The sequence below is a fragment of the Mauremys mutica genome, chromosome 14, assembly GCF_020497125.1.
Source record: "Mauremys mutica isolate MM-2020 ecotype Southern chromosome 14, ASM2049712v1, whole genome shotgun sequence".
NCBI lineage: Eukaryota > Metazoa > Chordata > Testudines > Geoemydidae > Mauremys > Mauremys mutica.
The window spans coordinates 10,183,543-10,254,449 of NC_059085.1; the positions used below are offsets into that span (position 1 = coordinate 10,183,543).

General features: G+C 49.5%; 3 long non-coding RNA genes and 1 pseudogene across 11 annotated transcripts; all 4 read right to left on the minus strand.

The window, feature by feature from the left end:
- Window positions 1-10,858: 10,858 nt before the first annotated feature.
- On the minus strand, window positions 10,859-52,248 carry LOC123349342. 9 transcript variants are annotated; one of them, XR_006573473.1, is made up of 8 exons: window positions 51,671-52,028; window positions 50,920-51,284; window positions 50,740-50,819; window positions 49,821-50,350; window positions 49,536-49,606; window positions 49,185-49,300; window positions 48,759-48,901; window positions 10,859-10,876 (listed from the first exon to the last, which is right to left on the minus strand). It is a non-coding gene; the product is annotated as an uncharacterized LOC123349342 (long non-coding RNA). The 9 variants fall into 9 exon arrangements; XR_006573472.1 differs by lacking the exon at window positions 10,859-10,876 and adding an exon at window positions 48,185-48,535 and having other exon boundaries at window positions 48,745-48,901; window positions 51,671-52,029; XR_006573471.1 differs by lacking the exon at window positions 10,859-10,876 and adding an exon at window positions 48,185-48,535 and having other exon boundaries at window positions 51,671-52,027.
- LOC123349349 lies at window positions 11,143-12,558 on the minus strand. The gene is made up of 3 exons (XR_006573492.1): window positions 11,948-12,558; window positions 11,588-11,677; window positions 11,143-11,386 (listed from the first exon to the last, which is right to left on the minus strand). It is a non-coding gene; the product is annotated as an uncharacterized LOC123349349 (long non-coding RNA).
- On the minus strand, window positions 12,687-13,534 carry LOC123349350. The gene is made up of 2 exons (XR_006573493.1): window positions 13,410-13,534; window positions 12,687-13,053 (listed from the first exon to the last, which is right to left on the minus strand). It is a non-coding gene; the product is annotated as an uncharacterized LOC123349350 (long non-coding RNA).
- A 9,872-nt stretch (window positions 52,249-62,120) lies between the features above and the next one.
- Window positions 62,121-70,907, minus strand: part of LOC123349518 — a 12,716-nt pseudogene continuing 3,929 nt past the window's right edge.

A 70,907-nucleotide genomic window follows, 5' to 3' on the forward strand; every position in this document is an offset into this window, starting at 1 on the left:
GAACATGGGGTTGCATCCTTCCCACTCTGGCTAATAGCCATTGATGGACCTGTCCTCCAGGAACTTCTCTAGTTCCTTTTTGAACCTTGTTATATTTTTGGCCTTCACAACATCCCCTGGCAAAGAGGTCCACAGGTTGACTATGAAGCAATACTTTGTTTTAAATCTGCTGCCCATTAATTTCATTGGGTGGCCCCTAGTTCCTATGTTATCTGAAGAAATAAATAACATTTCCTTATTCAATGTTCATGATTTTCAACCCCCCCTAGTTGTCCCTTTTCCAGGCTGAAAAGTCCCAGTCTTTTTAATCTCTCCTCATGGGTAAGGTGTTCCATACCCCTAAGCATTTCTGTTGCCCTTTCCAAATCGAATATGTCTTTTTTGAGCTGGCATGACCAAATGCACACAGTATTCAAGATGTGGGCAGACCATGGAGATTGAGGCAATATGGTATTTTCTGTCTTATTATCTATCCCTTTCTTAATAATTCCCAATATCTTGTTAGCTTTTTTGAACTGCTGCTGCACATTGAGTGGATGTTTTCAGAGAACTATCCACAATGACTCCACGATCTCTTTCTTGAGTGGTAACAGCTAATTTAGACCCCATCGTTTTGTATTTAGAGTTGGGATTATGTTTTCCAATGTGCATTACTTTGCATTTGTCAACATTGAATTTCATCTGCCATTGTGTAGCCCAGTCACCCAGTTTTGTGAGAGCCCTTTGTAACTCCTTGAAGTCAGCTTTGGACTTAACTATCTTGAGTAGTTTTGTATCGCCTGCAAATGTTACCCCCATTTCCAGATCATTTATGAATATGTTAATCAGCACTGGTCCCAGTACAGACCCCTGGGGGATACTACATTTATTCCTGCTGTTTGTTTCCTATCTTATCTTATTGTTATCTTATCTTATATCCTATATATTCCTATATCTTATCTTATTGTTTCCTATTTGTTTGTTTCCTATCCTATTCTTACTGTTTGCTTCCTATCCTTTACCTGGAGTAGCCACCTGGAGTAGCCACCATGTTTGTGTTCCGAACACTCTCAGATATGTCAAAGGCGTGTGACTGAGTGCCGAGGCATATGTCGTCCGCATAGACAAACTTGCGAGATCCAGCAATGGTAGGTCATTCGAATATAAGTTGAACAGTGTTGGAGATAAAACTGATCCTTGCGGGAGGCTGATGTTTGTACATTTCAAAAGGAAATGGTGTGACTGGCCATAGCTGAGAGCTCTCTCCTTGCAAGGGATTACTGTGCAACTGATCATATTTTTATTTCCTCCTGATTTGACCATTGCAGTGTATTGTTTATCTGAAGCTCACAAAGAGATTTGACCCAGTCAAGAAAAAAATGAATGGAACAGATCATATCCACCGAGAGGCGATGGATGCACCTTCTCCTGGCACAGGAGTGGAAATCAGTGAATCTGTTTCTACTTGCAGGTGAAAGAAAGGCAGTGCTTACTGTGATGAAGTGGGGGATTTTCTTGTGTTTTCCTTGGTTTTCCAATGGTTTGCATGCAGAGGGAGTGTCCCTGGGTGTTACTGGTTTAATGATGTCAGGGGAGAGGGAGTTTGTTACCTCTCAAGGGAGGAAGATTCCAAGACATGGCTGAACTTAAGAATGCAGTCAGGCAGGAAATGATACCAGTGCAGATGCAAGAAAAGCATCTTATGACTCCAGTTTGGGAAAAAGCCAATTCTGCATCATTTATTAAACAATGTAGCTGGTTGCACCTCTGAAAATCACAGCCAGGCAATGGAAGATCACTGACAAGGAGGTGAGCAGAGAAGAGCCTCTGGAAGGCAAATGAAGCACATTTTGACTGATGGCTCTGCATAGCTAGAAAAACAAATAAAAATTCTCTGAAACATTGATGTTTGCAGGTGATCATCATTCAAGAGGTGAGGGGACCAGGGGACCACCCATGCCAGGAGGAAATGAGTGAAAGCGACTGTCCTTGGGAAGAGGTAAGAAATGCCCAGGCTCAGAGCACCCACGTGGACATTAATGGACCTTATTAACTTGCAGGTAGAAGAACTGCTGCTGCTTCACTTGTCAAGGGAAGAATGTGAGAAGCAGGTGCAGACTTTGCTAACGCAATGTGCCAGGCCACCTGCTGAATCCACAGAGGGGACAGAAGAGCATTCTGCAGCTATAGTCCTGGGAATGGAGAGCAGCCCCCTGAGACAGTGCAGCCAGTTGCACTTTCCAGCTGTAAACATCCCTGCAGATCATGGGCCAAGGAGGTGAGTTTCAAGTTTCTCTTATTACCAAATGAATCTTGTGCCAAAGCAGCAGTTGCAAACCCAATCAGGAATAAATACCAAGTATTGATCGTTCCACCAGCAGTTCGTACCTCTCCTGATAGGACAGCAGAGGCTGTGGTGCTCTAGAAGGAATTAATGAAGCTGATCTGTCCATTTCTGTACCAGTCAAGTGGAAACGAATGGATCCTCTCCTACCTTCCGATGGGAGAGGCCAGGGGCGGCTCTAGGGATTTTGCCGCCCCAAGCACGGCAGGCAGGCTGCCTCTGGCGGTTTGCCCGCGGAGGCTCCGAAGCCGCGGGACCAGCGGACCCTCCGCAGGCAAGCTGCTGAGGGCTGCCTGCCTGCCGCCTTCGCGGTGCCGGCAGAACGCCCCCCACGGTTTGCCGCCCCACGCACGCGCTTGGCCTGCTGGGGCCTGGAGCCGCCCCTGGGCGAGGCGCATCTGAACACTGAGGATATAAAAAACTTGAGTAAGCTCCTAGAAGAGCGGTGATGGTTCTTACTGAAAGGAAAAAAGTGAAATTAAGCACTGCTGCCAAGAGGTAAAGAACTCACCTTCTCTTGACTTTCAAGGTTAAGTTCCTGGATCTGGTTATTCTTTCAGATGCAAGAAATGAAATTCATCTTGCATGCCAGGAGAGGAATACTGTGCGAGCAACCTGACTGGTCAGGTGAGTGACCCGTTGTGAAGTGAAGAAAGTATTTTTCCTTGTAGATAAGGAATAGTTCAGGAACCTATGAAATCTGTTTGGAAGATTGAAGGTGAATGTACCTCTGGTCAACTCCCCGCAGCCTCAGTGAATATTTTTATATTGGTTATTTGCCAACAGAATAAGGTTGGGGAAAGCACCATAAAACTGTAGGACACCACAAGATTGACTATAAGTAATGCTGTGTCAAAAATTGATTGTTGCACCTGATGATACATCCCAAGATACGTGAAGAGTTGAGGACCATAGCAGACAACAGGGATTCCTCTTTATTAGGAGGTAAGGAATATACAGTACCAGTTAGACTGTTTATAGCATTCCAGCGCAAATCAAAGACTTTGTTTTTTCTTTCGGAGCCTATGTTATATGTCAAGAGGGGAATGCTGTCAACTAATTGAGAACAAAGCAATGTATGCAGCCAGAGCTGCTGAGATGTAAGAGAAGCATCCTTTGAGTCTATTCATGGACAAGGAGAGCAGCCACTTATCCCCAGGAAGTGTTAAACAATGCAGCTGGTTGCATCTCTACAAACACAGCCACACTCAGACCGTTCCCGGCACGGAGGTCAGGGCCGGCTCCAGACCCCAGCACGCCAAGCACGTGCTTGGGGCGTCATGCTGCGGGGGGCGCTCTGCCTGTCGCCGGGAGGGCGGCAGGTGGTTCCGGTGGACCTCCCGCAGGTGTGCCTGTGGAGGGTCCGCTGGTCCCGCGGCTTCGGTGGAGCATCCGCAGGCATGCCTGCCGGAGGTCCACCGAAGCCGCGGGTTCAGCGACCGCCAGAGCGCCCCCGTGGTGTTCCACCGTGCTTGAGGCAGCGAAATTCCTAGAGCCGCCCCTGACGGAGGTGAGCATCTAAGGTTCCATTTTGCCACCTAAATTAAATGAAAAATGATCATTTCAGTGAAGAGCCCTCCAGACACCAAACAAATCTGTCACATATTGATCGTTACAGCACATCACACTTCTCCAGATGTCAGGAGAGCAGGGGGCTGTGCTTTTCAAGAAGCAGTTATGGACACTGATCATCCCCTTTCGTGAGGTGACAAATACACATTCTCAGAGAGTTCAAGTGACAATAATGGGTCTGGTCAGTCTTTCAGGTGGAAGAAATGCAGCTGAGCTGATCTTCCCAGACAGGAAGGCTTGAGAGACACAAAGGAGCTGGTTGTGAATAGAGAGAGAGTAACTGGAAGGAGAAGTTAGTGCAGGGGACGAGGAAAGCAGTGTAAGAGGTTGTGTCTGTCCGGACTGATCAGTGGAGCTGGTTGTGACTGTCACAGGTCAGCACTATCTGGTTGTATCTGTGTGTTAATGAAGGGGCTGATTGATACCTGTCTATGGAGGAAGAGCCTGCTGGACCCACCAAGGATAAAGCCGTGCAGCTGGTCAGAGCAGCCAGTAGGGAAATGATGCTGCTGCTGGCAGAACTGGTGAAGAAATAGCATTCACCTTGACAGGGCTGTTGGGGGATTCAAATTCGGATCTGTTCACCTGCTGGGGAAGGAGAGCAGCTGGTTCCGTCTGCCAGGATGGAAGCAAGGAAGTGAGTTGTACCTTCTCAGAGGAAAGCACTGGAGACTGGCAAATAGTGGGACACAGACTGTACCTCAGGGTGTGACTGGGGCAGGTGTGTAACCATAGCGACCAGTGGGTCCTTTCCCATTCTGGTCCTTGATCGCATGCACAGGGCCAAACTGATCGCCATGGTTACATCAGGAAGGAATTTTCCTCCAGGGCAGATTGGCCAGAGACCCTGGAGGCTTTTCGCCTTCCTATGGGGCATCGAGCAGGGACCAGCCCTTAGGGCCATTTAGAAACAGACAATTCAAAATAATAGAAAGTGAAATCTGTCACCTTTCATCATTGCCTCTGTGCTTCTTTAAAAAAAGCTGTTCTCCCCTCCCCCATACACATGACCCTTCCCCATCTCTCTGCACATGGGACCTTCCCTCCATGAGCAGTGTGTCACCCTCCCCCACTCCCTGCAATCCCTGCAGCTCTCCCCACTTGTCTCCCTTGGTTTCTCTCCCTGTATTTATTCTATTTCCTCTTCCATCCCCCCTTTCCTGGGGCTATTTCCAGCAGATCTTTTCTTGTTTTTGTGTTTTTCTTTTTTCTGCTGTCTTTTCTATCTTTTCTCTCCATTTACTTCCTGCAGTGGGGCAGACTAGGCCCGGAGGCCCCCTGCTGGAGGCCTTAGGGTCCTGCCACATCCATCCCAGGAAAGGAGCAGTGGAGCTAAGTCTTCCAAGCAGCCTAGAGAGACTGTACAGGACACGACCAATCAGGGAAAGGCTGCAGAAAGCAGCCAATCAGGGCGCAGGAGGGCCATATAAAAGGAGTTTCAGCTGTAGTGTCAGTCTGTTCTTTGCTGAAGCTAGAGGAGTGTAGAGGGGCTCTTGGCTGGCTAAAGGGAATGGCTGCACCATGGACAACTCAGTGCTGGTTGGCAGTGAGGAAGAGCTATGGGGTCTGAATGTAGAAGAGCCCTGAGGTAAGGGTGAAGTACTGGTGAAGGCTGGGGCTGTGGGGAAGTGGCCCATAGAAGTATCTGTGGTGTGTGGCTGCTGTTCTTAGGATCCCTGGGGTGGGAACTGGAATAGTGGGTGGGCCTGGGTCCCCTCCCCTCCTATAGGCTACTGGGGAACTGGGCTTACAGTTGAACTGTGATTGACACCCCCCCCCAAGGGGGAACAGAATGGCTAAGAGGCCCAGCTGGGGCCAGAAGAGACCCAGTGGGTGAAAATGATTCCCTCCAGGGAGGGGGCACTTCCTGGGGGTGTGGCCTGATACTACTTGAAACCTGCAGACACACTTGACCAGGGGGTGCCCATGAGAGGTGGGTGCCCCCACGTTATACTTTCCCTTCCCTCTTTCCCTTGCTGGTCTCTGGTTGCCTCCCCTTCTGACCCAAAGCTTCCCAATCTCCTGCCCTGCTCCCTGGCTGTTTCTAATCAGCTCCAGGTGGTAACAAAGAAGGAAAATGAGATTCAGATACTGTAGGAAGGAGTCTTCTAAAAACACCTGTAGTAAAGGGATATTGACAAGCTCCCCACAGGTGAAATGCCCCATGGTGCAGAGAGCTGGGCCAAGCCCTGTGTCCCAGGTGAACTTGCAAACCAGGGTTTAACTCCTCACTGTTCACACACAAGCTGAGTTGTGCCCTGCACTATAATGCAGAGGGGTGGCATTTCCCCTGGGTCTCTGTCACCCCCCTCAGACCCTACTGCAGTCAAACCCAGCCCTGTCCCTCAGACCCACTCAGAGGAAAGCTGTGTGAATGTTCCCAGCTGTGATGGGGAAGGAGCACAGGGTAAAGTTCTAGCCCCACTGAAGTCAGTGGGGACGTTGCCATTGACTCCCATAGTGCTGGGATTTCACCCACAGCCTCGCTGATCACAGGTCAAACAGAAGCATGGACACTCCTCTCAGTCCAATGCACATGGGGGGTGTTTGTGTTAACCAAGAGATGAGCTGCTGTTGGAATGACCTGCAGCTGGGAATGCTGGCAAAGTCTGACTAGGGGACTGGATGGGGGGTCAGCCAGGATCATATGACTGCAGGTGCTTGGAGAGACTCTCTATGGAGGTGGAGAGGGAGGTTGAGTCAGGTGCTTATCTAGGGGCGAGGTAGCATGGTGGGAGGTAGGTCAGATCATGTCCAAATCCCACTGCCATTTGTCCTGCCTGCTCAGTAATGTTCTCTGCCTGTTCCCATAAAGGTTCACAGGCAGGCTCTACCCATTCTTCTCCTAGTTTCTGTGTCACCAATTCACCATTGTCTTCCTGCCCAGATTTTCCTTTCCTTACAGCCAATGGGAAAGTTATAAACAAGGGAATATTGCAGCAGGACCCCTGTGGAGAGTTGGCTGGATGTGACCGAGTGAGCATCCTATGAGTGCAAGGCAGCAAAACCCCACCAACATCCCCAGCAGCTGTAAACAATAGACTAACCCGAACATAAGTAGGGCATGGTCCTGTGGCTCCAGTTAACCACCGACCTTCTCAGAGGCTGCTGGTGGAGGGAGAGGTCTGGGGCCTATGTCAGACCCTGCTCACTCCACTGCTGGAAGCAAAAGCCGTGCTAAAGAGCTACAGATGGTACTAGCAGACAGCATCAGATCAGTGTCTGGCCAAGTCACCCCTTGGAAAAGAACATACTGACTTTGTGGAAGCTGGTGACCTCATGGGGAAATGGGACAATAAGTAGGGGGGGGGGGTGGTGGTGGTGATGATGATGATTAAATACTACTGCAGTCCTGTCTAAAAGAATTGCTCCGTTCTCTGGCTTCCATGCCACTCTCTTTCCCCTGCCCGCCCCATCCCAAAATAAATCCTGTGGTGGTCAAAGTCATCCTGGCCTACCAGGCAGTCACTGGTGATGCTGGGAATTTTTCCCCACAAAAAACTCTGCTGAAAACTGTTTTTGTTCTGTTTGACACTTTTTTAAATGAACACTGACAAAACGGAAACTTTTTCAAACAAGCAATGTTCTGTATGAAATGTCTTGATGGGGAAATGGGAGTGAGCTTTGAAAAGTTGCAAGCTGAGGAGCTTGCGGTAGCTATGGCTATGTTTTAACAGGGGATGGCTTTAATTATGTCAATGATTAATAAGATCAGTACAGTATCGCTTGTGCTGTTGCATTTTACTGTTTTTATGCTTTCTCAATTTTTTAATTGTGATTGTCCAGCACAGTTGAGTACTAAAAATGCAAATGAAAATTGGGGAATTTTCTCACTTGTTCCCACTTGTAAGATAAAAACACTGGTTGGCTGTTAAAATGCTCATCAATGAAATAGTTAATGTAGACAGAAGGAGCAGCTGTCGGCAGAACATCAGGCCACTGGGGAGGAGAGGGGTGGTCAGATCCTGATGGTCAGGAGCTTTAGGGAGAGTTAGAGACACTGTGCGGAGACCTGGAAACCCTGGATAAGATGAAATTCTATAGACTGACTGGCATTCAGGAGTGTGGGGCACTTGGGGAACATGGCTATATGTGACCATGGAGTCTGTTCTGGATTGGCAGTGAGAGCAGTCCAGAGGGGGCCTCACATGTAAGGGAAAGGCAGGTTTTTCTGAAGGGGGTGTGTGTCACTTGGTGGCTGGCACCAGGAATTGAAGTAGGTCCTGCACCCCTGTTGGACGAATGAAGGGGGCCAGGCAGCACCTGGGGCTCTCAGGGCCAGAGGGCAATTTCTGAGAGGGAGGGGTTGTGAGGAGGATGGGGTAGGAAATGGCAGGAAGCATCTGCCAGAGTCCCCTGAGATGCAGAAAGAGTTTCTCAGCTCAATCTTGATTAGTTCTAGCTTGGGACTAAACTGTGCCAGAGTGTGGGTGTGGCAGTGAGCCCTTGGCAAGCTGGGGAGAAGCCCGGCCGTGCAACGGTTCCTGCTTCCTTCTTTGGAAGGAGTCTCATGTAGCCCTAGGCTGTGAGAGATGCTGCCTTCAATCCGATCTCCCCTCCCCTGCCGGGGTCTCCATCACTCTCCCGACTCATGTGTCTCTGTCCCTCTGTCACTGGCCACATGGAACCAGTGGGAGCTGCAGGTGCCCAGCCTCTGTCTGTCCTGTGCCTTTGTGCCATCAGCCCCACTCTCTGGTGTCTGGTGTTTGACCTGGCTAATGCTTGGGGATGCAGTGTGTGTGTGGAAGCCGGATGCACAGTTAAGCTCTGCCCCTCTCCATGAAGGGAGGGAGCAGACTGTGTTATAGGTGGAGCTGTGATCACCAGTCACATGTTAGGATCTGGGGTTTTAACTGGTGGTTTTATACCCCTGCGGCCAGCTCCTCCTAGGCAGGGTGTGTACAGACAATGGTGCAGTGATTGCGCCAGGCTGAGATGGGCCGGAACCATCCCTCCACCTCTCCATGATCTTGTGGGGGGAAGGGTTACAAGAAAATAAAACCTTGATCTGACCTTCCTCCCCACTACCCTTGGTTTGAGTTCATTTTGCCAAATAGAAGCTGAAATGAGGAGATTGTTGCAAAACCAAGACCACGGCCTTCCCCATTTTGCTCTTCTCTAGTGTTAGGTCCCCTCCTGCACCTCTGTTTGTGAGTGACACCAGTTCACGTGATATCTTTGCACAGGATATCGCATTCTCCCACAACCGTCTTCCCAAGGTACGAGCCACTTGTATTGTCTTCACCTTGGAGATGCTGTCTCCCTGCAGGGAGAATCGGGCCCCGGTGGCTTTCAGGTGTGGTGTTTGAGACCCCACCACAACGTTTTGGGCATTGCCCTGTGGTTTAGGTTCAGCGTGCGGCTGGGAAGCTGATTGGGGAGGGGCAGGAAGTGGATGCAGAAGTAACATGTTGCTGGCCCCTCTCCCTCTTCTCATCCCCTCCAGCCACGTGCTGCTAATACTGACCCTGCCCTGTGTCCCCTGGTCGTGCTCCCAGTCCCCTGAGGCAGATCATGGAGATCTGATTTCCCAGAATGTCTGCAGTGAGATCTATGGACCCCATGCTGGGCAATACAGGGGGAATGAGCTCTTGCAGGCCAACCCGGCACCGCCCTGAGAGGTGCCAGACTTGGAGGGCGGGTTAGAAGAGAAGAGGGCACAGCTGGAGCAGACTGTGGAGGACAGCTGAAGGCAAGAGCTTCCTGGATGCCTGATGGTCCCCTCTGGAGCGAGGGGCAGCCAGAGCTGAACCCGCCCTGGGGGACTATTCGCTGCTAGCCTGTGAGCCCAGTTCAGGTGCCCAGGGAGCGGTGGCCCCACCATGCCAGTGGAAGAGTTGCTCTGGGGTCACTTATTGCCCCTTTCAGAGCCGTCTTTGAGGGGCTCTTACGACCAGAGCGGCGGGGCAGAGCGCTTGGATGTGGCCGACCAAAGGCCTTGGCCTGGCCCCTCGGGGCATCCTGGGAGAGGAACATGGTAACAGTGCCGCTGGGCTTCCTGCTCTCCCCTCGACCGGTGCACCTGGCCATGTCCCCTCCCCATCCCTGGGGGCCGGGCACACGGCTTTTCCCTCTCTGGGATGGTGGGCTGGTCTCTCCTGTGCTGGGTCCCTGCTGGAGTGGGAGAGTGACGTGGGGGCCATGCTGGCACGGAGGGGGGAGCAGTGCACCTGGGAGGGACTCTGCCCTGCTGCGGGGCTGGGAGCATGGGCATGGCCGAGGGGCACAGGACGGGTTTATAGAAAATTCAAAAAACAAAGGGAGACAAGTTCTCTCTGATGGATTTTATTGTCTGTCTGTTCCTAAATAGCCCTAAGGGCTGGTCCCTGCTCGATGCCCCAGAGGAAGGCGAAAAACCTCCAGGGTCTCTGGCCAATCTGCCCTGGAGGAAAATTCCTTCCTGACCCCAAACATGGCGATCGGTTACACCCTGTGCATGCGAGCCAGGACCACAGTGGGGAAAGGACCCGCTGGTCGGTATGGTTACACACCCTGTCCCAGGCCCCTCCAGGATAGTGTCTGTGTCCCAGCACTAACCTGTTTCCAGGGCTTTCTTCTTTGCTTCCATCCCAGCAGCAACTTTTGAACATTGTGTCTTGAATATTGTCCACGCTGCCTGTTTCCTTCATCAAGCAAAACCAAAGCCACTGATGTCACTCAGAAGTGACAAGCAGGTTCACCACCTCCTAATAAAGATGAATCCCCTGACATCTGCCATCCCCCTCACATCCTCTTAGCTCCTGAGATGTGTGATCAGCTGTAACAAACCCTTTGGCACAACATAAGTTACAATCAGCGCTACAAAATTGCTATGCTCATTTCTTAGACTTACCAAATGCTGCTTACCACTTCTCAGAGCCAATCCTGTTGCTTTACTGAATGAAGGGTCTTTAATATTTTGAGATCCAATCGTCCTTTCAGGTGTTGAATCTGTTCAGCTCCATTCCTGTTCCTTTGTACTCAAATCCTGAGCATCTGTAACTCTCTCCTCCTGAAAAGACAAATCCATTTGGCAATAAGAGAATCCTAAATGCTCACCTCCTTGTCAGTGATGGTCTGCTGCATTGTGGGTTTGAAACTTGAAGGTGATAAGTGATTGTCTTTCCATTCTAGACAAGAAAGGCAACTTTTTGCAGGTCTGGCAACATGCGTGCGTTTGTTCTGCAGTAATATGACTGAAAGTATGAGGATCTATTCATTTCCACTTGAATGTTAAAGAAAGGTGCTTTTTTTTTTTTTCCCCTCTTACCAACTGACATGCCTGGTTCAGCTAGTGGGATTTGCATTAATCCCTTCTAGAACACAACAGCCCTCTGGTCTCCTTCCATCTGGAGATGCAATGTGAGCTAGTTTTTTGGTCTGCAAGTGTTGCTTTAGCACCAGATTCATTTAGAACCAGGGAAATTTAAATGCTTACCTCCATGTCTGTGATGTTCTGCTGACTTGATTCAGATTTGCGACTAGCTGAACTATTTGAAGTGTCTTTTTTGTCTGTTATTTCAAGGGAATAAAAAAGCATTTTGTTACTGGAGTCCTCAATGGATTGAGCAGTTGGCAAGTCCATGTTTTATCTTGTGTCTGCTTTTGACACTCTCCCCATGACAAGTAAGGTCATCCACAGTTTTTCTCCCTGAAAGCAAAATCCACATCACTTCATGTACACATGGATGTTTGGAGACTGGTATTTCTTACCTCCTTGCCCAGGACAGCCATGCCACTGAGCCTCACTTCTCCCTGGTAGGAATGACCACCTGGTCTGTTCATATCTCAGAAGAGCAAAACCTGCAATCAATGTTTGACAGATTTATTTATTATTACTCATTGCCAGCATTGAAGAGTCATCAATGGAGAAGGTTCCTTAGCATCCAAATCATTAGGCTTCTAGAGACCTTTCAGTGCTCACCTACTTGTCAGTTATGTTCCACCGCAAGGCTTTGATTCTTAGCGGTACAGTCAGCTACACTGGTTAAAACCTGAAGCTTATAAATGGCTGCTTGCCTTTTTCTGAACTAGAAGTCAAAGATGGTTTTCCCTTTGGCCAAGTATTGTTACCTGTCTGACTTCTTTTTTCTTAAATTCAGCAGCCTCTCATCCTCCCTTGAATGGTAAGACCTTCCTTTCACCTGAAAATAGAAACAGCCTTTAATTCCTGCCCCCGTGCTGTGAGGAGGTGCGTTCCTTACCTCTTGATAGATATGATCAGTTCCACTTAGTTCTTGACATTTGAAAAATAAGCAACAATGATCAATTAGGCACAAATAGAATCATCTGGACAACTCCTCTCTGCAAATGCAAGAGCAGGCTCAATGCTCATCTTCACACTCTGGTTAGTTGCACTTGTTCTTTGAAATAACTTCCCTGTTACATCCTTGTAGGAACAAGCAATGGCCTTCTCTGGGAAGGAAAAAGGAGCAGAAATAATCATCTTTGGTTAGAATTACTAACTACTTTGCTTTCATCTGAACAGGTAGCTCCCATTTTTATTGCTTTATTCAGTACAGCAACTTCTTGTGCTCTTTAGAGATGAAGATTTCATCAGTTACCTTCCTTCCACCTGAAAGTATGACGAGAACCATTGACTATTACAATACACCATTCCCATATTTCTTACCTCCTTAAAAGGATGGATTGGCTAATTCCTTCCTGTAAACTACAGCCATGTGTCATCCTTGCATCTCGAAATATGACCTCCTGCAAAGATCAATGTTTGACAGACTGTATTTTTGTCAGGCAACAAATGTAAATGAATTGTCATTGGATTCATTTTGTAATAGGGAATATAAATACACACCTGTGTGATGAATGGCTGGATTGGTTTATCTCTTTCTGTTCATACAATCTGCTGTACTGTTAAAAATCTAGTAGGTATAAGTGGTTTCCTTATTCTTGGCTAGAGCAAGTGAATACTTCTGTAACCTCTCAGAAGCTTTGGTTATGTATCTTGTTTTATTCTTATGAAACTGCTTGTAGCCTTTGACACCAAAGGATAGATTCACTTTCTTCACCTGAAAGTACACTGAGATTGGTTAGTTTCCACTCCATTGCTAGGAGAAGGTGCATTCCTTACCTCTTGATAGGAACAGGTTCTCTTACTACTTCTGACAGACAAGCTGCAGTGATCAAATCAACAGAAAGAAGAGATTACGTTGCAGTTGGACCTGAAAGGTAAAAACCAAGCTGATGCCAGCTCTCAGCTAAGGCCAGTTGTAACCTTTCTTTTTTGAGTTGTACAAATACTTGCATTGTTAACCCCTAGTAGTTACAACTGGCTGCTTTGATCATATCCTGACAAAGGCAATTGCGATCCTACCTGATGCTAAAGAAATCCATCTGGGTTCTTACCCCCATCCACTTCTGTGCTTATCCTTTCTCTTCTCTCTTTTTCCTCTCTTCTCCCATTCCCCTTACTTCCCTGGTGTTTCTCACTAACTTGTTTGGTTTTCTCCCCGCCCACACACCCTCTCCTTATCAATACTTCATCCCTCCCTCCCCGCCTTGTTTCCTTCCTCCTTACAAGAATACTTTCCTTCATCCTTCTGTGTCTCACGTTCCCTTTAGCAATGGAAGCAGGTTGGTCCCAGAAGACCCTGGTCCGTCACCCTGATCCCTGTACTCAGACCCACAGGCAGCAGCCATGTGCTCTGGGCGACAGCCTGGTGTGAAATGCGTCAGCCCCCAGGGGCTGCAGCAACAATCACTGCATCACAGCAGAGTTGTAGGTCATCACCACCTTGTCATTTGAGCAAAGGGAGCTGTAGGGGGAAGGCTCTAGCTGCCTCTAAACTCTCAAATGAGTCAAATTACACTCCAGGTCTGGAGTCACCAGCTGGGGCTGTTTGTGACAGTGAATTCCAGGGTCATGAATGGCTCCTTTCTCTTACGCAGCCCTCACCTATAGGGTGACCCGATATCCCTATAAAATCGAGACAATCCTGATTTTTTGGTCTTTTCTTATATAGGCTCCTATTTACCCCCCACTGCCACCCCCTGTCTGATTCTTCACACTTGCTCTCTGGTCACCCTACTCACCTGTCTCCACCTCTCTGTCTAGGTCACCACGCCTACGGTGGAATGTTCCACTTCCATCACAATGGGCCAGTTCTGAGCACTGCTGAGTTCCTGCATCTCCCTCTGAAACCAGCGGGAGCTGCAGGTGGGGTGACCAGATGTCCTGATTTTTATAGGGAAAGTCCTGATTGTTGGGCCTTTTTCTTATATTGGCTTCTATTACCCACCCCCCACACACACCCTGTCCTGATTTTTGTCACTTGCTGTCTAGTCACCCTAGCTGCAGGTGCCCAGCCTCTTTCAGGACTAACCCTGTTGGCTGCATTTCATGGTAGCTGGCCCTGCAGCCCTCAGTCAAACTGCCCAAAAGACAACAGACTCATTCGGTGCTTGGCCAGGTTTGTTGACAAAGCACTTGTACCAGCACCCCCTAGACTCTGCATGGGCACTAGGACATGTACGCCCATGAGAATGGGCCAGCTCAGTCAGCAGCGGGACTTTCCACTGCCTCCTTGGCCAGATGTACCTTCTGTGACCCCTCTTTTATACCCAGATACAAACAAGTTGTGTATTGCCCCTCTCACGTGCTTAGTTACCACCCTACAGCCTGGACCTGTTGGTTCGAACCCTAGGAGGGGTCAGTGTGTCCCTGTACCATCTCCGGGGAGTGTATTTATTCTATAACTCTGTAGCAGGGTATTCTCGTACTACCCTTCTGGACTGTGTTTAGTGACTAGCTAGTGCCTAGTATTTATTAGGAGTGTCTCTGTTTTAGCAACACCTGCCCCATCCTTACCAAGTTCATGTACTGGACAGTGGCGTTGTAAGCAGGGCCCGACTCTGGCTGATGTTTGGTTCAGGCCTCATCTAGTACCAGGCTCTGTGTTTCAGGCTCTTTCTGCTAAACCCCCATATCCAAACCACCCCAGGTTTGGCCTTGGTTTTCCCAGCAGCTGAGTTTGCAAAACCAAGACCCAAATGATCTCCCCTTCTGTTGTGCTGTAGTGTTAGGGCCTCTCCAGCTTTGTTTGTGAGTGACCCCCTCACCCCACCCCTGTAACTTGAGTTGCCTTGAACTCCCTGATCTGTTGTTCACCCTGACCCCCAGGGTAGGAGCAACTCCCACGTGGAGACACTCTTGCCCTCCAGTTAGCATCAAGCCCCAACCCTGCTGGCCTGAAGCTTTCAGGAGGTTGGGTTTATAGAGTTTGCCAGTGAGCAAAGAGTCAGAGCTGCAAACTAATTCCACTGCAACAGTTTGTACTTCACGGGGTGGTTTGGGTTTAGTCTGATGGTGTAAGGACAATGTCTGTGAGAAGTAGAGACGTGTCCACAGGAAGTGGAGATGAAATAGTGGTTTAGCCATGTTGTAGAGGGGAGGTTAATGAGAGCTAGAACTGAAGGGAAGGGAGAGGGAAAGACAGATCTCTCAATGGTCTCAGATTATCTCCCTCAGAAACATAATTCCATAAAACATAAGCAGGAAAGAAGACAGAAGTTAGCAGGACACCACTTCTGCCAGTTCAGGCTGTGTCCCAATGTTCCTTATGACTGATTTACGGAAATATTGGACACTGAGGTTGATGCATGGGGCATATTTATGTCGTTACCAAAATCCTTCATGCAGAAAAGCAATGAGTCACTGGAAGACCTGATGACTGTTGCATGAACAAACTCCAGAAAGGAAGAGGGAAGACTGGTCAAAGGAAGGGGTGGATAAAAGGAGGAAAGAATAAAAATAACTCAATTTAAACTCTCAAGGAAAACAACTATAAAACACACTCAGAACTGTAACAGATTTCGGTTCTAGCACTTGTGACAGGTGTCAGCCTGTAACGGTTGAACTGCAGCCAGCAGCTCTTAGCATCTTAGCTCTTCTCCAGTTCTCAGAGGCAGCTGGAGCGCAGGGAGACTAGACAGGTGCAGAGGCTGAGCTCTGACATGGTGCTCAGTGGACTCGCCCTCTAAGTCCCTTGTTACCTGGGGCTTACAACACTGGGCAGGTAGCAAATTGCTGGCATTGCCCAGGGATGGTCGCTTGGGTTCCAGTTCCTGTCCCAGACAGGTTCCTTGCTGTGATCCCCCCTCACAAACGTAGGTTCCTGGGTCAGTTGTTTGCTTTCTTCAGAGATGTGAAACCCTCTTCCAAATACTGAGCAGCTGTGTCTTAAGTCCCTTTCACTCATCAGCTCCTTTTCCTCCAGTTCCATTATGTTTGTGCCATTCCATGTCTCTGGTGTTTGGGTTTTCCAGGGTCCTGAATCTCCACTCCCTGCTGAGATCTGACCCTTCCGAATCCCTGACCTTGGCTGGGCGCTGATTTAACATGAGGTCTGTAATCTCTGAATCCTGACGGAGACAGCAAGGAGAGGAAAGGGTGAACAGGCTTCCTTGGGATGGAGGGGAAGTACCAGACCCTCTCCAAAGGTTGTGGGGTGGGGGCAGGTGAGCTATCCATTCTAGGAGGAGAGATTGAAATCTGATCATCACAGGGAAGGACACTATTGCCAACCCTTGATTTAAAAAAAAAATGATGAATCCACCTCCCCAAAATCATGAGATTTGTCTTCACGTTTTTGACCCTTTGGGGGGGGGGGTCACATTTTCAAGCTTTCCTCTGCAACCAGGAGGGCTAGAAACCGGTTTTTGTAAACAAAAGCAGAGATTTGCATGTAATCCCGTGACTCTAGGCACTGGGCCTCTCACTTCATCCTGTTTGAGCTCCTTCCCATTCATGGGGAGGACCAGCACTAGCTCCCGTGGGCTGCACCCTGTCCCAGCTGGCTGCAGGATGAACTCAAACAATGGTTTTAGTCAGTTTCACTTGCAGCCTGAGGTGTACGTACCTGCAAGGCTGTCATCTGTCCTTTGCACCTTAAAAGAAAAGCAGTGGCCCCCTTAATCTCTCTGCCACTGCCTTCCCTGGGCATTAGTTCAAATGCGTCTAGTTACTGATTCACACCTTGTGATTCCCTCCGGGATGCTTTACCTTTGTTCGTTGTTGGTTTCCTCACACTAAAATGGATCATTCAGACTGAAACACTCTCTGCGTTTTGAAAAAGTGACCCAGTCCCTGTGCAGGACCCAGAGCAGGAACTGGAGTGGCTCAGAGAGCCTGGGTATGTGCTAGAAACTTGCAGACAAACCATTGTTTCTGTAACAATCTACCTCACACTCTCCCCTCTCCCTCTGTGTGTTACTGGGGCATTGCAGGTACCTTCTGCAGTAGGGACAGGGGATGTTAATGTATCCCTCTGTCATCAGCCCTTTGAACTCTCCCCCCTCAGAGACGTTCACAGATACTACTTCAAACTGGATTCTCCAGGGGCTAATAGCCAAAGGGTTTTTGGAGAAATAGCCTGGTTTTAAACTGGCTCAGGGCCTTCTTCCAGCCCATGGGCAGGACCCCGGATCCACAGAGGGCCCCAGTCCCAGGGGAAGGGTTGGAAGGACGGGGGCTTGTCCAGACCTGAAGCTGTGATGAACAAAGAAATCCCTGGGGTGGGGCCAGAGCCCATGGTAGGGGTGGGGGATCGCTGGGAAGCTCATTACCACGTGTGTCGGTTCTTTCCTTGTTTTTAATGGGTTTTTCCCTGGAGTGTTTTGATTTAAGAAGAAATAGACTCCCCTAGTGTGACACCCCCTCGGGCACAAGCGGTGTCCCCGTCGCTCACTAGCTGGGAGACCTTTGACAGCGCTTTGCTAGTGAACAGTGAACCCCTCCACGCTCTGTTCACGCTCAGCCACCAGCATCCAACGTGAGGCCCAGCTGAATCCACGAATGCTACACCCAGCTAGTCATGAATAGACACAGGGCGGCACCCGCATATCCCTCAGTCCCAGCCTTGCACCCCAGAGCTGTGCATTGTGTACGGCTCAGGACCCCAACACCCGCGAAGGGTGTCAACTCATTAAACATCCATCGTTCCACCAAGGGGTGATGAACATGCCCCAGCCTTTAACGTGCGTAGAGATCCCCCGAACACTCCAGCCCAAAGCAAACTGGCCTAGATAAACAATGAAACAAGCTTATTAACCAGCGAGAGATTTTGAGTGAGAGAGGCATAAAAGTCAGCACTGGTTAGAAAAGAAAAGATTGTGGTTGTATCCTAACTCCTAAACGTTACCAAGCTGAATAAGATTTGAAAGCACAAAGGTCTCTCTCTCCCCCCAAAACTTTCTGCAGGCCATACTGAGTGGGAGGCTTTTTGGCCAAGACCCTTCCTCCCCCACCTCCTCCCACACACACTTCAGTGATGGTTCTTTGTCTTTCACACACTCCTGCCACCACGTGTTGAGATGGGGAGGCCAGGATGTGGGGAAGCCATTGCCTCTTATTTTATACCCTCCTCCTTTCGGTGAGGATGACCTGCACCCCAGCAAGGGGAGGAGACAATCAGCCTGTGGTTTATGGGAGATTTGAAGCCTCTTCCAGGTGAACTGTCAATCTGTTGTTCACACTATCTTTCTACATGAGAGATGATCTGCAAATCTTTTGTTTACAGGCCCCACTGCTGGCGAATGGTGGTTTCAATAGCTCATCGTTTTCTGACACCCGTGGTCAGCCCTTTGTTGACACTGGGGAGCTAGTCTGTGGGCGTTCCCCAGACTGACAACATGTTCCAGTAACAAACATGTAGCAAAAGTTGTACAATGCCGTATCAATACCGACGCACACATTGTAACAGGACAATTATGCTCAGCACATTAAGAGTTTTCAGCTGATCCCTCACAAGGCACACTTTGTACAAAATATATCAGAACCCTATAAACGTGGTGAACATGGGGTGTAGGGTCTCACCCACGGGCAGTGCTGCATGGTACCTTATAAGTGCAGCAATTACACCTATTAACGTCCTCTGAAAGGAGCAGGGCTTTTTGCTGCCCCAAGCGGCGGGGGATGGGGTGTGTGGGGCGGGGCAGGGAAGTCTCAATCACAATCGGTGGCACTTGGGCAGCTCAGCTGCGCCACTTTCTTCTTTGGCGGCAATTTGGCGGCAGGTCCTTCCCTCGGAGAGGGGCCGAGGGACCCGCTGCCGAAGAGCCCGACGTGCCGCCCCAAGCACCTGCTTGCTGAGCTGGGGCCTGAAGCCGGCCCTGTAAAGGAGGCGAGCAGGTCTCCTTGGCCAACCTGTCTGTGGTGGGAAATATAGTGACGGCAGGAAATTGCACAGCCTGGAACTACCCTGGTCAGAGGGGAGAGGGCTGCAGTCTCCGCCCAAGAGGGGACACTGGGGAGCTGGCAGCCTGGGAACAGGTGCCCCTGCTGGCCACTGAAGTCTAGGTGCAGTTGCCCAAACTGTGACTGTGCAGATGTTGTTGGTTGTTCTCAGGAGTAAAGTAACCCCAGGCTGAGCCCCGCTCTCTGCGCACTCCCCCAGCAGGGCTGTGTCTTGCTAATTCTTCTCTTTGGGGATTTCTACAGGCTGATTCTGTCTTCTGCAGCTTGGTTTCCTGTTGCCTTTCACAGCATCCTGTGCCCATTTCCAGTTTCTCTCGGCAGGGGTCTGAACACTGTGAAAAGTTGAACCCAAATCATGGGGCAGAGCAAAAAGTTTTGCTGCTCAACTTCTGAAGCTTCCTTTCTTCTCAGTGGGATCCTGCATGAACCCAGCCTTCCCAAAGCTTCATGGGATCAGGCCATCCCTGCGCAGGGCCTGATTCTCTCCCCCCATGTTACGAGTAACCCCCATGCAACTTGTGTCCCAGGGCGTGTGGGTAAAGATGGCACAATACAGACTGCTCACAGGTACAGTTGGGGGGAGGGGTGTTAATGCTAAAGAAGCGTAAAATGATGCACAGCCCTAGTTTAGGTTTTCGAAAGTCTCATCAGTTTAGTGTCCGTTTTGTAAACTCAGCGTTGGCTGGGCTCTTCCTCCCATTTTATCTGCCCACCCAAAGCTCATGGGGGCCGGTGCTGGATGTGCTTTTTCTGGGTTTGGCCTCTCTGTACCCAGTGCTGACGTGCTGCCTGCACTCTCCAGAAGGAGCTGGCCGCAGGAGTATGAAATCTGCAGTTATGATCACAGATCCCCTGAAGTGAGCTGCCTGCTGCCGCGTCCAGGCGATAAGTTACAGGTGCCAGACAAAGCTGGTCCCCCTCAGACAGACTAAGTTTTGCATATTCGCTGACTGACCCGTAAAGGAAAGAGTTTGCTCTGTTGAACAAGAACAGCGCCGCACCCCTGTGGGTAGATGAGCAATGCCCCGGAATGCAAGGGGTCAAACTTGGGAAGGGAGGAAATAACTGATTCCAGTCTCAAGTGATCAGCAGCCTCGGGCTAAGCCAGGACCCTTGTTACCCCATGGCCTGATGCATCTAAACGCTGTGACAGGGTCCCTGGATGCTGCAGTGCTCAGGGGTAGCAGGTTGGAAATCCCTCAGCTGCTTCAGTTATGTTTTCCTGAATTCAGGATGAAAGGGGGGAATGGGGAGATGCTTTTTTAGTGGAAACGTAAAGGCTGGAGCTCAGTTCTGCAGCAAGGCGAGGGCAGGGCCTGGAGTCTGTGACTATAGAAGCAGGGGATACACAGGGACCTGGTCATAGCCGTGGTAACCTTGGAGAATTTTTTGTCTGGGTGGGGGAGGGGTTGAGATTAATGGGAGCAGGATCTGGCCCAATATTTGTACAGAGTACAAGTTAATACAATCCTTGTGCCATGGGACCTGGCATCTGTGAAGCCACTTAGAATCCTAGAATATCAGGGTTGAAAGAGACCTCAGGAGGTCATCTAGTCCAATCCTCTGCTCAAAGCAGGACCAACCCCAACTAAATCATCCCAGCCAGGGCTTTGTCAAGCTGTGTCTTACAAAAGTCTAATTATGGGGATTCCCCCACTTCCCTAGGTAACCCATTCCAGTACTTCACCACCCTCCTTGTGAAACAGTGTTTCCTAATATCCAACCTAGACCTCCCCCCACTGCAACTTGAGACCATTGCTTCTTGTTCTGTGATCTGCCACCACTGAGAACAACCGAGCTCCATCCTCAAACACTGAACTAACAGAAATCTTTCTGGTTCGGATGTAGAAAGAATGGGATGGTGAATAATACAAAAAAAATGATAATGCTCCTATATACATCCATGCTGCAGCCTCATCTGGAATATCAGTTTCAGTCTGGCTCACCTGCTCTCAAAAAGAATATTGTGGGGTTCAGAGAACAGCAATGAGGGAGATCAAGGTCATTGAAAAACTCTACTAAGAAAAGAAATGGAGAAGACTGGGATCATTTACCTTAGAAAGGTGAATGAACAGGAGGGGACATATAAAATACTAACCGGTCTAGAGAAGGTAGATTGGAAAGTTCTGTTCTCTCTGTCATGCAACATGAGAACAAGGGGAGATTCAACTCAATTAGAAGGTGGGAAATTCAAACTGATAAAAGAAAACACTCTAACCTAATGTGTGATTAAACTGTGGAACTCACTGCCACAAGGAATCGGTGTGAGTAAGAGCACAGAAAGATTCAAAAAAGGACTGTGTATTCTTGTTGTCCCTAAATAGGGACATCAAGAATAGCCAGAGTTATCGGAATTGTATTAAAACACTTTGGAAGTGCATAGCCTTAGCCTCGGGTGTAAGACAATCTAACTACTAGAGCAGCATGTGTAAAACAATTAACAAAACCGGTTATAAAAACATGGTCCTTTATAGAGGCTTCAATCCTGCAAACGCTTAAGCATGTGGTTAACTGTGCGCTGGTTGACTTCAGCAAGGGGGCCGTCTGAACCCACGGAACAGCAATTCCCAGCAGATGTTTCCATTTCCTCTTTGACTGACAAGCAGCTGAACCAATTATAGGGAAGAGTTTTTGGCCCTTGTTCTGAGCATCTTCACTTCAAGGGTTCCATGAGCCTCTAAAGTGATTGCTAGGTAGCACAAAGGGGAATCTTTAAGTGACAGAAATGTTCATCTCATATTTTCCTATGGCTCAGATGCCACTGAGACTGCCTAAGCCATCAGCAATCACCGGGTTCTGCTGCCTCAAAGAGGGGTGTCAGGGAGGAGTTTCTTTATTCTGAACACCTGTGAACTTCCATTCAGATCAAGGTTTATTTGCAGGTGCAGAATCTGGCAGGCAGGATGCTCAACACGGTGTTGGGGGGAATGCCTGGGTACCAGGTGTCTGAGAGCTCCATCTCCAGGTGTACGCTGTAACAGCTGATCCTTATATTGTCCGACTGACAGCAGCTGTGGGGAAAAATCAGACTCAGTAAGTTAGAACCTAAAGAATACTCCTGCAGTATGTGCATCACACTTGTCCAAGTGGTTGCACTAGCTCCGTGCATGCCAGCCAGCCAGAAATAAACAGGGCACATTAGACAGACGCAGCGATAGGAAATGATCATTGATGCTGTGAAAGGGAGACCTGAGAGGTAAAGGCCTTCAGGAACCGAAACTCTGTGCTTCTAATTCTGAGATGCCCGGATTTAATGTTCGACACAAACTAGAACGGACAGGCTAAGAAAACAGTCCCAGCCGGCTCTGAAACAGCTTCTCAAGTTCAATGCACTGGGACGGGGAAGTTGCCCAGAAGGAAAAGGCAGAAGGACCTCGTGTGTAACTAACGCTCTGTGGCTGACTCTGCACAGTGACTGCATTGCAGACATTTCACTCACCCCTCTTTTCTGAGATCACGCACTCTGTAATAATAATCACAGCCAAGATTATAACAACGGCCCCGAGAACCATCCGGATGATGAAAATAATGTGGGAGGCATTTCTCCTTTTATCTGAAATCAAGAAAAACCTGTCAGTGTGGGATGCAGGGATCGAGAGGGACAGATTTGCCTCTAAAGGAGGGACAGAGACTGATGGATAAATAAAGGGGTGGCAGGGACAGTTTAAAGATGAAAAACTGTTTCTCCCCATCCCTTAATTTCCCACCCCCTTCTGTGTCACAGGCAGTTTCCTTGGCCTCCTCTTTTCCCAGCAGGTTCCTCTTCCTATGCCAGCTGCTGGGACCTGTGGGGTCGTCGGCCTGGGTTCAGCCCTCTGCCTAGGGGAACCTTCCCATGAGGCCAGCCAGCCCGCTGACTCTGCCGCAGGAGTAGGGAATCCCTAGCTGAGCAAGACACTAGAGACCTGGACAGAATCCTTACCCAGAGCAAGAATAACAGGGGGATTGCAAATCTACAAATTACCTAAAGCTCCTTGCCAGTGGTCGCCATTACAAAATCAGCATTTACCCCAGTCAGCACGCAGCAGTGCTGAGGTGCCGCACTACTTCCCAATGCTTGGAACTGGCACCAGATTGCAGCACTAACTAGAACCTTCACCTCCTCCACAAAACAGTAATTCTGTTGACAACTGCTGAACATCTGTATTTACACAAGCATCAGGTTCAGCTGTGGGTGTCAGTTAAATGCATTTTAAAAACCTACTCTAAATGCTCCACTGCACACACACTTCCCCCTCTTGGGAGAGGATGAGAGAGAGAATGGACCACACCTGGCAGGTGTTAGTCACATGGCTTGATGCGTGGCTGAAAGCTGCTCAAGCCCAGATTTTTTTAAAGGTATTTACACATTGCAGTGCTGAGTGGAGCAAAGTCTACGTGACTTAGCAGCCCACATTTTATTTTCAAAAGTGATTTAGTGCCCCACTGACTGCCAATGAGAGAGGCTCCTAAGTCACTTAGGCCTGCCAGTGCTGAGTGGAGCAATGCTTAAATACCTTTGCAAATCTGGGCCTCAGATACTATGCTGATAAGGGCAGTAAAAGAACCTAGCGTATATACTCGTTCATAAGCCGAATTTTTTTAGTAAAAAGGGAAGCACCAGAGAAGGGGGTCGGCTTACGAACAGGTATAGAGAGGGAGAGGTGGGACACAGCCCCTCCCCCCTACAGAGGGAGCAAGGAGAGGCAGCAGAGCCAGAAGGGCAGAGGCGGGGCCAGAGTCTCTCCGCTTCTGGCCACGCTGCTCTCCCCCCAGCCTCTGAAGCAGCTGCAGCTCCGGGGCTGGCAGGCTCCAGTCGTGCTGCTTGGCCTCACCCCCCAGAGCAGGCTGCGGCCGTGCCCCGCCCAGCCCCCTGGAGCATGCTGCGGCCATGCCACCCGGCCCAGCCGCTGGAACATGCTGCGGCCGCACCGCCCGGTCTGGCCCACCGGAGCAGGCTGCAGCCGCGCTGCCCAGCCTGCCAGAGCAGCTCCAGCCAGGTCAGAGACATCCTCCCCAGATAAGGTGGGAAGGGATGGGATGGGGAGAGCGTGGGGGGTCCTGGGTTAGGGGTGGGTCATGTGGGTGGTGGTCACAGGGGTTACTCCCCCAACTTCTAGCTTCCCCCCCCCCCAAAAAAATGTCCTCACAAGTTGCTGTCCCGGCCCATCAGGGTAAGCAGCTGGCGCTCTGGGACACTCTGTTTACTTAGGTTACCTCCGTGCCTGCGGATGCTCGAGGTGAACAAACCATCTCGGACCACCAGCGGCTCATCCTGATGGCCTGGGAGCCAAAGTTTGCTGACCCCTGAATTATAGGGTCGGCTTATGAATGGGTTATAAATTTTTTCCATTTTTACTTATGCATCTTGGGGGTGGGGGTCACCTTATAAGCCAGTTTATTTATGATTGAGTATATATGATATGTAGAAAGGAGGAACAGATTCTCAGGTGCACCAAGTGTTGCTCCAGATGCCTTTTATGCCCTGCCCAGGAGTGCCGGGGCTATGGATTGCCAAGCCTGGCACAGACTAAGCACTGCTCTCAGCACGGCTTTCCCTGCTCCTGCTCCATTGCTCTGTAGGAAGCTGATAGTATCTGGATCTCATAGTAGGAAGCACGTATGAGGCTGCTGACACTTACTGATGGTCACCTGGGTTCCAGCTCCTGACACAGAGAGGTTCCTTGCTGTGATCCCCACCTCACACACGTAGGTTCCTGTATTAGATGAATTCACATTCTTCAAAGTGAGAGAGGCAAACCCATTGGCCAAATGCAGCGTTGTGATCACCTCGCTCTCCTTAACCAGCTCTTTCTTTAGTCCCTCGGTCCCATAATTATACCATCGCACATACATGGGGCTGTGGTTATTGACTGTCTTGAATGTACAATTCATGGTAAGTTCTGAGCCTTCCAAATCACTGACACTGGTTGGAGTTTGATTCACCATCAGGTCTGTAATTTCTGCAGAAAGAAAAACACAGATGATGGCACCTTCATTGAGAAATTGTTCCATGTGCCAGCAGACAAGGGCAGATGTACAAAATGAATCTCTCCAGCCCTGCTGTTTAGTTTCCCCTGCTTGTTAAGAGTTTAATCTGATGTTCTTTCGTTTGGCCCCATATAGAGCTCTTTCGTGCATGTCAAGTCTTTTCTGCTGTGTTTAGTGAGCAGGTAACCCCAGAAGCTTCAGTCTAGACAAACCCCCTCCAACAATGTGACTTCTTACCCGAACCTTGTGTACGCCTGACAGACATGCCAAATTCCTCACATTCAAAACCTTCTTGAGACCTATTTCCCTCCACCAGCCCAATGCAGGGCAAGAGAGAGGGTGGCCAATTCTCCTTCATTACAGAAAAATGGGATTCATTGAAGGACGTGGAATGGGCAGTTCTGAGAAGTGATGCACTTCTGCTGGCAATGGCAGGGGAGTGAGGATCAGGTGCAACCGTTATTCTGGGCAGGGCTGTGCTTACAGCATAGAGAGAGAGTGTCAGCAAGTCTTTAGCACTGGTTTTACTGCTGGAAACTTCAGCACCTCCAGGGCCAGGCGGCAGCTGAGCAGGGGTTTGAGGATCTTCATGGCCCCCAGATGTTGGATTGAAGGGCCTAAAGCCCTGTGTGGTCTCACCCAGTCTGGCCATTCTTATGTCCCATGACCCCCAGCTCAGGGAGTCAAGTCTCAGGGCGGATGGGTTCCCCACTCTGTGGCAGTGCCAGGTCTCTAGGGGCTCTTGCTGTCTGCTAGGCTCCCTGTCCGAGCCAGGGCTCCCGGCGCTTCCAGTGTCCCTGCCATGGAGCTGAAAGCCTGGTAGTTCCAGGACCAGCTTCCAGGGGTGCAGCTCTGGGGTAGCTCTGCCATGCAGACTGCCCCGGGCTGGAGATCCCATGGCTCCTAGAGGCCTGGGCCAGTGACTCCCCAGGCTGCTCTGCTCCTGAGCAGGCAGCTGGTAACTGGCCTCTGGGACTCTGGAAGCCCTCGGGTCCCTGGCCCTGGTGCAGTCCTTGTCCGTCTGGGTTTGGAATGAAGCCAGTTCTGAAATAACGAAACGTCTCACAAACTGAAACCACCAGCTCTAGTGTACAGGGCCTAGTGCAGTGGGCCCAACATGTTGGTTGAGGCCTCTGAGCACTATTGCAAAGCAAAACTTAATAATAACCTATTACTGAGCAAACAACTTCATCGTGACTCTGCTCAACCCGTTGTGGGTTTGGGTTGGACTCTTCGGGGGCTAAACTAGAGGGATGCCCACGTCTTGTTGATTCGGTGGGTCAAGCACATTGCATGCACCAGGGACTCTTTGCATCCCTCTGTCCCCACAAGGTCCTTGGGTGCCACCTCCCATCCCCCTCCATTTCAGGGACTCCCTAACCCCCACCCTTGTGCCAGGAGCTCTGTGTGTGTCCCATTTCTTCCCCCCCATGCTACAGTCCCCAATTCTGCCCCAAGCCAGGAGCTCTCTGTGCCCTAATTCTCTCCCTTTCCACCCTTCCAGGGCCCCCATTCTCCCTGCATGCTCAGGGCTTTGGCTGTACCCTCATTCCAGCATTGTCCCCAGACCAGGTCCCCCATCCTCCCCATGCCAGGGGCTCTGTGAGCCTTCCCCTCCTCCCTTCCCCACTGTTATTAGTTCTCCTCTTTCTGCCTTGGACATCCAGAGTGTCAGCATGTTACACTCTACTGGGGGAAGGAGCAGAGATGAGAGAGGAATGTTTTTCTACTGGAAAGTGTTAATTGGTGCTACAAACTGGTTCTTTGAGTTAGACAGTTGCAGAGCTGGCTTTGCTCCAAGCTGTTACTCTGCTAAACAGGGAGCAGGCACTGCATGTGTCCCCCACTTTTCCCCTTTGGGTTTTCTGATTCCCCCAATATCAACAGAGTTCTGTCCAGTGATGCCTTCAATACTCCCTGAAATTTTGGAAGTGATGGGCTGTGGTGTTCCAAATTATTGTCACAGACAAAGAGAAATGCCATCACGTTGAGTGCACTGTAGCTGTGTCAGTTCCCGGATATTAGAGAGACAAGGTGGGTGAGGTAATATCTATTATTGGACCAACTTCTGTTGGTGAGAGGGATGAGCTTTCGAGCTCCATAGAGCTCATCCTCAGGTCTGTGAGACGTACTCCCAGCACCACAACACAATACAATGCTTAAACTACCACACAGATTTCCACCACAAATTCAACATTAAATTCACCCATTAAACTCTCTGGGGAACACTCCCACACTAGCATCAACTTCCTGGACACCACCCTCCGCTTCGACAATGGAACCCTACAGACAACCCTAGACAAGAAACCCACAGATCACCACACCTCATGTCATAAACCCAGTAACCACGCCAAACAACTAAGATATCTGTAATCATAGACTTTAAGGTCAGAAGAGACCATTATGATCATCTAGTCTGACCTCCTGCACAACACAGGCTACAGAATCTCACCCACTCACTCCTGTAACAAACCTGTGTCTGAGCCATTGAAGTCCTCAAATCGTGGTTTAAAGACTTTAAGGTGCAGAGAATCCTCCAGCAAGTGACCCTTGCCCCATGCTGCAGAGGAAGGCGAAAAAACCCCCAGGGACTCTGCCAATCTGCCCTGGAGGAAAATTCCTTCCCGACCCCAAATATGGTGATCAGTTAAACCCTGAGCTTGTGGGCAAGACTCACCAGCCAGCACCCAGGCATTCAGATAGCTCAGAATACGCTCCTAGGAGGCAGTCTGGGATACACACCTTAACACACTCAAAACTGCCTGCACCAAACAAGGACATTCTACTAGAGAAGTAGATTGCATCATGGAGTGGCCTGTCCAAATACCCTGAGAGAACATGCTTGAATTCAGAAATAAAACCTCCTCTGACTGCACATCAATTGCTACCTACCACACTACGCTGGAACCCCTACGGGGTATCATCAAACAGCTATGACCCATACTCCATGGGGACCACATCCTGAAACACGTCTTTCCTGATCCCCCACTTCTGACCTTCAAACAACCCCCCAGCCTCTCCCAGGGCATCATCAGAAGCAAGCTCCCCACAGACCAGGACACACCAACTCAAAGCAGCACCAGATCCTGCCAGAACAACAGATGCAAAATCTGCAGACATAGATCCACTGCTACAATGATCAACACTCCCCACAACTCACCTTTCAAGATCCACGGATCCTACACAAGCCTATCACAACCTGTGGGGTACCTCACCCAGCGCACTAAATGCCCCAATAACAACGATGTGGGTGAAACCAGACAATCGCTGTGCTCTTGAATGAACTCACACAGGGAAATGATAAAAGACAAAACCACCCTGTCTCCTGTGGGGAACATGTCTCACAGGTCAGGTACAGAGTGGTCCTCATCCTCAAAGGAAGCCTGCACAACGCTTTCAAAAGACGAGCCTGGGAGCTTAAATTCGTAACTCTGCTAGACTCTAAAAATCATGGACTGAACAGAGACACTGGATTTATGGCTTATTACAACAATCTGTAACCCCCTAACCCCCTTTTTTTGTCCTATGACTGCAGAAGTGTTAACGGGCCACCCTGCCTTGAATGGTCCCTTGAAATAGGTGTTAACTACTTATGCTAAACCGGCTGTTGTACCTTGTATTTACCGGTGACACTCTGAGTAAGGGCACATCTGTACTTAAAATACTGCATCAGCCCAGCTGCACCACTGTCCACACAGGAGGTTCGGTCGGTGTAACGAAGTAGGTCGCTCGGAGGTGTGGATTGTTCACACCTGGGAGCAACGTAGTTATGGCGACATAGGTCTGTAGTGTAGATGAGATCTAAGTTTCCAAGAGCTGAAGAAGAGCCCTGTGTAAGCTGGAAAGCTTGTCTCTCTCTCTCTCTTACCAACAGAAGTTGGTCCAGTGGAAGATATTCCCTCACCCACCTTGTCTCTGAAGTTGCGTGAAAGGGCTCACAGGCTTAGCCAGTTAGAAACCTCCCCTCACACCCCATCTCAAAACAGTTGTTGAATATCTGGGGCTTGACCCTGCATTCCTTGTGCAGCCAACCCCCCCCACAGAAATCAGTGCAATGCAGGATCAGGACCATTGTGTGTACCACAGAATGTGCCCCAGTTTTGCCCACAGCTCTGCCCTTTACACTTTGTGCTGCTCCACCTCCCCCAGCACCACCTGCCCCAGCTCCCTGGAACCAGGCCAGTGTCCTGAGCTCCCCCGAAGGAGTTTGTAGAACAGAGAAGGAAATGCTGGTATTTACCATCGATGGTCACTTGGGTTCCAGTCCCAGGATATGTCCCATCTTTTCTCCCAACCCCACATACGTAAGTTCCAGAATCAGTGATGTCGGCTTTCTTCACAGTGAGGGAAAGAGACCTCTTTTCTGTATCTGCTGAGAATATGATTCGATCTGTTACATTGTTCACCTTGGCTGTTACATTGTTTCTGGTTTTATTCCATTCAATAAACCACTTGATTGAATTATTGCTTGTGTTGAATGTACACTCGATGGTGAACTCTGACCCTTCCTTTGCACGGATAGAAGGGGGTGTCTGATTCACCACAATGACAGCAGCAGTATTTTCTGCAGCTCCTGAAACACAAAGTTCAGTGTCACTTTATGAAATTCTTGCAACAGGAGGAAGAATTAAATCAAAATTGTTTGCAAATGATCCACTGCAGAATGTTTCCATTTCTCTACAAGGAAGCCAAGTGCACGAGCAGGAACTCCCTGCTGCAGGTCACGGCATGAAGTTCAGAGCGGTGAGTGGGGAGGGCTCAGACTGGGCAGTTTTCACAGGCCCTGCTGGCACTGTTAGCCGGCCTGCCCCACTGGCTCCAGCCTGCCGTACGGGCTCCAGGGGCCTCTCCCTAAGTGCCAGCCAGAGAGCACTGGGTGGCTCCTAGGGGTCTAGAGAGAAGCCCAGATGCAGGGAATTGGGCCTGCAGGCCCCACAGTGGAATGTCTGCTCCAGGGAGGCAAATCTCAACAGCAATGGGCCAACCAAAGACTTGTGGGGGGTCAAAGAAGGGCGACAGAGATGGGAGGCACAAGACAAAAGGAAGGTGGCAGGACGAGAAAGCAGGGGAGAGGGATAGAAAATTGTAGGGGCCTAAGGAAAGGGGAAGTAAAATAGACAAAAAGGGAAATTGATGTGAGGAAAACACGAGATGGAAGGAAAAGACAATGATCATCGTTGTTGTTATTTATACTTATTCCCACTGCACCTCGAGTCCTCAGCCACTAGTCCAGCCCCGTGTGTCAGGCCCGGTACGTACTGTCAGAGCCAGTCCCTGCCCTGAGGAGCTCACTGGCTCAGGGTGGGAGAAGACCAAGAGATACTATAGAGGGGGAGTTTCCTTATTCCCTAGGCACAGGGGCCCCACCAGTCTCTTCCCAGTAGGGGGGGCTGAGATGGGCCAGACAGAAAATTGGGGGGCTGAGCCCCCCATTGCCACAAGGCTCCACCCCTCTTTGTAGCCCTTCTCCATGGCCAAGTCAGAGGCCGGGATCGGGCAGTGGAGGTGTTGGCTGCTGACAGGGGCTGTTCTCAGGTACCCCAGTCCTCTGCCCAGGTTTATTTCTCTGCTGCTGCTGGAGCTGGGGGCCTCCCAGCAGCCTCTGCTCTCTCCACTCTGCCTTCAGAGCTGAGCAGCTGGAGAGTGGCAGCTGCTGCAACAGGGCTAAGACAAATTTTGGGGTGGTTAGAGCCCCTGGAAGCGCTGCCCCCGCCTGTGCACTAGACCCCACTGCCTGCCCCCAATATTATTATTATTTTTTATTAAGCAGTGCTGCTAACCAGCACAACACTCTACAGAACAAAGAGCAGGACGATGTATTTCTGTCTTATTCCATGAGTGCAGGGGATGAAATACTTTCTATTCCATCAGTATAGGCAGGATGTAAACTAGAAATGTTACAGGTAAACTTTTTTTATTCTGCAGGACTGGATAACTTGCACCCAAAAGCATATAAACGAATTGGCCGAGGAGCTTGCTGAACCATTTCATTTTTAATAACTCTTTGCACAATGGGGATTTTCCAGAGAAGAGGAACAAAAGCTAATGTTGTGCCAGTATTTTAAAAAGGTAAACAGGGTGACCTGGAAAACTAACAGCTGGTTAGTCTGACTTTAATCCCAGGCAAGCAAACTTGATATATTTTTTGATGATGAATTTGGTTGATAAAGGTAACTGTCGACATAATACACTTAGGGCTTGTACACACTACCACTTACTGACCTAAGCACTGGTGTGGACAGTGCTATGTTAGCGGAAGAGCTTCTCCCACAGACACAGCTGCTGCCTCTCATGGAGGTGTATTTATAGTGCCAATGGGAGAGTGCTCTCCCGTCGGCATAGAGCATCTTCACCACACATGCGACACTGGCGCAGCAACATCGAGTGTAGACTAACCCTTAGACTTCTCTAAGGCCTCTGATATTCTGATTTTGTATGGTGCTGTTTTTTAATCAACATAGAATATAGAAATGTAGGACTGGAAAGGACCTAGTCCAGTCCCCTGCACTCATGGCAGGGCTAAGTACATCTGTATTGAATGGTATAGAATCATCAAAGCACAGGACTGTAAGGGACTTCAATAGAATAGGTCACCTACTCCAGTGCTCTGCCCTCAAGGCAGGACTAAGTAATAACCAGACCAGCCCTGGCAGGTGCTTGTCCAGCCTGCTCTTAAAAATCCCCAGTGAACTTTTTCCTAATATCCAACCTATACTGCCCTTGCTGTAATTTAAGCCCATAGCTTCTTGTTCTATCCCCAGAGGTTAAGGACGACAATTTTTCTCCCTCCTCCTTGTAACAATCTTTTATGTACTTGAAAACTGTTATCATGTCCCCCCTCAGTCTTCTCTTGTCCAAACTAAACAAAGCCAATATTTTTCAATCTTCCCTCATAGGTCATGTTTTCTAAACCTTTAATCATTTTTTGTTGCTCTTCTCTGGACTTTCTCTAGTTTGTCCACATCTTTCCTGAAATGCAGTGCCCAGAACTGGACACAATACTCCAGTTGAGGCCTAATCAGCTCGGAGTAGAGCAGAAGAATGACTTCTCGTGTCTTGCTTACAACACTCCTGATAATACATCCCAGAATATTTGTGCTTTTTTTTGCAACAGTGTTACACTGTTGACTCATATTTAGTTGGTAATCCACTATGACCCCCAGATCCCTTTCTGCAGTGCTCCTTCCTAGGCAGTCATTTCCCATTTTGTATGTGTGCAACTGATTGTTCCTTCCTACGTGTCCTTACTGAATTTCATCCTATTTCTCCAGTTCGTCCACATCAGTTTGAATTTTGATCCTATTCTCCAAAGCATGTGCAACCCCTCCAAGCTTGGTATCATCTGCAAACTGTATAAGTGTACTCTCTATGCCATTATTTAAATCGTTGTTGAAAATATTGAACAGAACTGATCCCTGTGAGACCCCACTTAATATGGTCTTGTACCTTGACTATGAACAACTGATAATAACTACTCTCTGGGAATCTTGCATCCGACGAAGTGGGAATTCACCCACAAAAGCTCATGCTCCAATATGTCAGTTAGTCTATCAGGTGCCACAGGAATCTTTGCTGCTTTTACAGATCCAGACTAACACGGCTACCCCTCTGATATTCTCTGGGAATGGTTTTCCAATCAGTTATGCACCCGCCTTCTAGTAGCTTCATCTAGGTTGAATTTCCCTAGTTTGTTTATGAGAAGGTCTTGCGAGACAATATCAAAAGCCTTACTAAAGCCCAGAGATACCACATCTACTGCTTCTCCCCATTCACAAGTCTTGCTAACCTGTCAAAGAAAGCTATTAGGTTGGTTTGACATGATTTGTTCTTGGCAAATCCATGCTGACTGTTACTTATCACCTTATTATCTTCTAGGTATTTGCAAATTGATTGCTTAATTATTTGCTCCATTATCTTTCTGGAAACTGAAGTTAAACTGATTGGCCTGTAATTCCCCAAATTGTCCTTATTTCCCTTTTCATAGATGGGCACTAGATATGCCCTTTTCCAGTCCTCTGGAATCCCTCCCCTCTTCCATGACTTTTTGAAGATAATCGCCAATGGCTCAGATACCTCCCCAGTCAGGTCTTTGAGTATTCTAGGATGTATTTCATCAGACCCTGGTGACTTGAAGACATCTAACTTAGATAAGAAATTTTTAACTTGTTCTTTCCCTATTTTAGCCTCAGATCCTTCCTCATTTTCACTGGCATTCACTTTGTGAGACGTCCAATCACTACTAACCTTTTTGGTGAAAACTGAAACAAAAAAGTCATCTAGCACTTCTGCCATTTCCACACTTTCTGTTACTGTTCCCCGCCCTCCCGTCCCCATTGAATAATGGGCCTACCCTGTCCTTGGTCACCTTCTTGCTTCTAATGTGATTTAGCTCAAAGAAGTTCTGGGCTTGAATTACTAAGCGAGATTCTGTGTCCTGTGTTATGGAGAAGGTCAGTGTAGATGTTCATAATGATCCCTGCCAGTCCTTAAAATCTATGAAAGCCAGAAACACAGGCCATTATTCTGCTGCACCTTGTGCAGTCAATTATACTGTGCAAAGTGTGTGTAAAATAAAGCAATTCTGCTTTGTTTCCTTTGCACAGGTGCAAGTGATGACAGAAGATGCAGGCGGAGGAGGGAAGGGGCGGTCAGGTGCACAGTCTTAAAGAGAGACCATCCATTTTCACTAGCATGTTAGACTCAAGGTTCTTTTCTCCTTCCATTACCAGCCTCTGCTTCTACAGGGAATCGATGTCACGTCCACTAAGAGACTATAAGTCATATCCAAAATATCTAGAGTTCAGAGTTTGCCTGCCATCCCTATATTCTCGAGGGATGCACTGCACAGCTGTCCTCCTGCTCTGCAGATTCAACTGTGCAGTCTTCCCTCTGAACCAGAGATGCAGACTGTTTACTCAAAGAATCAATATGGAGACAGTCCTGTCCCAACACCATTTTGTCCCCGACAAGCTGGTTAAGCTTATAGTGCTGTTTAAACTCCCTAACAATTTTTATTCCACCTGAAATCTCCTCAAAGCTCCCCACCATGGATTTTTTCAAAGCAAATTCAGTGGATTCATTTTCATTTGAAACACTTTGGCCACTAGGCACCAACACACATTCCTCAGAAGAGAGACTGTTTACTATTAACAATGGCCCTTATGAGCCCATGGAAACAATTCCTTTTTGTCCCTACTAGGCACAACTACTGACTTTTTACAGACTTCAAAGACTTCTTCTGTCTGCTCTACAAACAGAAAAGAGCTGGAGAAACAGTCCCCTTTAACAGACAAAGGGCTTGGGATAGCCTTTCCCTTGTCCCAGCACACATGGCTGTTCAGGGACCATTGCTTGGAGATTGGGGTATCTCCCTTCATAGGCAAGTCATTACCCTTAACATACACAGGAACATTTCCTTCACTGTCACAATTCTCCACACTGGTAACAGGTAAGGTGTAGGGATACTCACATTCCACTAACCTGGCCTTCCCAGACTGTCCAGTTAGACAGAGTTCCAACTGGAACCTTTAGGCCCGACTGGGAGGCAAATTGATAATAGTAAGAGCAGGGACACCTACAGTTAAGGATGCCGAAAGGTTTCCATTCTAACCCTTGGCTTTTCAGTTGCTGAGAATTTTCCAAAATTTTTGCTTATTGGGCTATTGCTTATCTGTGCAAAGGGGAAATTTGGAGGAAAGATTAAGTTTTGATGATGAGAAATGTGAAGAAACACACTTTTCCCAGGATCAAACAAAAATTCAGTGCAATGTTTTCTTTAAAACCCCTGAAGCCAAAACACTTTGAGATTAACCGCCTCTGCAGCTGGTACCTCCGGGGCCTTTAAATTTTCATTTAAAGGGCCCGGGTATTTAAAGGACCTGCCTCTTTTGGTTGAGGCCACACCCCCAGCTGAGGACTCTGGCGTATCGGTAAGTCCTTTAAGTTACTTTCACCTCTAGATCCAGACATTCCCAGTGCAGTCAGCAGGCCCAGGGAGGCACTTGCAGAGGAGAGACCTGGCCTGGACCATGCCTGTGCAGAGGAGTTCATCGGCCCCTGGCCTGGGCAGAGCAGGAGTAACTGATGGTACCACAACACCACTCCCCTCCCAGGGCTTTCCCAGGGATAGTCTGTGAATTCTCCCCTGGCAGGGTCAGCGGCAGGCCACCAAAGAGCTGCAGGAAGGCTTACCCCAGTTAATGGCGGCAAAGCACAGGAGTCGGGCGCCATTCCAGCCACATCCCCAAGCCCTTGGTCTGGAGCAGAGTCCTCCGGCGCTGCCCTGGGGTCAGAAAAACATGTCCATAAACCCCTCTGTGCTTCCCAGCAGGCAGCTCCAGGCATATTGGACACACTGAGCTGACACAGACACGATCTCTGATTAGTTCCTGTACCTGAGTCTATAGACCGGGGCTGTGAGAGGCAGCGCGTGGGTGTAAAACACAGTGCAGAACCCTCTGGCATCTTCCCAACAGGGGCTGAGCCCAGCCTTGCCCAGAGATCTGGGGGAACGGAGGGGGGCTCTGAACCGGTTACGCTAGGGTGGTGGTGTGGCAAGGGCTGCAGTGCTGGCTGCTCCTCTCAGCCGGGTCTCAGCTTCCCGGGGGTGGCTGGCTGGCTCCCATCTCCACTTTCTCAACCAATCCTCATGCTGGGGTTGCTGCTATTCTCTTCCCAGTGACCCCACAAAGCCCGGCTGTCCCAGCCACCTGGCTGGAATTGGGGGCCCCAGGGAGCCATTGGCAGCATTCAGTAAAGTCATTAGTGTAGGAGCTCTGGAGGGACGGCAGAAAGGAAGGGAAGGGGAAAGCGGGGAAGAGGCCCCCCCCCCATGCAGTTTTTAACCTTTAGCTCTGCTTCCCAGGTCAGGCTCTGGAGCTGATGTGCAGGGGATATTCATGGGTGTGCTGGGGGAGAGAGAGCCTCCCAGCCCAGGTGACTGGGTGAAAGCCCAATTGCACAGCAGTGGGAGTGGGGGCTCTCCTTATCCACTCAGGGCTGGGCTGGGGGGTGGGGAGGGGTTCTCTCCCTGGCCACTCACGGCTGGGTGTGGGTGCATGAGGGGGCTCGCCTCAGCTCAGGGCTGGGCAGTGGTGGGGCTCCCTTGGCAACTCAAGGCTGGGTGTTGGGGGCAGGAGGGGGCTCCCCTGACAGCTCAGGACTGGCCAGTGGGGTGGGGGGCTCCCCTGACAGCTCAGGGCTGGGCAGTGGGGGGGAGGGGGCTCCCCTGACAGCTCAGGGCTGGGCAGTGGGGCTCTGCTGGTTGAAGCTGGGTGGTCTCATTTCAATTAATCTTGGAGAGTTGAGCACAGGACAGAACTCAACCCCCCTCACCACCTGGAGTTTCCTTCTGTGGGGCTCTGTGGGGCACTGTCAGGGCATCGTCCCTGTTGCCCGTGCAGGGTCCTGCTCTGGGGGCCATTTGGGGTCTCTGTTCCTGGCACTGTCCCCTGTCCCCACACTCAGAGGTGTCTGGGGCGGAGGGTGGGGGCTGTTGCTAAGGAGCCAGCTTGTAGCTCTCCCTTGTGAGCAGCAGCTCCTCTGCCTGCCTCACTCCTCCCTAAACACTGCCCAGGTGAAGCCAGCCACGTCCCCGGGTAGAAGAAGGTGCTAGACCTACCATCTCCAGTGCGAGCTGCCAGCCTCCCCTCTCGCTCAATCTCTGGACCGGAGACGACATAAACCGTCCCTCTGCTTGGCTGTGTCTTGCAGCACTTCCTTCTCAGCGTGCAGAACCTCACTGCATCCCTTCCCTGTTCCTCCCCCCACTCCAAGTCACAGCTTGAGGGGTCATTGGGCCAGAGAGAGCGTGACTGTGAAGCCTGGTGGGTAGGGACTGACCTGGGAGGTGGGAAATCCAGGGCCCAGTCCCCCTGCTCCAGTGATTTGGTGTTGATCCAGCTTACGACAGCTGAAACCGAGGGCTCCTCCATCAGACTATCCCTTAGCCCAGTGGTTAGGAAACCTGTCCTGGGAGGTGGGAGACCCTTGTGCAAATCCTTTCTCCCCCACAAGCAAATGGAGGAATTGAACCTGGCGCTTAAGTCTGGGGTTTAGCTGCCTGTGATTTTCTTGGGGTACCCAGGACTGTGAGTCACCCTGTAGCCAGAGGGAGCCTTGCTGCTGTGGCTGGGGTTAGCTCCCTAACCCCCCCAGCCCGTCAGCCACTCAAGCACTCTCCTAGGGTTAAGCTGGCCCTTCTGCCTCACAGGTGCACCCCAGTCCCCTTGAAGCAATCCCCTGTGATATCCAGCCCCTGATGCTGCTACTCCCAGAAAACCCAGAGCCTCTGTCCCCAAAGGAGCAACATATCCCACTTTACCAGTTTCACCTTAAATCATTGCTCCTGTGAACCACACAGCACTTGTAATGAAACAAGAGAAGGTTTATTTAAGAGAGAATACAGAGTCCACTAGAAACAAGAGAGCAGTTGAAACCAGTGGTTACAATACAAAACAAAATCATAAAATGCAGATTAGGGCCACATTTATCAATAGTTCCCTTTCCTAGCTGGCAAAATAATTCCCCCCCCCCACCCCACAAGTTCAGTCTGTTGCGGAATTCGCTAGTGTCACAGGAAGCAGGCTCCAAACGTTCATGAAACACCCCTATTCAGCAAGATGTTTCCTCAGTGAATGGATTCAGGGGGCCTCTCCCCTTCAGTGTTACACTGAAAACGTCTTTTGTTTCTATTCCCAGGCAGGATGATCCCTTGTCTGTTGCAAGGTTCCTTTTTTTCTGCCAAGTGGTTTCGATGGTTTGCAGTTGTCTCAGAGGGTTTGCCATTGAAAGTCTTGGGATGTAGCAAGACTAGACAACTGAGCCTGACATTACATCGTTGGCTAACCAGGGAGAGACCAATCAGTTGAGATGAGCTATCATCAGCAGGACTAAAATAACTTTTGAAGTGATAATCAAGATGGCCCATAGAAGATGTGAGGATACTTAACATGGGGAAATAGATTCAATTAGTCATCCCAGGAAACCTGCCTTGCATGCTGCAGGGCCCTTCTCTCCACCTAGCCACCAGGGGCACGATTTCAGATTTTGGTAAGTGGAGGCAACTTGAATTGTGATTCCAGGGGCTACTTAGGCACTCTAATTCCTATATAAAAGAAAGGAAATTAAATAAATATTAGATCCACTCAGCTCTAATACTAACATGTTATGACATCTTGTGGCAAGTCACTTAAGGGAGACAGGTTAGGTTTAAAATGTTAATGTTTGTTAGTACTTTGTTACTAACTCTGTGGAGCGAGCGACCCCGTCAGGACTCCTGGGCTCTATCTCAGCTCTGGGAGGGGAGTGGAATCTAGTGGGGGCAGCTACACCTGGATTCTATATAAAAACGGCCACACTGGGTCAGACCAATGGTTCCATCTAGCCCAGTGTCATGTCCTCTGACAGTGGTCAATGCCAGGTGCCCCAGAGGGAATGAACAGAACAGGTGACCCAGTGATCCATCCCCTGTCACCCACTCCCAGCTTCTGGCAAACAGAGGCTAGGGCCATGCAGAACATGGGGTTGCATCCTTCCCACTCTGGCTAATAGCCATTGATGGACCTGTCCTCCAGGAACTTCTCTAGTTCTTTTTGGAACCTTGTTATAGTTTTGGCCTTCACAACATCCCTTTGCAAAGAGTTCCACAGGTTGACTATGAAGCAATACTTTCTTTTGTTTGTTTTAAATCTGCTGCCTATAATTTCATTGGGTGGCCCCTAGTTTCTATGTTATCTGAAGAAATATATAACATTTCCTTATTCAATGTTCATGATTTTCAGCCCCCCTAGTCGTCTCTTTTCCAAGCTGAAAAGTCCCAGTCTTTTTAATCTCTCCTCATAGGGAAGGTGTTCCATACCCCTAATCATTTCTGTTGCCCTTTCCAAATCTAATGTGTCTTTTTTGAGCTGGCATGACCAAATTCACACAGTATTCAAGATGGCGATCAGTTTGGCCCTGTGCATGCGAGCAAGGACCAGGATGGGAAAGGACCCACTGGTCGCTATGGTTACACACCTGCCCCAGTCACACCCTGAGGTACAGTCTGTGTCCCACTATTTGCCAGTCTCCAGTGCTTTCCTCTGAGAAGGTACAACTCACTTCCTTGCTTCCATCCTGGCAGACGGAACCAGCTGCTCTCCTTCCCCAGCAGGTGAACAGATCCGAATTTGAATCCCCCAACAGCCCTGTCAAGGTGAATGCTATTTCTTCACCAGTTCTGCCAGCAGCAGCATCGTTTCCCTACTGGCTGCTCTGACCAGCTGCACTGCTTTATCCTTGGTGGGTCCAACAGCTGAGCAAGCTGGTGCTTGGGGTGGCATATTCTATGGGGCGGCATTCCGCCCAATCCTAGGGCAGCACGGCCGTTTTTTTTGTTTTTTGTTTTTTTTGGTTTGCCGCTCCGGCCGCCCTGTAGCGGGTGGCAGTGCGTAGGAGGGACGCGCCCTGCAGCAAACTGGGCAGGGCAGCCCCTGGTTTTCCCTCTCCGCCGACTGGAGTGGAGCGGAGCCCTCCCGGCAGGCGGCACAGTGGTCAGGACCGCGGGACAAGCGCCCCGCTGAAGCCCTGGCTGCCCCCCGGCTCCCTCCCCTTCCTCCCCGCTAGACTGGGTGCAGCACAGGGAGTCCCCCTGCACCCTGGCTCTGGCTGCCCGGCAGGGTTTTTTTGTTGTTTTTTCCCCCTTGATTTGCCGCTCCGGCCATGCCCCAGGTTTTTTGTTTTGTTTTGTTTTCTTTCCCTGCTTTGCCACTCCGGCTGTGCTGCAGGTCCCTCCTCCCTACCCCCGCTTTGCTGCTCCGGCCCCGCCACAGGTTTTTCTTTTGTTTTGTTTTTTTTCCCGTTCCTGCTTTGCCGCTCCAGCCATGCCCCAGGTTTTTTTGTTTTGTTTTGTTTTCTTTCCCTGCTTTGGTGCTCCAGCTGCGCTGCAGGTCCCTCCCCCCTGCTGCTCCGGCCGTGCCCCAGGTTTTTTTGTTTGGTTGGTTTTTTCCCCTCCTGCTTTGCCGCTCTGCTCCCCCCCTCCCACACACACACACTTCTTTTTTTTTTTTGCTTGGGGTGGCAAAAAAGCCAGAGCCGGCCCTGCTTGGAGGTTTTTCGCCTTCCTCTGGGGCATCGAGCAGGGACCAGCCCTTAGAGCCACTTAGAAACAGACAATAAAAAACAATAGAAAGTGAAATCTGTCACCTTTCATCATTGCCTCTGTGCTTCTTTAAAAAACAGCTGTTCTCCCCTCCCCCGTACACATGACCCTTCCCCATGAGCAGTGTGTCACCCTTCCCCTCCTGCAATCATTGCAGCTCTCCCCACTTGTCTCTCTTGATTTCTCTCCCTGTATTTATTCTATTTCCTCTTCCATCCCCCCTTTCCTGGGGCTATTTCCAGCAGATCTTTTCTTTTTTGTGTGTTTTTCTTTTTTCTGCTGTCTTTTCTATCTTTTCTCTCCATTTACTTCCTGCAATGGGGCAGACTAGGCCCAGAGGGCCCCTGCTGGAGGCCTCAGGGTCCTGCCACATCCGTCCTAGGAAAGGAGCAGCGGAGCTAAGTCTTCCGAGCAGCCTAGAGAGACCGTACAGGGTGTGACCAATCAGGGAATGGCTGCAGTAAGCAGCCAATCAGGGCGCAGGAGGGCCATATAAAAGGAGTTTCAGCTGCAGTGTCAGTCTGTTTCTTGCTACAGTTAGAGGAGTGTAGAGGGGATCTTGACTGGCCAAAGGGAATGGCTGCACCATGGACAACTCAGTGCTGGCTGGCAGTGAGGAAGAGCTGCTGGGTCTGAACCTAGAAGACCTCTGAGGTAAGGGTGAAGTATTGGTGAAGGCTGGGGCTGTGGGGAAGTGGCCCAGGGATGTATCTGTGGTGTGTGGCTGCTGTTCTTAGGATCCATGGGGTGGGACCTGGAGTAGTGGGTGGGCCTGGGTCCTCTCCCCTTCCATAGGCCACTGGGGAACTGGGCTTACAGTTGAACTGTGATTGACACCCCCCCCCAAGGGGGAACAGAATGGCTAAGAGGCCCAGCTGGGGCCAGAAGAGACCCAGTGGGTGAAAATGATTCCCTCCAGGGAGGGAGGACTTCCTGGGGGTGTGGCCTGATACTATTTGAAATCTGCAGACACACTTGACCAGGGGGTGCCCATGAGAGGTGGGTGTCCCCCTGTTAGACTTTCCCTTCCCTCTTTCCCTTGCTGGTCTCTGGTTGTCTCTCCTTCTGGCCCAAAGCTTCCCAATCTCCTGCCCTGCTCCCTGGCTGTTTCTAATCAGCTCCAGGTGGTAACAAAGAAGGAAAATCAGATTCAGATACTGTAGGAAGGAGTCTTCTAAAAAACACCTGTAGTAAAGGGATATTGACAAGCTCCCCACCAGGTGAAATGCCCCATGGTGCAGAGAGCTGGGCCAAGGCCTGTGCCCCAGGTGAACTTGCAAACCAGGGTTTAGCTCCTCACTGCTCACACACAGGCTGAGTTGTGCCCTGCACTGTAATGCAGAGGGGTGGCATTTCCCCTGGGTCTCTGTTACCCCCCTCAGACCCTACTGCAGTCAAACCCAGCCCTGCCCCTCAGACCCACTCAGAGGAAAGCTGTGTGAATGTGCCCAGCTGTGATGGGGAAGGAGCACAGGGTAAAGTTCTAGCCCCACTGAAGTCAGTGGGGACGTTGCCATTGACTCCCACAGTGCTGGGATTTCACCCACAGCCTCGCTGATCACAGGTCAAACAGAAGCATGGACACTCCTCTCAGTTCAATGCACATGGTTGGTGTTTGTGTTAACCAAGAGATGAGCTGCTGTCAGAGTGACCTGCAGCTGGGAATGCCAGCAAAGTCTGACTGGGGGACTGGATGGGGCAGTCAGCCAGGATCACATGACTGCAGGTGCTATGGAGGTGGAGAGGGAGGTTGAGTCAGGTGCTTATCTAGGGGTGAGGTAGGTTAGATCATGTCCAAATCCCACTGCCATTTGTCCTGCCTGCTCAGTAATGTTCTCTGCCTGTTCCCATAAAGGTTCACAGGCAGGCTCTACCCATTCTTCCCCTAGTTGTTTCTGTGTCACCAATTCCCCATTGTCTTCCTGCCCAGATTTTCCTTTCCTTACAGCCAATGGGAAAGTTATAAACAAGGGAATATTGCAGCAGGACCTCTGTGGAGAGTTTGCTGGATGTGACCTAGTGAGCATCGTATGAGTGCAAGGCAGCAAAAACACCACCAACATCCCCAGCAGCTGTAGACAATAGACTACCCTGAACATGAGAAGTAGGGCATGGTCCTGTGGCTCCAGTTAACCACCGACCTTCTCAGAGGCTGCTGGTGGAGGGAGAGGTCTAGGGCCTATGTCAGACCCCACTGACACCACTGCTGGAAGCAAAAGCTGTGCTAAAGAGCTGCAGAGTACTAGCAGAGTGGCAGGAGCTGTACTAAAGACAGCATCAGATCAGTGTCTGGCCAAGTCACTCCTTGGAAAAGAACATGCTGACTTTGGGGAAGCTTGGTGACCTCATGAGGAAATAGGACAATAAATAGGTGGGGGGGGGGCGCTGGTGGTGGTGGTGGTGATGATGATGATGATTAAATACTACTGCAGTCCTGTTTAAAAGAATTGCTCCATTCTCTGGCTTCTGTGCCACACTCTTCCCCCTGCCCTCCCTCCCCCCAAAAATAAATCCTGTGGTGGTCGAAGTCACCCTGGCCCACCAGGCAGTCACTGGTGATGCTGGGAATTTTTCCACACAAAAAACTCTGCGGAAAACTGTTTTTGTTCTTTCTCTTTGACACATTTTTAAGTGGACACTCTGACAAAAAGGAAACTTTTTCAAACAAGCAATGTTCTGTATGAAATGTCTTGATGGGGAAATGGGAGTGAGCTTTGAAATGCTGCAAGCTGAGGAGCTTGCAGTAGCTATGGCTGTTTTAACAGGGGATGGCTTTAATTATGTCAATTATTAATAAGATCAGTACAGTATCCCTTGTGCTGTTGCATTTTACTGTTTTTATGCTGTTTCTCAATTTTTTAATTGTGATTGTCCAGCACAGTTTAGTACTAAAAATGCAAACTAAAATTGGGGAATTTTCTCACTTGTGAGATAAAAACACTGGTTTGCTGTTAAAATGCTCAGCAATGAAATAGTTAATGTAGACATTCTCAATTTGGTACAGAATTAACACTTCTGTTAAGATGCACTGAGCAGTTCACATCTCTGAGCTGTTTCTGCCTGTCTGCAGGCTCAGGATGACAGCTCTGCAGTAGGAAGGGCTTCTTTACAATAGCTGGAGACCCTGCTGGGAAGAGAAGTGACCCACTGAGCTGCCTTAAGGAGTCTTCAGTGGCTGGTCAAGCTGTGATCTCGGCTGCCCGGCCCTTGCACGTGAGAACTTCCCTGGAGAGAACAGAAGCACTTGTGGCACCTTGGAGACTGGTGAGCGATTTCAAGGAAGTTCAGTTTGGGGAGAACCAAAGCAGAAACTTCCAGCTTCCAGGCTTCCCTCAGGGAAGGGCCTTGTCAATTCTTGTGAGCCCTTCCCCACCTATCCCCGCTAGAGTCATCTCAGCTGTACGGGTGCTGTGTCAGGGCCCCTCACCAGAGTTCACTTCCCTCCACTGCAGCTTCAGCCAAGATCCCCCTCAATGCTGCCTCTTGCTGGGAAGTCTCCTCCGTGCCCCCTCTTTGCAAAGCCCTCTGTGGAGAGGGTGACAGGACCCCTGAGCGGAGTTCTTGCCTCCAGGTAGGAGCCTTGTTCCCCTCAGTCTTGCTCTCTCCGTTCAGTGACATTATCTGACCAACTTGGGGCTCGTGTACAGTCCTGCTGAGGACCCAAAAGGTCATGGAGGGTTTCAGGTAGAAAGCTTGGGCAGTGAGTTCTCCAGCTGTACTTGCCCTGTCCGCTGCTCTTTCCCCTGTTCACCAATGGATGGTGGCAATGAGCCATGTAACATCTGTGGTTCAGGCTGCCAGGCTCACACATTGCCTGGGCTGTGAGCTCTGCTACCAGCTCCAGAGTTCCAGTACCATGGTGACTGACACTCGTAAAACACAGACAAGGTGGGTGAAGCAGGTAATCTCTTACTGAACCAGGTTTCCTGCTTTCAGGCGCCACAGAGCTCCTCAGGTCACAAGAAGCTCAAAAGCTTGTCTCTTCCACCATCAGAACTTGGTTCAGTAAAAGAGATTACCTCACGCATCTTCTGTGCCTCCTCCTGGGACCAACACAGCTACAACTCTCCTGAACTGGGCAAGTTAGATTCTGTTACAGTGGCTGGATTGGTGCATAGAGGCTGAAAGAAAATTTGTACAGGGACTTTGGGGCTAGACCTGGTCAGAAAATATTAAATATTTTCCACAAACTTTTAAAGGAATAAATGACTGTTTCTGTGAATTCTTTGGGTTTTTATTTAAAGTCCCTAAACTTTTCAGTTTTCAAAAACTGAATTTTTTGGCTCTCCTGCAAATCATTTTAAATGCAACACCTCACTGACATTGTTTACAAAATAACTTTCATTGGAAAATTTTTTGAACAAAGTTTGACCAGCTCCACAGGAGATCAGGGTTCTCCCCTGCCTCATTTGAGCACTGGACCACTTGCAGCTTGGTGCTTGGTCTATTGTGAGGTCACTGGACCAGATCCACCAAGATATTTAGTCTCAATTCCTAGGGATTTCCACAGGAGTTTGGGGCCTAAATACCTCTTGAGGATACAGACTGTCCCACTCTGATTCTTCAGACCTCCAAAGTGCTCTGCCAAAACCAGGGTAAAAAAAATCTGCTATTTCAAGAGTGAAATACAAGCAAGAAAAACCTTGTCCCAGGTCACAAACCCTATTCTTTCTCTGTTCAAGTGAGCTCACAATGCCCCAGCGATGTAGGACAGTGCAGTTAATCCTAGGTAACAGGCTGGGAAATGGACAGTGTTAAGGCTGATGGGAGAAAAGGACATTGTATCTCCAGTAACTTATCAGTATCTTAAAATGCAGGAGCCTGGTTCCAGTGTCCGTCATGGGAGGTAGTGATCTGCCAGCAACAATTCTGCCTGTGGTCAAAGGCGACAGCTATTAAATGCCCAGTGATGTTATGGGCTGAAGTGTCACCACTTTGAACCTGGAAACTGCTCCCCTCCCCTGTGGTTGTTACATCCCAGCAGCAATCACAGGCCAGGGGTTAACTGACTTGGGCTCTAAGGTTGGCCAGTCAGAGAGTGATGTGACTCCCCCCAGAAGCTATTGAAGGGAGGCTGACACAGCCCAAGTAGGAGGGGAGTTTTAGCAACAAGCAGGCTGTGGAGCAGAGACCCTGGAGGACTTTGCAGCACAAATGACATTTGTGGCTGCTGCTGGTGTTACCTCTTGTGGGGGGAGAGGCAGAAGTGATGGGCTTTCCCTGTGCTGAATTCAGGAAGGAGCAGTGACTGGCCAATAAAAAGGGCTATTAGTTGAATTTCCAAAATGTCTCTGAAAAACCAGTTCTGTCCTGTCTCCAGAGGACCCTGCTTAATACTTGTGAAGTTTATTCAGGGCTCATGAAAAGGGGCTCCCTGACCCAGGCGGAGCTCAGGGCTCTGTAGGGAGGAGGGTGTATGGGGACCCAGGTGGAACCTCCAGGGCCAAGATGAAAGCCGTGATCCTCTGCAGAACAGGAAATGGGACACCTGTTTTATGGTTCCCGTCCTGAGGACTGGAGATGCCCCTGAGTGACTGGAGTCTGCAGGATAGAGTTACTGATGGTTCAATGACAGAAGGAGCAGCTGTCGGCAGAACATCAGGCCACGGGGGAGGAGAGGGGTGGTCAGATCCTGATGGTCAGAAGCTTTAGGGAGAGCTAGAGACACTGTGCGGAGACCTGGAAACCCTGGAGAAGATGAAATTCTATAGACTGACCACTGACTGGCATTCAGGAGTGTGGGGCACTTGGGGAACATGGCTATAGGACTATGATATATGGAGTCTGTTCTGGATTGGTGGTGAGAGTAGTCCAGAGGGGGGCCTCACACGTAATGGAAAGGCAGGTTTTTCTGAGGGGGGGTGTATGTCACTCAGTGGCTGGCACCAGGAATTGAAGTAGGTCCCACACCCCTGTTGGACAAATGAAGGGGGCCAGGCAGCACCTGGGGCTCTCAGAGCCAGAGGGCAATTCCTGAGAGGGAGGGGCTATGAGGAGGATGGGGTAGGAAATGGCAGGAAGCATCTGCCAGAGTCCCCTGAGATGCAGAAAGAGTTTCTCAGCTCAATCTTGATTAGTTCTAGTTTGGGACTAACCTGTGTCAGAGCCTGGGTGTGGCAGTGAGCCCTTGGCAAGTTGGGGAGAAGCCCGGCCGTGCGACGGTTCCTGCTTCCTTCTTTCGAAGGAGTCTCATGTAGCCCTAGGCTGTGAGAGATGCTGCCTTCAATTCGATTTCCCCTCCCCTGCTGGGGTCTCCATCACTCTCCCGACTCATGTGTCTCTTTCCCTCTGTCACTGGCCACATGGAACCAGTGGGAGCTGCAGGTGCCCAGCCTCTGTCTGTCCTGTGCCTTTGTGCCATCAGCCCCACTCTCTGGTGTCTGGTGTTTGACCCTGGCTAACGCTTGGGGATGCAGTGTGTGTGTGTGGAAGCTGGATGCACAGTTAAGCTCTGCCCCTCTCCATGTAGGTGGGGCTGTGATCACCAGTCACATGTTAGGATGTGGGGTTTTAACTGGTGGTTTTATACTCCTGCAGCCAGCTCCTCCTAGGCAGGGTGTGTACAGACCGCGGTGCAGTGTTCAGGCCAGGCTGAGATGGGCCGGAACCATCCCTCCACCTCTCTATGATCTCGTGGCAGGGGTGGGGTGGGGAAGGGTTACAAGAAAATAAACCCCTGATCTGACCTTCCTCCCCACTACCCTTGGTTTGGTTTCATTTTGCCAAATAGAAGCTGAAATGAGGAGATTGTTGCAAAACCAGGACCACGGCCTTCCCCATTTTGCTCTTCTCTAGTGTTAGGTCCCCTCCTGCACCACTGTTTGTGAGTGACACCAGTTCACGTGGTATCTTTGTACAGGATATCGCATTCTCCCCCAACCGTCTTCCCAAGGTACGAGTCACTTGTATTGTCTTCACCTTGGAGATGCTGTCTCCCTGCAGGGAGAATCAGGCCCCGGTGGCTTTCAGGCGGCTGGGTTTATAGAGGTTTGAGACCCCACCACAACGTTTTGGGCATTGCCCTGTGGTTAAGGTTCAGCGTGCGGCTGGGAAGCTGATTGGGGAGGGGCAGGAAGTGGATGCAGAAGTAACATGTTGCTGGCCCCTCTCCCTCTTCTCATCCCCTCCAGCCACGTGCTGCTAATACTGACCCTGTCCTGTGTCCCCTGGTCGTGCTCCCCGTCCCCTGAGGCAGATCATGGAGATCTGATTTCCCAGAATGCCTGCAATGAGATCTATGGACCCCATGCTGGGCAATACAGGGGGAATGAGCTCTTGCAGGCCAACCCGGCACCGCCCTGAGAGGTGCCAGACTTGGAGGGGGGGTAGAAGAGAGGAGGGCACAGCTGGAGCAGACTGCAGAGGACACCAGGCTTCTGGCGCCCAGCTCCTGGGAAAGGGCTGGCTGCAGGCAAGAGCTTCCTGGATGCCTGATGGCCCCCTCTGGAGCGAGGGGCAGCCAGAGCTGAACCCACCCTGAGGGACTATTCGCTGCTAGCCTGTGAGCCCAGTTCAGGTGCCCAGGGAGCGGTGGCCCCACCACGCCAATGGAAGAGTTGCTCTGGGGTCACTGACTGCCCCTTTCAGAGCTGCTCTTTGAGGGGCTCTTACGACCAGAGCAGCGGGGCAGAGCGCTTGGATGTGGCCGACCAAAGGCCTTGGCCTGGCCCCTGGGGGCATCCTGGGAGAGGAACATGGTGACAGTGCCGCTGTGCTTCCTGCTTTCCCCTCGACCGGTGCATCTGGCCATGTCCCCTCCCCATCCCTGGGGGCCGTGCACACGGCTTTTCCCTCTCTGGGACGGTGGGCTGGTCTCTCCTGTGCTGGGTCCCTGCTGGAGTGGGAGAGTGACGTGGGGGCCATGCTTGCACGGATGGGGGAGCAGTGCACCTGGGAGGGACTCTGCCCTGCTGCGGGGCTGGGAGCACGGGCATGGCCGAGGGGCACAGGACGGGTTTATAGAAAATTCAAAAAACAAAGGGAGACAAGTTCTCTCTGATGGATTTTATTGTGTCTGTTCCTAAATGGCCCTAAGGGCTGGTCCCTGCTCGATGCCCCAGAGGAAGGCGAAAAACCTCCAGGGTCTCTGGCCAATCTGCCCTGGAGGAAAATTCCTTCCTGACCCCAAACATGGCGATCGGTTTCACCCTGTGCATGCGAGCCAGGACCACAGTGGGGAAAGGACCCACTGGTCGCTATGGTTACACACCCTGTCCCAGGCCCCTCCAGGATAGTGTCTGTGTCCCAGCACTAACCCGTCTCCAGGGCTTTCTTCTTTACATCCATCCCAGCAGCAACTTTTGAATAGTGTGTCTTGAATATTGTCCACGCTGGCTCTTTCCTTCATCAAGCAAAACCAAAGCCACTGATGTCACTCAGAAGTGACAAGCAGGTTCACCACCTCCTAATAAAGATGAATCCCCTGACATCTGCCATCCCCCTCACATCCTCTTAGCTCCTGAGATGTGTGATCAGCTGTAACAAACCCTTTGGCACAACATAAGTTACAATCAGCACTATAAAATTGCTATGCTCATTTCTTAGACTTACCAAATGCTGCTTACCTCTCCTCAGAGCCAGTCCTGTTGCTTTATTGAATGAAGGGACTTTCATATTTTGAGATCCAATCGTCCTTTCAGGTGTTGAATCTGTTCAGCTCCATTCCTATTCCTTTGTACTCAAATCCTGAGCATCTGTAACTCTCCTCCTGAAAAGACAAATCCATTTGGCAATAAGAGAATCCTAAATGCTCACCTGCTTGTCAGTGATGGTCTGCTGCATTGTGGGTTGGAAACTTGAAGGTGATAAGTGATTGTCTTCCCATTCTAGTCAAGGAAGGCAACTTTTTGCAGGTCTGGCAACATGCATTTGTTTGTTCTGCAGTAATATGACTGCTTATAATCCTCCCAGGAGATCAGATCAGCTCCATTTCTTTCACCTGAAGGGAAACCAGATCCATCAATTTCTCCATTATGAAGTGAGTTCCTTACCTCTTGGTAGCAGTGACGAGTTTTGCTTGTTTCCTTTCTGTAGATATCCCAGATCTTCTAGCAACTTCCTGAAGATTTCACACTCTCAACGTTCAAATCATCTGCATTTCTCTCATCTGAAAGTATGAGGATCTATTCATTTCCACTTGAATGTTAAAGAAAGGTGCTTTTTTTTTTTCTTACCAACTGACATTCCTGGTTCAGCTAGTTAGATTTGCATTAATCCCTTCTAGAACACAACAGCCCTCTGGTCTCCTTCCACCTGGAGATGCAATTTGGCCTATTTATTTGGTCTGCAAGTGTTGCTTTAGCACCAGATTCATTTAGAACCAGGGAAACTTAAATGCTTACCTCCATGTCTTATGTTCTGACTTGATTCAGATTTGCGACTAGCTGAACTAGTTGAAGTGGCTTTTTTTTGTCTGTGTATTATTTCAAGGGAATAAAAAAAAAAAAGCATTTTGTCACTGGAGTCCTCAATGGATTGAGCAGTTGGCAAGTCCATGTTGCTTTATCTTGTGTCTGCTTTTGACACTCTCCCCATGACAAGTAAGGTCATCCACAGTTTTTCTCCCTGAAAGCAAAATCCACACCACTTAATGTACACATGGATGTTTGGAGACTGGTATTTCTTACCTCCTTGCCCGGGACAGCCATGCCACTAAGCCTCACTTCTCCCTGGTAGGAATGACCACCTGGTCTCTTCATATCTCAGAAGAGCAAAACCTGCAATCAATGTTTGACAGAATTATTTATTACTACTTATTACCAGCTATGAAGAGTCATCAGTGGAGAAGGTTCCTTAGCATCCAGATCATTAGGCTTCTAGAGACCTTTCAGTGCTCACCTCCTTGTCAGTCATGTTCCACTGCAAGGCTTTGATTCTTAGCGGTACAGCCAGCTACACTGGTTAAAACCTGAAGCTTATAAATGGCTGCTTGCCTTTTTCTGAACTAGAAGTAAAATGCTCTTCCCTCTGGCCAAGTATTGTTACCTGTCTGACTTTTTTTTCTTAAATTCAGCAGCCTCTCATCCTCCCTTGAATGGTAAGACCTTCCTTTCACCTGAAAATAGAAACAGAGCCTTTCATTCCTGCCTCCATGCTGTGAGGAGGTGCGTTCCTTACCTCTTGATAGAAATGATCAGTTCCGCTTATTTCTTGACATCTGAAAAATAAGCAACAATGATCAATTAGGCACAAATAGAATCAGCTGGACAACTCCTCTCTGTAAATGCAAGAACAGGCTCAATGCTCATCTTCACACTCTGGTTAATTGCACTTGTTCTTTGAAATAACTTCCCTGTTAATCCTTGTAGGAACAAGCAATGGCCTTCTCTGGGAAGGAAAAAGGAACAAAGATCATCATCATTGGTTAGAATTACCAATTACTTTCCTTTCATCTGAACAGGTAGCTCCCATTTTTAGTGCTTTATTCAGTACAGCAATTTCTTGTGCTCTTTAGAGAGATGAAGATTTCCTCAGTTACCTTCCTTCCACCTGAATGGATGACCAGAACCATTGACTATTACAATACATCATTCCCATATTTCTTACCTCCTTAAAAGGATGGATCAGCTAATTCCTTCCTGTAAACTACAGCCATGTGTCATCCTTGCATCTTGAAATATGACCACCTGCAAAGATCAATGTTTGACAGACCATATTTTTGTCAGGCAACAAATGTAAAGGAATTGTCATTGGATTCATTTTGTAATAGGGAATATAAATACACACCTTCTGTGTGGTGAATTGCTGGATTGGTTTCTCTCTTTCTCTCCATACAATCAGCTGTACTGTTAATCTAGTAGGTATAAGTGCTTTCCTTATTCTTGGCTAGTGCAAGTCAATACTTCTGTAACCTCAGAAGCTTTGGTTATGTATCTTGCTTTCTTCTTATGAAACTGCTTATAGCCTTTGACAGCAAAGGCTAGATTCACTTCCTTCACCTGAAAGTACACTGAGATTGGTTAGTTTCCACTCCATTGCTAGGAGAAGGTGCATTCCTTACCTCTTGATAGGAACAGGTTCTCTTACTACTTCTGACAGACAAGCTGCAGTGATCAAATCAACAGAAATAAGAGATTACGTTGCAGTTGGACCTGAAAGGTAAAAACCAAGCTGATACCAGCTCTCAGCTATGGCCAGTTGTAACCTTTCCTTTTTGAGTTGTACAAATACCTGCATTGTTAACCCCTGGTAGTTACAACTGGCTGCTTTGAGCATATCCTGACAAAGGCAATTGCGATCCTACCTGATGCTAAAGAAACCGTCTGGGTTCTTACCCCCATCCACTTCTGTGCTTCTCCTTTCTCTTCTCTTCTAGCCTCTTTGCCCACTCCTCTCTTTTTTTCCCTCTCTCCTCCCATTCCCCTTAGTTCCATGGTGTTTCTCATTAACTTCTTTGGGTTTTCCCCCCCACACACACCCTGTCCTCCCTTATCAATACTTCATCCCTCCCTCCCTGCCTTGTTTCCTTCCTCCTTACAAGAATACTTTCCTTCATCCTTCTGTGTCTCACGTTCCCTTTAGCAATGGAAGCAGGTTGGTCCCAAAGGCCCTGCTCCATCACCCTGGTCCCTGTACTCAGACCCACAGGCAGCAGCCATGTGCTCTGGGCAACAGCCTGGTGTGAAATGCTGCGACCTCTGGGGGCTGACCCAACAATCACTGCATCACAACAGAGTCCCAGGTCATCACCAACTTGTCATTTGGGCAAAGTGACCTGTCTCATGCCCCTCCCCCCCAGGGGAGCTGTAGGGGGAGGGCTCTGGCTGCTTCTAAACTCTCAAATGAGTCAAATTACACTCCAGATCTGGAGTCACCAGCTGGGGCTCTGTTTGTGACAGTGAATTCCAGGGTCATGAATGGCTCCTTTCCCTTATGCAGCCCTCACCTATAGGGTGACCCGATATCCCTATAAAATCAGGACAATTCTGATTTTTGGGTCTTTTTCTTATATAGGCTCCTATTTACCACCCCCTCCTCCCCGTGTCCGATTCTTCACACTTGCTGTCTGGTCACCCTACTCACCTGTCTCCATCTCTCTGTCTAGGTCACCACGCCTACGGTGGAATGTTCCACTTCCATCACAATGGGCCAGTTCTGAGCAGTGCTGAGTTCCTGCATCTCCCTCTGAAACCAGTGGGAGCTGCAGGTTGGGGTGACCAGATGTCCTGATTTTTATAGGGAAAGTCCTGATTTCTGGGTCTTTTTCTTATATAGGCTCCTATTTCCCCCACACACCCTGTCCTGATTTTTGTCACTTGCTGTCTGGTCACCCTAGCTGCAGGTGCCCAGCCTCTCTCAGGACTAACCCTGTTGGCTGCATTTCATGGCACCGGGCTGTCCTCCATCTTGTGGTCTAGGCTGATTGCTGCAGACCCACCCAGGGACTGACAGCCAGCGCCTCCTGTACAGGGGAATCCAGGCAGGGATTTCAGTGTTAGCTGCAGATGGGCAGATACCAGAACCATCACTCCACCCTTCCATGATCCCTGGGGGCTCTGATAAAAGGGCACCTGTTATTGGCTGTGTGGGCCCATATGTTGTCCTGGCTCTGGCCAGGTAGCTGGCCCAGCAGACCTCAGTCAAACTGCCCAAAAGACAACAGACTCATTCGGTGTCAAAGGTGCTTGGCCAGGTTTGTTGTTGACAAAGCACTTGTACTAGCTCTGCATAGACTCTGCATGGACACTAGGACACGTATACCTATGAGAATGGACGAGCTCAGTCAGCAGTGGGACTTTCCACTGCCCCCTTAGCCAGATGTACCTTCTGTGACCCCTCTTTTATACCCTGATACAAACAAGTTGTGTATCACCCCTCTCACGTGCATAGTTACCACCCTACAGCCTGGACGTGTTGGTTTGAACCATAGGAGGGGTCAGTGTGTCCCTGTACTGTCTTTGGGGAGTGTATTTATTCTTTAACTCTGTAGCAGGTTATTCTCGTACTACCCTTCTGGACTGTGTTTAGTGACTAGCTGGTGCCTAGTATTTATTAGGAATGTCTCTGTTTTAGCAACACCTGTCCCATCTTTACCAAGTTCATGTACTGGACAGTGGCATTGTAAGCAGGGCCTGACTCTGGCTGATGTTTGGTTCAGGCCTCATCTGGTACCAGGCTCTGTGTTTCAGGCTCTTTCTGCTACAACCCCCATATCCAAACCACCCCAGGTTTGGCCTTGGTTTTCCCAGCAGATGAGTTTGTAAAACCAAGACCTGAACCATCTCCCCTTCTGTTCTGCTGTAGTGTTAGGGCCTCTGCAGCCTTGTTTGTGAGTGACCCTCCCGCCCCACCCCTGTAACTTGAGTTGCCTTGAACTTCCTGATCTGTTGTTCACCTTGATCCCCAGCACAGGAGCAACTCTCCCATAGAGACAGTCTTGCCCTCCACTCAGCATCAAGCCCCAACCCTGCTGGCCTGAAGGTTGGGCTTATAGAGTTTGCCAGTGAGCAAAGAGTCAGCGCTGCAAACTAATTCCACTGCAACAGTTTGTACTTCACGGGGTGGTTTGGGTTTAGTCTGATGGTGTAAGGACAATGTCTGTGAGAAGTAGAGATGTGTCAATAGGAAGTGAAGATGAAATAGTTGTTTAGCCATGTTGTAGAGGGGAGGTTAATGAGAGCTAGAACTGAAGGGAAGGGAGAGAGAGAGAGAGAGAGACAGATCTCTCCATGGTCTCAGATTATCTCACTCAGAACCATAATTCCATAAAACATAATCAGGAAAGAAGATAGAAGTTAGCAGAACACCACTTCAGGATGTGCCCTCATGTTCCTTATGACCAATTTATGGAAATATTTTATTATAATTAGAGATATACCAATCTCCTAGAACTGGAAGGGACCTTGGAAGGTCATTGAGTCCAGCCCCCTGCCTTTACTTGCAGGACCAGTTTTTGTCCCAGATCCCTAAGTGGCCTCCTCAAGGATTGAACTCATAACCCTGGGTTTAGCAGGCTAATACTCAAACCACTGCGCTATCCCTCCCTGCTATTGGACACTGAGGTTGATGCATGGGGCATATTTATATTGTTACCAAAATCCTTCTTGCTGAAAAGCCATGAGTCACTGGAAAACCTGATGACTGTTGCATGAACAAACTCCAGAAAGGAAGAGGGAAGACTGGACAAAGGAAGGGGTGGATAAAAGGAGGAAAAAATAAAAATAACTCAATTTAAACTCTCAAGGAAAACAACAATAAAACACACTCAGAACTGTAACAGATTTTGGTTCTAGCACTTGTGACAGGTGTCAGCCTGTAACGGTTGAACTGCAGCCAGCAGCTCTTAGCATCTTAGCTCTTCTCCAGTTCTCAGAGGCAGGTCAGGGAGACTAGACAGGTGCAGAGGCTGAGCTCTGACATGGTGCTCAATGGACTCGCCCGCTAAGTCTCTTATTAACTGGTGCTTACAACCCTGGGCAGGTAGCAAATTGCTGGCATTGCCCAGGGATGGTCCCTTGGGTTCCAGTTCCTGTCCCAGACAGGTTCCTTGCTGTGATCCCACTTCTCACACGTAGGTTCCTGGGTCAGTTGTTTGCTTTCTTCAGAGATGTGAAACCCTCTTCCACATACTGAGCAGCTGTGACCTAAGCCCCTTTCACTCATCGGCTCCTTTTCCTCCAGTTCCATTATGTTTGTGCCATTCCATGTCTCTGGGGTTTGGGTTTTCCAGGGTCCTGAATCTCCACTCCCTGCTGAGATCTGACCCTTCCGAATCCCTGACTTTGGCTAGGTGCTGATTAAACATGAGGTCTGTAATGTCTGAATCCTGACCTGAGACAGCAAGGAGAGGAAAGGGTGAACAGGCTTCCTTGGGAGGGAGGGAAAGTACCAGACCCATTCCAAAGGCGGTGTGTGTGTGTGGGGGGGGGGTGAGCTGTCCATTTTAGAAGCAGAAGTTGAAATCTGAGCATCACAGGGATGCACACTATTGCCAACTCTTGGTTTTAAAAAAAAAATCATGAATCCACCTCCCTAATATCATGAGATTTGTCTTCATGTTTTTGACCCTTTGTGGGTGGTGGTCACATTTTCAAGCTTTCCTCTGCAACCATGAGGGCTAGAAACCATTTTTTGTAAACAAAAGCAGAGATTCGCATGTAATCCCATGACTCTAGGGGCTGGGCCTCTCACTTCATCGTGTGTGAGCTCCTTCCCATTCAGGGGGAGGACCAGCACTAGCTCCCGTGAGCTGCATCCTGTCCCAGCTGGCTGCAGGATGAACTCAAACAATGGTTTTAGTCAGTTTCACTTGCAGCCTGTGGTGTACGTACCTGCAAGGCTGTCATCCGTCCTTTGCACCTTAAAAGAAAAGCAGTGGCCCCCTTGATCTCTCTGCCGCTGCCTTCCCTGGGCGTTAGTTCAAATGCCTGTAGTTACTGATTCACACGTTGCGATTCCCTCCGGGATGCTTTACCTTTGTTCGTTGCTGGTTTCCTCACACTAAAATGGATCATTCAGACTGAAACACTCTCTGCGTTTTGAAAAAGTGACCCAGTCCCTGTGCAGGACCCAGAGCAGGAACCCGAGTGGCTCAGAGAGCCTGGGTATGTGCTAGAAACTTGCAGACAAAACATTGTTTCTGTAACAATCTCCCTCACACTCTCCCCTCTCCCTCTGTGTGTTACGGGGCATTGCAGGTACCTTCTGCCGTAGGGACAGGGGATGTTAATGTATCCCTCTGTCATCAGCCCTTTGAACTCTCCCCCCTCAGAGAGCTGCACAGATACTACTTCAAACTGGATTCTCCAGGGGCTAATAGCCAAAGGGGTTTTGGAGAAATAGCCTGGTTTTAAACTGGCTCAGGGCCTTCTTCCAGCCCATGGGCAGGACCCCGGATCCACGGAGGGCCCCAGCCCCGGGGGAAGGGTTGGAAGGACAGGGGGCGTATCCAGACCTGAAGCTGTGATGAACAAGGAGATCCCTGGGGTGGGGCCAGAGCCCATGTTAGGGTTGGGTGATCGCTGGGAAGCTCATTACCACCTGTGTTGGTTCTTTTGTTGTTTTTAATGGGTTTTTCCCTGGAGTGTTTTGATTTAAGAAGAAATAGACTCCCCTAGTGTGACACCCCCTAGGGCACAAGCGGTGTCCCCATCGCTCACTAGCCGGGAGACCTTTGACAGCGCTTTGCTAGTGAACAGTGAACCCCTCCAGGCTCGGTTCACGCTCAGCCACCAGCATCCAACGTGAGGCCCAGCTGAATCCACGAATGCTACGCCCAGCTAGTCATGAATAGACACAGGGCAGCACCCGCATATCCCTCAGTCCCAGCCTTGCACCCCAGAGCTGTGCATCGTGTACTGCTCAGGACCCCAACACCCCCGAAGGGTGTCAACTCATTAAACATCCGTCGTTCCACCAAGGGGTGATGAACATGCCCCAGCCTTTAACGTGCGTAGAGATCCCCCGAACACTCCAGCCCAAAGCCAACTGGCCTAGATAAACAATGAAACCAGCGTATTAACCAGCGAGAGATTTTAAGTGAGAGAGGCATAAAAGTCAGCACTGGTTAGAAAAGAAAAGATTGTGGTTGTATCCTAACTCCTAAACGTTACCAAGCTGAATAAGATTTGAAAGCACAAAGGTCTCTCTCTCTCCCCAAAACTTTCCGCAGGCCATACTGACTGGGAGGCTTTCCAGCCAAGACCCCTTCCTCCCCCATCTCCTCCCACGCACACTTCAGTGATGGTTCTTTGTCTTTCACACACTCCTGCCACCATGTGTTGAGATGGGGAGGCCAGGATGTTGGGAAGCCATTGCCTCTTATTTTATACCCTCCTCCTTTCTGTGAGGATGACCTGCACCCTAGCAAGGGGAGGAGACAATCAGCCTGTGGTTTATGGGAGATTTGAAGCATCTTCCAGGTGAACTGTAAATCTTTTGTTCACACTGTCTTTCTACATGAGGGATGATCTGCAAATCTTTTGTTTACAGTCCCCGCTGCTGGCAAATGGTTGCTTCAATAGCTCATCGTTTTCTAACAGCTGTGGTCACTCCTCTGTTGACACTGGGAGCTAGTCTGTGGGCGTTCCCCAGACTGACAACATGTTTCAGTAACAAACATGTAGCACAAGTTGTACAATGCCGTAGCCAATACCGACGCACACATTTTAACAATTATGCTCAGCACATTATGAGTTTTCAACTGATCCCTCACAAGGAACACTTTGTACAAAATATATCAGAACCCTATAAAAGTGGTGAACATGGGGTGTAGGGTCTCACACACAGTCAGTGGTGCATGGTACCTTATAAGTGCAGCAATTACACCTATTAACGTCCTCTGAAAGGAGCAGGGCTTTTTGCTGCCCCAAGCGGCGGGGGAGGGGATGTGTGGGGCGGGGCAGGGAAGCCGCGATCACAATCGGTGGCACTTGGGCAGCTCAGCTGCGCCGCTTTCTTCTTCGGCGGCAATTTGGCGGCAGGTCCTTCCCTCTGAGAGGGACCGAGGGACCCGCTGCCGAAGAGCCCGACGTGCCGCCCCTTCCCCTTGGCCGCCCCAAGCACCTGCTTGCTGGGCTGCCCAAACTGCGACTGTGCAGACATTGTTGGTTGTTCTCAGGAGTAAAGTAACCCCAGGCTGAACCCCGCTCTCTCCGCACTCCCCCAGCAGGGCTGTGTCTTGCTAATTCTTCTCTTTGGGGATTTCCACAGGCTGATTCTGTCTTCTGCAGCTTGGTTTCCTGTTGCCTTTTACAGCATCCTGCGCCCACTTCCAGTTTCTCTCGGCAGGGCTCTGAAAACTGTGAATAGTTGAACCCAAATCACAGGGCAGAGCAAAAACTTTTGCTGCTCAACTTCTGAAGCTTCTTTTCTTCTTGGTGGGATCCTGCATGAACCCAGCCTTCCCAAAGCTTCATGGGATCAGGCCATCCCTGCGCAGGGCCCGGATTCTCTCCCCCACGTTACGAGTAGCCCCCATGCAACTTGTGTCCCAGGGCGTGTGGGTAAAGATGAAGCACACTGCTCACAGATACAGTGTGTGTGTGGGGGGGAGATTTTAATGCTATAGAAGATCAAAATGATGCACAGCCCTAGTTTAGGTTTTCGAAAGTCTCATCAGTTTAGTGTCTGTTTTGTAAACTCAGCATTGGCTGGGCTCTTCGTCCCATTTTATCTGCCCACCCAAAGCTCATGGGGGCCGGTGCTGGATGTGCTTTTTCTGGGTTTGGCCTCTCTGTACCCAGTGCTGACGTGCTGCCTGCACTCTCCAGAAGGAGCTGGCCGCAGCACTATGAAATCTGCAGTTATGATCACAGATCCTCTGAAGTGAGCTGCCTGCTGCCGCATCCAGGCGATAAATTACAGGTGCCAGACAAAGCTGGTCCCCCTCAGACAGACTGAGTTTTGCTGACTGACCCGTAAAGGAAAGCGTTTGCTCTGTTGAACAAGCACTGTGCCGCACCCCCGTGGGTAGATGAGCAGTGCCCCGGAATGCAAGGGGTCAAACTTGGGAAGGGAGGAAAATAACTGGTTACATTCTGAAGTGATCAGCAGCCTTGGGCTAAGCCAGGACCCTTGTTACCCCATGGCCTGATGCATCTAAACGCTGTGACAGGGTCTCTGGATGCTGCAGTGCTCAGGGGTAGCAGGTTGGAAATCCCTCAGCTGCTTCAGTCATGTTTTCCTGAATTCAGGATGAAGGGGGGAATGGGGAGATGCTTTTTTAGTGGAAACTTAGAGGCTGGAGCACAGTTCTGCAGCAAGGCAAGGGCAGGGGCTGGAGTCTGTGATTATAGAAGCAGGGGATACACAGGGACCTGGTCATAGCCGTGGTAACCTTGGAGAATTTTTTTGTCTGGGTGGGGGAGGAGTTGAGATTAATGGGAGCAGGATCTGGCCCAATATTTGTACAGAGCACAAGTTAATACAATCCTTGTGCCATGGGACCTGGCATCTGTGAAGCCACTTAGAATCCTAGAATATTAGGGTTGGAAGGGACCTCAGGAGGTCATCTAGCCCAACCCCCTGCTCAAAGCAGGACCAACCCCAACTAAATCATCCCAGCCAGGGCTTTGTCGAGCTGGGTCTTAAAAACCTCTAAGGAAGGAGATTCCTCCACCTCCCTAACACCCATTCCAGTGCTTCACCGCCCTCCTAGTGAAATAGTGTTTCTTAATATCCAACCTAGACCTTCCCCACTACAACTTGAGACCATTGCTCCTTGTTCTGTGATCTGCCACCATTGAGAACAACCAAGCTCCATCCTCAAACACTGAAGTAGCAGAAATCTTTCTGGTTAGGATGCCGAAAGAATGGGATGGTGAATAATAGAAAAAAATTATAATGCTCCTATATACATCCATGCTGCAGCCTCATCTGGAATATCAATTTCAGTCTGGATCACCTGCTCTGAAAAAGAATATTGTGGGGTTCAGAGAACAGCGATGAGGGAGATCAAGGTCATTGAAAAATTGTACTAAGAAGAGAAATGGAGAAGACTGGGATTGTTTACCTGAGAAAGGTGATTTGAACAGGAGAGGACATGTAAAATACTAACTGGTCTAGAGAAGGTAGATTGGAAAGTTCTGTTCTCTCTGTCATGCAACAAAAGAACAAGGAGAGATTCAACTCAATTAGAATTTGGGAAATTCAAACTGATAAAAGGAAATACTATAACATAATGTGTGATTAAACAGTGGAACTCACTGCCACAAGAAATCAGTGCGAGCAAGAGCACAGAAAGATTCAAAAAAGGACTGTGTATTTATAGGGACATCAAGAATAGCCAGAGTTATCAGAATTGTATTAAAACACTTTGGAAGTGCATAGCCTTAGCCTCGGGTATAAGACAATCTAACTACTAGAGCAGCATGTGTAAAACAATTAACAAAACCAGTTATAAAAACATGGTCCTTATAGAGGCTTCAATCCTGCAAACGCTTAAGCGTGTGGTTAACTGTGCGCTGGTTGACTTCAGCAAGGGGGCCGTCTGAACCCACGGAACAGCAATTCCCAGCAGATGTTTCCATTTCCTCTTTGACTGACAAGCAGCTGAACCAATTATAGGGAAGAGTTTTTGGCTCGTCTTCTGAGCATCTTCACTTCAAGGGTTCCATGAACCTCTAAAGTGATTGCTAGGTAGCACAATGCGGAATCTTTAGGTGACAGAAATGTTCATCTCCTGTTTTCCTATGGCTCAGATGCCACTGAGACTGCCTAAGCCATCAGCGATCACCGGGTTCTGCTGCCTCAAAGAGGGGTGTCAGGGAGGAGTCTTTTTAATATGAACACCCGTGAACTCCCTTTCCAATTATCCAGCATCCCCTCCACTCCCTTCCATTCAGATCAAGGTTTATTTGCAGGTGCAGAATCTGGCAGGCAGGATGCTCAACACGGTGTTGGGGGGAACGCCTGGGTACCAGGTGTCTGAGAGCTCCATCTCCAGGTGTACGCTGTAACAGCTGATCCTCATATTGTCCGACTGACAGCAGCTGTGGGGAAAAATCAGACTCAGTAAGTTAGAACCTAAAGAATACTCCTGCAGTACGTGCATCACACTTGTCCAAGTGCTGCACTAGCTCCGTGCATGCCAGCCAGAAATAAACAGGGCACGTTGGACAGACACAGCGATAGGAAATGATCATCGGTGCTGTGAAAGGGAGACCTGAGAGGTAAAGGCCTTCAGGAACCGAAACTCTGTGCTTCTAATTCTGAGATGCCCGGATTTAATGTTCGACACAAACTAGAACGGACAGGCCAAGAAAACAGTCCCAGCCGGGTCTGAAACAGCTTCTCAATTTCAACGCACTGGGACGGGGAAGTTGCCCAGAAGGAAAAGGCAGAAGGACCTCGTGTGTAACTAACGCTCTGTGGCTGACTCTGCACAGTGACTGCATTGCAGACATTTCACTCACCCCTCTTTTCTGAGATCACGCACTCTGTAATAATAATCACAGCCAAGATTATAACAAGGGCCCCAAGAATCATCCGGATGACGAAAACAACGTGGGAGGCATTTCTCCTTTTATCTGAAATCAAGAAAAACCTGTCAGTGTGGGATGCAGGGATCGAGAGGGACAGATTTGCCTCTAAAGGAGGGACAGAGACTGATAGATAAATAAACGGACGGCAGAGACAGCTTAAAGATGAAAAACTGTTTCTCCCCCGCACCTTAATATTCCATCCCCTTCTGTGTCACAGGCAGTTTCCTTGGCCTCCCTTTTTGCCAGCAGGTTCCTCTTCCTATGCCAGCTGCTGGGACCTGTGGGGTCATCGGGCTGGGCTCAGCCCTCTGCCTAGGGGAACCTTCCCATGAGGCCAGCCAGCCCGCTGACTCTGCCGCAGGAGTAGGGAATCCCTAGCAGAGCAAGACACTAGAGACCTGGATAGAGCCCTTACCGAGAGCAATGTTCCCCTAACTGACCCCATCTATGGGTTCCATCCTAGACTCACAAAAACTCTCCCAAAACCCCTCATCCCAAGGGGAAATGGCTTCATTAACCCTGCACCTGCCAATCCAAAAGGATAACTGTGACTCTATGCCTAGGCGAGGGGGATGGATTTGTTACTGGGCAGGGACTGGCTCAGTAGGGGAGGAAGGAAACCAGAACCCCTATAAGGGTTATATTTCTTAACATAACAATAGAATAACAGGGGGATTCTGAATGTACAAATTGTCTAAAGCTCCTTGCCAGTGGTCGCCATTACAAAAACAGCATTTACCCCATTCAGCAGAAGCAGTGTTGAGATGCCGCACTACTTCCCGATGCTTGGAACTGGCACCAGATTTCAGCACTGACTAGAACCTTCACCTCCTCCACAAAACAATAATTCTGTTGACAACTGCTGCTGTTCCGTGGGCTCCTTCCCAGGTAGTCCCTTCCTCTTCACGCGTATCTCAGGGCTGAAGTTACTTACTCCTCTGGTCCCACCTTCACCACTCCTTTTGTGGGGCCTGGTACACACACTCACCCACCTTGTCTCTCTAATATCCAGGGACCCACACAGCTACAACAACACTCCATAATTTGCACACAACCTATCTCTGAGATAACACTGCGTCTCCCTGTCCTAGACTAGGAAGTAGCTGTGGGGTTTCAGTTACCATGTGGGAAGTGTGAGTCAGTGGCGACCACAGTGTATTATCCTGACAATGCAGATCAGAGAAGATAATGCTGCTGTTTACCATGGATCGTCACTCTCGTTCCATTCCCACGGCCATTTTTACCAAAGTCACATCTGTAGAACCCAGAATCATTCATGCTGACTTTAGTCAAGTTCAGAGAAGCCAGGCCCGCTGAAAAATCTAGAATTGTCGTGACTGAGCCTGTTCCGTTTTTCAGCTCTTGCTCGTGTCCATCAGTCCCGTTTTTATACCATTTAACAGAGTACTTGGCGCTGGGTTTCTCCAGGGCCCTGAATCTACATTCTATGGTCAGCTGTTTCCCTTCCTCTTCATTGACAAAGGCAGGGCTCTGAGTCACCAGCAGGTCAACAGCTGCAGAAAGAGAGAAACACAAGAGACTTCACCTTGCTGCAGAAATATGTCAATCAGCTGAAGTATTTAAAGAAGGTTGTTTTGTTCCCACCCCCCACCCCCCAGCATTTCAGGCCCCTTTGTAAAGCTTGGCCATTAAAATATCCCCTGTGGGTGTTAAGCAGTTAACTGATGCTCTCTGGTTTCTGTGTTTCCCAGAAACAATTCTGGCCATTGACTAAAAGCAGGAACATTACAGCTTCCTAAACATCATCTTCAAACATCTCTTCATATGAAGCCTTTTGATACAGAGCCGTAGGCAGGACCCCACGGAAGATGAGGCAAAGTGCCATAGCAGGCTCTGTATGTGCTGTAGAATTCGACCAGCCATCTGCTGGGATGAGGCTTTTGATGATGTCTCTCCTTCATAGCACTGAACAGACCTGACCTAAACTGGTTCTAGTTGCTTACCCTGAACCTTTGGGAGGATTGGATCAGTTCAGACAAGAAACCTTCACACTTGATCTAAGGCCTGTTCTTCCCGAGAAGCCCTTCCCACTTTTCCTGCTACCCAACAAAATTCATCATTCAGTCTGACAGTCTCTGCTGGTCCCTTGGGATCAGCTGCTGACTTGGGGTTTCTCTGGAGTTAGAGGTGTGCAATGTGCCCCATGGCAAACTGATATGGCAAAGCCCCTCAGAGCATGAGAACATGGGCAGGGCAGGGAAAGGAGGGATGTGGAGGAAAGAGAGGAAAAAGACAGGTGTGTATGTGAGGATCCAGATGGGAGGAGAGATTTAGAAAGGGAGGTATCGCCAAACCCATCCCAAGAGATTAGCCAAGGGAGCTGAGTGGACTTGGAGAAAGGGAAGAAGGAAGAGGACTAAGGGTATGTTGACACAGCAAAGAAAAACCCGCAGCTGGCCCATGCCAGCCAACTCAGGCCCTCGGGGCTGTGGCTGGGGGTTGGTTTCATTGCTGTGTAGACTTCTCAGCTCAAGCTGTGGTCCAGGCTCTAGGGCCTGCAGGGTGGGAGGGCAGTGAAGGGGAACTATAAACTGCAGAGACTGAAGGCAACCTCATAAAAGTTCAGATCAGTTTGGATAATACTCAGATGAGCATCCAGAGTGTGAAGGAATACGTCCAATCTTTCGAGCTTTGTCCCTCTCTCCTGAGCTCGCATCTCACGTGCTCTCAAAAGGAGAAAAACCTACCATAATGTTAATGGTGTTATCTATGGTTATGGGGACACTCAGAGAAATTTGTGGATTCCTGTGTTAGGCACTTAGATGTCAGTGAGAGGTAAACTCGAGCTCGATATAGTCATTGAGGAGCGTTAGAGCACAAGGGGGCGAATGGCAATGAGGAAATCAAAACTGGCTGATGTTGGAAAGATGCTGGAGGACAGTTACTGAGCCTGGAGTGCGGGATGGGATTCAGGTCCTTGGATCTCTGAGGTTTGCGCACTCTGTCAGCTGCTCCAGTAGAACAGAGGAGACAAAGGAACTACGCATTGAGACCCCAACTCCATTTCTCTTGTTTTAGAGTTACAGACAAATTGTCCTCAGACCGATGTGTCTGGAAACAAACTCAAATTCGTATGTACAAACAAATCATCTCATTTCTATTCATGGATTAAACCTGCCCTATGCTGGCATTGCCAGCTGTGACTCAGAACTATCACGGGTGAATACTGGCATGCTGGGCATCATAGCATTCACCAGGCACACCCTGATCTTGTGCTAGGTGCTGTACATACACGTAGAGAGTCAGTCCCTGCCCCAAGGAGTTTAAAGTCTAAATAGACAAGACAGAGAAGCTGGGAGAGGAAATATTATCTCCATTTTACAGATGGAGGCACAGGGAGACTAAATGACTTGCCTCAGGTCATACAGGCAGTCTGTGACAGTGAGAAATAAAACGAAAACCTAATTTGTAGTCTCCTGCTCTAACCACTATCATATACTGCCTTTCTGCACTGCCTCTGCTATACCCGTCTGCAACAGGACGCCTGCCCCATGGGCTGGAGAGCCTGGGCTGAGCCAACCCCGATTACAGGATAAGTCCCACCGGAGAGGAATCACCCACTTCCAGTACAAAAGAAGCAGGAAGCTGCTGAGAAGGGAGCAAGCCCGGGAAATTGTGACCATGTGTGTGGACACTGCAGCGAGTGAGACGGGTCCTGCAGGGTTCTGAGCCAGCAGGGGAGAAGCTGAAGGAGCTGGAGAAAGTAAGGAAATTTCTCTAGACAGGGTGGCCTGGGAGAGACCCTGGCCAAGCCCAGTGGGAAAGGCCTGGGGAGGGGGACAAACACCAGGTAGGAGGTACTGGGAAGCAGGAAGACAGACCCTCGGGGAGGTAGGGCTGTGCCCAGCTGAAACTGGGATGAAGACTGGGTGAGTTTGTGTTCTGTTTTTGAAAGAGTCTGTGTTGTTTTGGATTATCTGGAGCGAGACGCTGCACTGGGGCCTGGAGGGCCAAGATGCCCCTGGGGACTCGATTTACTGGACTGCAGGAAGTGATGGTTTGAACGACCTTTAAACTGAGTGAGCTGTTAAAGGGCCCTGAAGAGGGGGAAACGGGCAAGGTGCTGAAAAGTGGCCTCTGGCCACAAGTTGGTGCTTGAGAACCGCTCATGTTACACTCCCCTGTTCTCAGTCGCAGGCTGTCAATTGCAAATCTGCCACTTGCACCAAAAATCATCAGAACAACACACGCAATATGTATCACCGCTCCGCTTTCCCAGCAGCACGTGCTCACCCTGTTGCCGGCAGGGAGAACGGTGAGCTCAGACGCAGCAATCGGCATTAGAAATGTTGGGTCTATCGTGGGGTTTTCAAATGTGCTTTTCCTCTTTACTTGGCAGATGGGAATGACCCTGTAGAGCTAGAACCAGCTCGGTGGACGGCCGTCGGGAGTTACAGCAGAACCTCTCTGTACGTATTGCCGTGCCCGCATATTGCAGATCCCCCTAGGCACAGAATCCTAGAGCCACAGGGTTAGACGAGACCACAAGGGTCAGCTGGTCATCCCCGCCCCCCCCCCCCCCGCCCAGATACAGGATTTGTTGTGTCTAAACCAGGGGGTCTCAAACTTCATTGCACCACAACCCCCTTCTGACAACAAAAGTTACTACACGACCCCAGGAGGGGGGACTGAAGCCTGAGCCTGTCCGAGCCCCACTGGCCCAGGTGTAGGGGGGAAGCCAAACCCAAGGGCTTCAGCCCCAGGCAGAGGGTCCATAACCTGAGCCCTGCTGCCCAGGACTGAAGCCCTCGGGTTTTGGCCCCAGGCGGTGGGTCTCGGGCTTCGGCTTTAGCCCCAGGCCCCAGCAGGTCTAAGCCAGCCCTAGAGACCCCATTAAAATGGGGTTGTGACCCACTTTGGGGTCCTGTCCCACAGTTTGAGAACTGCTAAACCATCCAAGACAGATGCTCTTCAGCCTCCTTTTGAAACCCTCCAGTGAAGGAGCTTCCACAACCTCCCCAGGTGTCTGTTCCATTCTCACAGTTCGGAAGTTTTTCCTGCGATTTAATCTAAATCTGCTGTGCTGCAGTTTGAACCCATTGCCCCTTGTGCTGCCCTCTGGGGCAAGAGAACCACTTTTCTCCATCTTCTTTATGGCAGCCTTTCAAGGATTTGAAGAGCACCATCGTGTCCCCCACCTTAATCTTCTCTTTTCCAAACTACACATACTCAGCCATTGCTCATATGGCTGCATTCCATCCCTTCGATCATCTTTGTCGCTCACCTGTGGATCATCTCCAGCTTTTCTACGTACTTTCCATACAGGGATGTGTTCTATGATGGATGAACATGTTCTCACAGAATATGAAGCAACTCTTTAGCCATAACATCGGTTTAGCTCCAGGTGCAGATGGACATTGGGGGCTGCTTCTTATCCCATCCAGTGCAGTTGTGGTGTGGTGCTGAGTTAGGTTCATCACCCTCCTTAACGTTCTTATGACAGGCCAAGTCCTGCGAGGTTCTGAACACCCCTCTCCAGGGGCATTTGGGGGAAATTTTCAAAAGTGCCTATGTGACTTAGGAGCCTAAGTCCTGTTAGCAAAAGTGACTGATTTCAATGGCAGTTAGGTGCTGAGATGCTTTTGAAAATCCCAATTACAAATTTTGATGCCTAAACGCCTTTAGAAATCTGGCCCTGAGTGCCTAAGTCCCCTCTGAAAATTGGAGGCCCCTAAATCACTGAGGTACTGTGAACTATGTTACCTTCAGTTGCTCACAGGCTGGAGCCCATGTTTTATGGGTTCTATACTGTACACACTTGAGAATTCAGACCCGCTTTGGCCAGCAACAGTCATTCATTCTCTGTCCTTTAGGCTGCCAATCACTGTCTCTCGCACCATGAAGATCAGATAGGAAAATACTGGTAACTTACGAGTGATGGTCACTTGGGTTCCGGCTCCAGACGCAGACCAGTTCCTAGCTGTGCTCCCCACCTCACACACGTAGGTTCCTGTATCGGTTACATTCACGTTCTTCAGAGTGAACGAAGCAAAACCCTTTTCCAAATCCAGGGCTGCTGAGCCCCCGCCTCTTTCGCTCATCAGCTCCTTTTTCGTTGCTCCAGTTCCATTATGTTTATACCATTTCACATACAAGGTCCTGTGGTTTTTCAATTCCGTGAATCTACACTCCATGGTGAGAACTGACCCTTCTGATTCATGGATATTGGCTGGGGTCTGATTCACCATCAGCTTGGGAAGTTCTGCAGGAGAGAAACAGATGATTGCACCTTGATGCAGGAGAATTTCAGTGGCAATGGCTGGTGACTGAGATGTATTAAAAGAAATGTCTCCCCCTCCAGTATTTTGTGTTCTTTTCCCAGCCTGGCCATTTATAGACTCATAGACTTTAAGGTCAGAAGGGACCATTATGATCATCTAGTCTGACCTCCTGCACAACGCAGGCCACAGAACCTCACCCATCCACTTCTGTTATAAACCCCTAGCCTATGTCTGAGTTATTGAAGTCCCCAAATTGCGGTTTGAAGACCTCAAGCTGCAGAGAGTCCTCCAGCAAGTGACCCGTGCCCCATGCTGCAGAGGAAGGCGTTAAAGTGAAGAAGTTAAAGTGATGCTTTCAATTAGTTCTGTTCATAGCTTTATGATGCCTGGCAAGACCAGCAAGCCACCCCCAACCTCAAATGGTCAGTCTGGAGAAGTTGACTCCTTAAGTGAACCGAATCTGACATAAGAAGCAGCCCCAGGTTTTACCCATCCACAAATCAGACGTGAATTCATGTCTAACTACTCTGTTATCTCTCACAAATTCCAGATTCCAGGCATGCAGGCAAGCATTGAACGTACCAATGGGTTTGCGTGCAACATGGGCAAGCAAATGTTTAGAGACTAATTTGAGGTCATGTGAAACATTTGGCTGTAAAGAATCTAAAATGGAAACATTGTTCCCCTTTAATACCATCCTAAACGGCTCTATCTTGCAAGGAGTTTAGCGCTTCTGGGCAGGCGTGGAGCACCCTCAGCTCCCACTAAAGGTGGAACTGAAGACACTCAACACCTTCCAGGAGATATGTGTTCTTGTTCTCACTCGCTCGCCCCCATTCCCCCAAGAAGATCAGGTAGGAAATTCCAGCACTTACTCTCGATGGTCACTTGGGTTCCTGTTCCATTCCCAGAGAGGTTCCTTGCTGTGATCCCCACCTCACACACGTAGGTTCCTGTATTAGATGAATTCACATTCTTCAAAGTGAGAGAGGCAAACCCATTGTCCAAATGCAGGGTTGTGATCACCTCGCTCTCCTTCACCAGCTCTTGCTTTAGTCCCTCGGTCCCATAGTTATACCATCGCACATACATGGTGCTGTGGTTATTGACTGTCTTGAATGTACAATTCATGGTGAGTTCTGAGCCTTCCTAATCACTGACACTGGTTGGGGTTTGATTCACCATCAGGTCGGTAATTTCTGCAGAAAGACAAACACAGATGATGGCACCTTCATTGAGAAACAGTTCCATGTGCCACCAGACAAGGGCACATGTACAAAATGAATCTCTCCAGTCCTGCCATTTAGTTTCCCCTGCTTGTTAAGAGTTTAATCTGATGTTCTTTCATTTGGCCCCATATCGAGCTGTATTGTGAATGTCAAGACTTTTCTGCTCTGTTTAGTGAGCAGGTAACCCCAGAAGCTTCGGTTTAGACAAACCCCCTCCAGCAATGTGACTTCCTATCTGAACCCTGTGTTCGCCAGACACGCCTGCCAAATTCCTTACCTTCAAAACCTTCTTGAGACCTATTTCCCTCCACCAGCCTAACACAGGGCAAGAGAGAGGGTGGCCAATTCTTCATTACAGAAAAATGGGATTCACTGAAGGACGTGGAATGGGCAGTTCTGAGAAGTGATGCACTTCCGCTGGCAATGGCAGGGGAGTGAGGATCAGGTGCAACCGTTGTTCTGTGCAGGACTGTGCTTACAGCGTAGCGAGAGAGTGTCAGCAAGTCTTTAGCACTGGTTTTACTGCTGGAAACTTCAGCAGATCCAGAGCTAGACGGCAGCTGAACAGGAGTTTTGAGGATCTCCATGGCACCCAGATGTTGGATTTAAGGGCCTAAAGCCCTGTGTGGATTTAGTCCTTTAATCGCTCTATGTCTCACTTCCCAATCTACTGTTAGGATGTCTGCCCGATCACCCCCCTTTTGTCTCTCTTGTCTGTTTAGAGTGTAAATTCTTTCCCATACGGGATATCATCAAACAACCGTAACTTTAGCGCCCTCATGGCCAAGATGGAGTCTGCTCTGCAGGCAGCTCTGGCCAAGAGACAGCACGCACAGGAACGCAGCAGGAGAAATCCCTTTCACCCCAGGGGCACCTGTTCCAAACCCCCCAGAGTGAACACACCCACCCACAGGAAAAGTACAATGGATATAACAAGGGAGAGATTTATTTACAGAGGGATGGGAGGAGAAATACAACAAGGGGAAATATAGGAGAGGGTAAAACAGGGCTGCATACGAGCCAAGGCCCCACGGGCCAGTGGTGAGTCTTGGGTGCTCCTGGTTGTCTTCTGCGCCAGTGAACTCTCCCCAGCAAACCCCTCCAGTGCCTCTTCTGCCGCTCTCTGCAAAGCCCCACAGAGCGACCCGACCCCCTCCCCACTGAACTAGCTACAGCCTCCCTCCTTGTTCCCAGTGCAGAGTCACAAGCCCCAGTACTCTCAGCCCCATGCAGCGCTGGGCAGCCGTGATCCTGGGTCCAGCTCCGGCCTGTATTTACCATCGATGGTCACTTGGGTTCCAGTCCCAGGAGATGTCCCATTTTTGCTCCCAACCCCACATACGTAGGTTCCAGAATCAGTGACGTCGGCTTTCTTCACAGTGAGGGAAAGAGACCTCTTTTCTCTATCTGTTGATAATATGATTCGATCTGTTCCATTGTTCACCTTAGCTGTTACATTGTTTCTGGTTTTATTCCATTCAGCAAACCACTTGAATGAATTATTGCTTGCGTAGAATGTACACTCGATGGTGAACTCTGACCCTTCCATTGCACGGATAGAAGGGGGTCTCTGATTCACCACAATGACAGCAGCTGTATTTTCTGCGGCTCCTGAAACACAAAGTTCAGCGTCACTATATGAAATTCTTGCAACAGGAGGAAGAATTAAATCAAACCAAATTGTTTGCAAATGATCCACTGCAGAATGTTTCCATTTCTCTACAAGGAAGCCAAGTGCACGAACAGGAACTCCCTGCTGCAGGTCATGGTATGAAGTTCAGAGCGGTGAGTGGGGAGGGCTCAGACTGGGCAGTTTGCACAGGCCCTGCTGGCACTGTTAGCTGGCCTGCCCCACTGGCTCCAGCCTGCCGTACGGGCTCCATGGGGCCTCTCCCTAAGTGCCAGCCAGAGAGCTCTGGGTGACTCCTAGGGGTCTAGAGAGGAGCCCAGATGCAGGGAATTGGGCCTGCAGGCCCCAAGGTGGAGTGTTTGCTCCAGGGAAGCAAATCTCAACAGCAATGGGCCAACCAAAGACTTGGGGATGGGGGTCAAAGAAGGGAGACAGAGATGGGAGACAGGAGACAAAAGGAAGATGGATGGGGAGAAGACTGAGGGAAAGAGAGAGCTGGGAGTGGAAAAGAGAGGATGGGAGAGAGAAAGTGACTGTGTGCAAAGCAGGGGAGAGGGATAGAAAGATGTAGGGGGTCTAAGGAAGGGGAAGTAGAATAGACAAGAAAATGTGAGGAAAGTACGAGATGGAAGGAAAAGACAATGATCATCGTTGTTGTTATTTATACTTATTCCCATTGCACCTCGAGTCC